This window comes from Procambarus clarkii, chromosome 12, assembly GCF_040958095.1.
Source record: "Procambarus clarkii isolate CNS0578487 chromosome 12, FALCON_Pclarkii_2.0, whole genome shotgun sequence".
In the NCBI taxonomy this organism is placed as follows: domain Eukaryota; kingdom Metazoa; phylum Arthropoda; class Malacostraca; order Decapoda; family Cambaridae; genus Procambarus; species Procambarus clarkii.
In genome coordinates, this window is record NC_091161.1 from 33635099 (window position 1) to 33707187 (window position 72089).

The window sequence follows — 72089 nt, forward strand, 5'->3', positions numbered from 1 at the left end:
TCACTAACCTGCCAGATGTGCCTATACCCAAGGCGAATTCACGCAATGACTACATTATATTGCCTGGTCCGGCTACTGTGCTGATCATACAAATACCTATTATTACAAAAGTTGTCATAGCTTTTAATACTGCAGCTTTCAGGTCTCTGGCCATGTCTTAGTTCTACTAAACCTGAAGTAATTTCTTTAATTTCTATGTTTCTAATAATTTCATTAGATAATGCAAAGTCACAATCAGTGTTTTCTTCCCTGCAATCCTTATTGGCCAATTGATGTACGAAGTCATATTTTCCAATTCCATCATGGGATGGGATCCACACAAATTTTAAACAATGGTTATTATCATTGGCAAAAATTACTTTCCATTTAATATTACAAGCATAAATTGTGATGGGTTATTTAAAGACTGCAGAGCACTTTTAGTCACAAAATATCACCCCACCCCCATGGAGCTTAATGTATTTAGTAGCTAGATAAATACCCAATAGCTCAGTCTGTCGTGCTTTCCCAGTCGTTCAATCTCTGTGTACTAGGCATGATCATTTAATTCCCTTTATATACTGCACATGCACAATCTTTTCTACGGGTGCCTAATTGCACAGATCCATCCGTAAAGGCATAGGATTCAGTTGTTTGAGATTTTGAAGATGACTGTCAATAGTTTCTAGTGTTATACATCTCATAGTTTGTGTTATACATTTGTTTTACACTGATGGGTGTATAATGTATAGAGACCTGCACATTTTTCCAAGGGGGAATATAGTGAACAGTTTTATCAAGACAGAGACATTCAGTTTCATAAGATTATTGGCACAACAACTGAGCCACACACTGTAAGGCGCTTTTTGCTGATTGATTGAACAGTTAGAATTGTTTAGAATGGATCTCAATTTAATTTGAATAGAGTTGGGAGAACCATTATTTTTCAAAGTTTTGGCACAAAATGCTGTTGTTGTTAAAGATTGGCTACCTGGAACTTTTTGTTCCAGGTAACACGGGCTATGGTGAGCCCGTATGGCACAAAACATAGTTTTATGTTGAACTATTCTCTCGTAAATAGAAGGTAATCGTAGTTCCGTTCTCATGTTAACAATTCTGACAGTTCTAGGACAACCCAGGATGATTCACATGACATTTTTTTGTACTACATCTAGGCCTTGTAGTTGTTTAGGTGTTAAATTAAGAAGATGCAAGGCATAATAATCAACAACAGATCGTATAAAGGCAACATAAAAACTACGAGCATATCTTATGTTAATGCCAAATCCTTAACTCACAAGAGTTTTGAGAGGTTTAAAACGCTCAACAAGCTTTTGCGAAGGTTGCTGATGAGATTTGTACCAGTAACCTCGATTCTAAAAAATCTATAAGACTCAAAGATTCTCCACGGGCACTCCATTAATAGTATAGTTAACATGAAGAGAAAGGGGAAAAAAGAGCTCTTGTATTATCAACAGAGATTATGAGGCCACATTCTACTACTTTCTTGGAAAATACATCAAGTAACGTTTGTAGTCTTAGTTTACTGTTTGCCATAAGACAAATATCATCAGCATAACATATAACAGTTTTAGTTGATTGTACAGGCATGTCATGGATAAGTTTGCACATAAGTATATTAAAGAGCATAGGGCTTAGGACACAACCTTGAGGTGTGCCTAGTTTGAATGCATTCGTTCTTGTACTTTTTACTCCTTTAAATGGGACACTAGCACGCCTGTTGGATATGTAGCTCTTTATCCAACTCAGATTACCTTCGATTCCAAATTCAGCAGGTTTCTCTAATATTATTTCGCCATTTGCTTCATCGAAATCTGAGTTCAGGTCAATAAAGGCTGCTTGTGTCCTATCCTGGGAGTGTACAAAATATTCAGCAAAACATGGTTGTGAACAAAACTTGGGCATAAACCCATATAGGTTAGGAGCCAATTCTTCTTTGACCTGAAAAATGACTCGACTAAGAACTCCAAGACAAGACTTTACACATGCAAGATGTAAGGGAAATGGGTCTGAATTTTGAGAGATAGGTATAGGAATTGGTTCTATGAAACTTTGTGTCCATTTCTTTGGCAAGATACCTTGTGAGAGGCTCATTTAATAGAGGTCAATCAGAGGGTGGCTAGGGACATCATTCAGTAAGCTCAAGGTGTTACAAGTTATACCATCCACACCAGGGGCAGTTTGTTTAGGTTTCCCTAATGCTGATTGGGTCAGAGATTCTCTCTCAAGAAGGAAGCAGAGGGGAGAGAGAGGTTACAAGTGGAGTACTACAAGGGTCGCTTATAGGTCCCATACTGTTTCGAATTTGTCAATCACCTGACAGGAAATTTGTGCCTTCATTTCAATATTTACAGATGATGCAAAGTTTGAGAAGTCTCAGGACAGTAGCAGATTGTGAGGCATTTAATCAGATTTGGACACACTTAAAATATTTCAGAAAGAAATGGCTGCTAGAGCTAAGCATGGCCAAATGCAAAGTTATGAGGATTGGAACAGGCACACTAAGACCAGGACAAAAGTATAGGATAAAAGGGAAAACTGATTCTTACATCAGAAAGGAAGAAAGTCCTAGTAGTGGACATAACCCCATTTGTGATGTTAGATACCCACATTAGCAGAATAACAGCTTCATAATGGCATACTGGCCAACATCCGTGTATCCTTCAGAAATTTAAACACGAGGGCTTTCCTGTACCTATTTACAGCGAAGGTGAGAGCCACACATGAATATGCATCCCCGGCATGGAACTCTTACCTGTAAAAGGACAAGAAGAAACTAGAAAAGGTCAAAAGATATGCAACGAGACTTGTTCCAGAGCTGAAGAGTTTAAGCTATAAAATAAGACTGAGAGAACTGGACCTTACCACACTGGAGGAAAGGAGAGATGAGGGGGATCTGATAGCAATATATAAGATTCTAATGGAAATTGACAAGGTAGACAAAGCAATATTGTTGGAAGCTAGGAACAGCAGAACTAGGGGTCACACAAGGAAATTAGAGACGGAAATAAGTCACAGGGACGTCATTAAGACCTTTTTCAGTCTCAGGGCTGTCAATAAGTGCAACTGGTTAGAAGTAAAGACGTTGAAGATAAATCGATTCAAAGTTTTAAATGGAAATATGATAAATGAGGGGAAAGAAGACATTGCATTAATCTTAGAACGTTTAGAAGGCGGGGGGTGGGGGGAGGTGGCTAGGAGCCTAGCTTGACCCTGCAGGCACATTTTGGTGAGTACATCTAGGAGAGTTCGCACAAACACATACACGCACACACACGTCCTCGCAACCAAGTGGACAGCACTCTAGGGTCGTAGTTCAAAGGACCCGGATTCGATTCCCGATCGAAGCAGAAACAAATTGGCAGATTTTCATTCACTTGATGATTTGTTCACGAAGCAGTAAACAGGTATCTGGGCAGCCCGTCCTCCAAACAAAGATCCAAAAGTGATTCCATCCACCCGCCAAACCCCCTGTTTATGAATGAATAGCGGTTTACACACGACTCACAACTGCTGACGTTCGAACATATCCGGAACAAGTGCTTCACTGACGAATTTTGTTCGAATCACAACGCTATAAATGCTTCACCCACGTACTACAAATACAAATAATCGCCAACAGAACCTAAACACCTAACCTAACCTATCCTATGCCTATATATACACAATATGCTAATATATTATAATATTAATTTATACTTAAGAAAATTCCCATTTTGAATGAACAGCATGTTAAAATTTGAATGCGTCTGTGGGGTTGACCGCTGAATGTAATGGACTTGAGTCGAGGACGGGTTGATCTGGGACTTAAACAACTGCTGCGGGCTGTATCCTGGGAATGTGTGTGTGTGTGTGTGTGATGGAAACACATGTAGATGATATGATAGGAAAAATAGGTCTTGATTCGGTAACAAGACAATCGACGATAAGAAAGGCGGGGTCCAAGACCTAAGAGTTCGACCCTACAGGCATAGAGTAATATATACACACAGGACGCTGAGCACCGTAACCGGTTGCTGTACCTGGCCCCTGGCCTAGACCCCAACATTAGTTACAGAAGGTGTTATGGAGCTTCCAAGCTACTAGGTGGGTGTGGTAGTGGGTTTAATGTCCTGTAGTGAAGTATGTGCTTTTAATACATACTCACACTTGCTCATACTTCACATTAATAGAAATAAACTATATTAATATTGTGGAAGTGACTTGTGAATTATTTTTATGCGAGGCGGCCTCATGTCAGGTGAGGTGAATGACGTCACAGGTAGTTGACCCATCAGGCCAAGCTAGTCAAGAGGCGCGGCGGGCAGTGTGGCGCGGGCCGGCGTGGGGAGAGGTGCTGCTCAGCGCCCGCCTCATTGGTTTTACTAAATTAGTCACCTGGACAGTCCTGTGCATGAGGTTACCTGCGTCAGGCTTACAGGCAAGTTACTCTAGATGATTAGTTATTTTATCACATTGTATTCTGTTGGTACAATAGTCTATATTTGCTGATTGTCTAAATAAGCATAGTTACAACATGTTAAAGCTTTATTTAAAGTTATTCAATTAGCTCTGGTTTGCTCATTTGTAAATATGATATTGAGTAATATACCTGTCTATTAGTGGAAACTTTTACCTAGATTAAAGACTTTTGATGCTTATTAAAGCAAAATTTAATTCTAAAAACGCCTGTTATGTGATAAACTGTTCAACAACAGCGGCTTGAGTGTTACACTCATAGTGAAACTGAACGTTCGACCAAAAGCAGGTGAAAAATATTGACAAAATTATTAGTTAAATTCTGGCAGTTATAAGGTGTTTCTTGTGAAGTATCATATTTCAATCCTTGAAACACAGACCATAAACTTTTAATGTAGCAAGCGTCACATCCCCTCCCCCCCCCCCCCCATCCTATGTGAATGAAACTAGCCATCCTGAGTAGGTGTCGTCCACGCTGCAGCCAACCCCAGAGACGCCTAAATTAACATTAACGTCTTGTGTAACCAAGTACTATATTTTTTCCAATATAAGTAAATATTAATGTATATTTAAATTGTGTATAGGTCTGATAGTTGAAGGAAACAACGTGAGTGTATTCCAACTTGTCTCCCTCGCCTAATAAATAACATATAATAGGTCACATCAAAAACTATTTTAAGTACAGTTTGTTAAAATGCATGAACTGTTGTGGGTCAGTGCATGAACGAGCATAGACTGAGAAGTTAAATGTGAAGCGTTCTTCACGTTCATGTTTGGCTGCCGGGTTAACGACCACTTGGCCGTTGTGTTGAGAACGTTCATGTTTGGCTGCCGGGTTAACGGCCACTTGGCCGTTGTGTTGAGAACGTTCATGTTTGGCTGCCGGGTTAACGACCACTTGGCCGTTGTGTTGAGAACGTTCATGTTTGGCTGCCGGGTTAACGACCACTTGGCCGTTGTGTTGAGAACGTTCATGTTTGGCTGCCGGGTTAACGACCACTTGGCCGTTGTGTTGAGAACGTTCATGTTTGGCTGCCGGGTTAACGACCACTTGGCCGTTGTGTTGAGAACGTTCATGTTTGGCTGCCGGGTTAACGACCACTTGGCCGTTGTTGACAACGGGCTTTGGATAAGTCAAGTCTGTGATTTTGCCATTCGGTAGTAAGTCAGCTTTATAGATGAACCAAAATCTGACCTGATCGATTGTTTTGCGGGATGTTTCTCAAACTTTACAAGATGTTCAATTTAGTATTTTGATGTATTTAATGTTATTTCAGGTATGTACGAGGGTGCATCAGTACAACAGCACTGCAGGTATGGTCAACCAGACCCATGAACTTGGTCTTTTACAACGCTACTGCAGGTATGGAGGGATTAAAATTACTTGGAAAAGCTTCTCTCGAATCGCAGTTGGTCATTATGTAGTTGATACATATTCCCACCTAAGTACCATAGGTGAAGGGAACACGTTTAATAATTTTAATAGTTTAACACACTATACCTTGAAGCAGTGATCCTCTAATAGGTATAGTCTAAAGTACTCTATGCGTTAGCCACTTCCGAGTGGTTAACCATTCTTCAGGCCCATAATTTGAAGATTAAGTTGTGGTGTATTATATGGTTAATGTTAAGCTAACAATTTCGGTTAAATTTCAATCCCCTCCCCTGTCCATATTTCTGTTAGTCTGTCTTCTATCCCACCAGTCCAATCAAATAGATGTGAATATATAAAAATACCCAAGAGGGTGATGCTTCACTTGGGGTTAGGGGAGACTGGGAAGAGGAAAGTTTTAGCGTGAAGGGAAAGTACCGGGGCTAAACCTAGCAAGCTGAATATACCGTCGGACAGTTTCGGGAGGCTGAGCACTTGCAGCTACGTGGCCGTCATCAGTATCGTGCACAAGGTATTGGTAGCCCTTGAATGCTGTAGCAATTCTGCAAATCGACAAATATTGTGGTCAGGCGGCAGGACCTGTGAAGTGTTAAGGTGAACGTTTCTGGGTCTCTGGAACGCGGTAACGTGGTGTTCCTGATTTGTAACTGCAAAGTCTCTCTTTATTGGGGAAGAAAATATTATATAATAACTGGCGGAGTTCCTATAACCACAGATAACGGCATTAAGAGCAAGGACACTAACTACGTCCTTTTATTCCAAGCTAACAAAGAAGGCTCCGAAGGAAGCAAGCTAGTTTAAATATATGAACGAGTCTTTAGGATCGACCACTGAATGGAATGAACAGAGGACGCGTTTTGTGTAAACCTGTTTTTCATTGATAAACAAGTGGTTTGTTGGCTGGATTAACAATCATTTGTCCTTTATTGACGAGGGCGGTCTGGCCGATTAAAGTACTATTCTCCAACAGTGCTTCACTGACATCCGCTTCTCGAATAGCAAGTCTGTAAATGCTTCACTAGTGTACTACAAACACAAATAATAGCCAAAAAAACTAATTACATAATGTATGCCTAATATACATTGAATTTTATTGTATATTAAATTATGAATGGGAACATATTTTTATTACGGTGTTAAAATTGATGAACCCGTCTCGTGGGACGGCCTCTACACTAACGAGCCTGGCCTGAGGACGAGTTGAGTAGTGTGGCTGGTGTTCACTATAGTGTGCGGAAGCCATAAAATGCTGCATGCATAAATATTTCTGCTGCAGCCACACTAACACTTGCTCTGATCATCGTTCCTTTAATCAGGCAGTACGATTTGTTGTCCACCATGAAGAGGATGACCTCGGTTACATATACGAGGCACTGTAGTTTGGGCCTTATTTGTGGTCCACCAGACTCCTCCTTCCTTAGTTCTCCTGTAATTTTATCCTTAAGTTAATGCAAAAACCTCTGCCAGTGCTTTGGCATCCTCCCAGGTGTGCCTGAGTTTAGGGCCAACAAAGTGGGTCGTGTACTTCAGTCTAGGGCAGTAGGTTAAGAAGTGCTCCAAATGACTTGTTTATTATCACCTAGACCATCTAGGTCGTAACACTTTCAACTGAGAATATTCGACGGAACTAAATCTTTTGTATGGGACTTGCCTCTTTTTGTTGTACCAATATCTTTTCTCCGTTGTACCCGTAGTCGTCGTCTCTTCTATAGCCCTCTTTTAATTGCCTCGTCCATAGTGTCTTTCTTGAAAATCTATTGCGCCTCTACGAGGCCAATGTTACACCTGGCGATCGTTCCCTTGGTAGTCTCAAATTGTTCAATCAATTGACCTGGTTTCTATTTTTGGGGTTGAACCACGGCCTTCCCTGGGGGGGGGGGGGGGGTAGGGGAAGGGGAAGGTAGGCCCCTGTTATCAAATACCCGCAGGTCATTCCATGATCAGTTATAGCTATAGCCACTTTGTTGTGGAACTGGCCTTGGTGACAAGGCATCTCCTCCTCTTAGCCTCTTTGTCTGGGCCTGTCGTTGTCTCCGGTCTGTTCGCCATCTCACTTTATTAAATTGACCTTTTATTCTTTCATTTGACATGTATACATTTTCTACTGTATCCTGGGTGCCTTATGGAAGAGTTAGGAGTACGGACTGGGTACTCCTTGAAATACTTAGTCAGTCCATAATTTATCTAGGTCTACTTGGAGTAATAGTTTTAACATCACCACATACAGACAAGGTTAGAAGATTCTCCCTGGCTTCACGTTTTCTCTCGGTTGATGCCGTTGATGGGTTCTGTCAATTTGGTGCTTGTTGCACGGTATTGGCCGGGTTGCCTCTGACTGAAAAAGAACATAGTTTGGTCTAGTTTCCCTTTGTCCAATGACCTTGTGAAAGAATAAACCAATAGGAGACAAACAAATGCCTAAATCAATAACAATTCCATACACAAGTAATCTTTGTTTCATGTCGTGGAAAAGTACCGAGGGAGGTTAAGAGACCTGCCTTAACATGAGTGAACTCTTCTGGCCTGGGAGCACGAAACTAACCTTCGTATCTCCGACTGGAACCACCGAGTTCCACTGATTTGTATAATCAACACTGGTGATAAAGGCATTGTAACAACTCTGGCAATATCCTTGGCCATCCCAGGCCGAGGGTTACCCACAGATACCCAGAGAGGCAGACCTTGGTCCCAGACCAGAGGATACAGGAGAGTGCACGGATGGATGTGCACTTTTGGAGATTCCACGCTGATATACATCTGGTCGTACTCACTCGCACAACTTAACGCAAGTCGTGAAATTCCATTCTCTCATACCAGGACAAACTTGTGGCATCTCCTTACTCTAATGGGTGATGTAGTCGTTCATGTCTGTGCAGCCTTTATCCTTGAGATTTACTACCTATGGTATTTATATTAACAATTTTGTTTCCTTGTAGTTTCCCTTTCGGTATGCCAGGCTTTTGCTTTCTGGTCCCTTCCATAAGTTATCCCTACTCCCACTATATATTCAAATGTAAATACAGTGATCACTCATTCCCTTGGGGCTTCGGACTTAATTTCCCATATGTGAATCGTTTAGTGAATTCGAGGTAAAGTCAAGCAGGTTCATCACTACCTCTAGTCATGTGGGTCCCCTGACATGTTGGCTTAAAAGGTTTCTTGTTACCATGTCCAATAGTTAGGTCACATTACACCACAATACGGTTCTTGCATCTATCCATGGTTGAAGTCTCCATGATTGAAGTTGGGATCGATTTCTAATAAGCGACAGAGTCTGCCCTTTCAGTTATTGTAGGTGTTTGACAAATATAGTAGGTCTTGCCTGGGTCTTTGCCATTTAAAAAAAGTTATAAACCGCAGCTACTATCTTTAGTCCTCCCATCGTCATGGTGCCTGTTATGTAGTATCTGAACTTCTCGCAGCCTGGGGTATCCATATCCTGGAAACTTCAGACCTTTATCAGCAGGCCCGCCACTCCTCCCCTTCCTTCCCTCTGTAGTGTGTTGTGTAATATTGGCGTGAGTACAGACTTGTGGCACACCAGCATTACGGTCCAAGTAGTCAGTGTGGTGTTGGAGGAATCTTACTTTCATTTTGTGGTTGTCAAAGAAATATTTTGTCGGAAGTGGAAGGCCATTCATAATTTGTATTTTCTTTTAGTCAAGCCAGTGTGTCGATTGCTTTTACAGAGTCTACTGACAAATATTGCCTTGATATATTGTGTAGTTAATGTGCAGCTTCTCAGTATGTTAAGATGGTCTTGTGCAGGTCGGTTGGACGTGATTAATTTTCCAAGGTGTCAGTCTAGCAGGCGTTTTGTGCTGCCCATAAAAAAAGGTTTCAGATCTAAACAAATCACAGGTTTTTATACCGGTGCTTTCAGGCCGTTGGGAGTCGGTAATTTCTCTATTAGACCTGAGTGTTAGGAACAATAGTTTCAACTAGAGATGGGGGGGGGGAGCACCTAGGTTTAACTCGCCTTCATCGTTCTTACACGCAAATTTGGCTCCAATGTTTGTCATTATGGTGGGTTATATTTGATATGGTATCCATACATGAAATTCCAATCCCTTTATACTGTGCAGTGAGCAGGTTATTGAAGTCCAATTATAAAGTTCTTAATGTCGGTTGCGCATAAAACTTTTTCAAGAGCAGACTTTGAAGCACACAATTATTCCTCGTCCTGTGACGTTATATGTACTGGTAGCTAGTTGTGTAGTGCAGCCAGTTGTTTGTGTAGAGGTCAGCCAGTTGTTTAACCTGACACTGATAGTCTGTGTGCAAATATTGTTTCTGTAAAACCTGCATGCTTCTGCAGTCCTTCCTGTAGATGACTGAACTGTGATATCGATGTGGACAGTTCTCGTGGGATCTTCAACATTTTGATGAGGCAATTATTTAAAGTGTGACGGCTTTGGAAAGAGCAGGATTCTAATCAACCCTAGTGGCGGGTGTGTGTACCCACCACACACACATCGAAACTACGACGTTGGTACAACGTTGGAACAAGTTTTAACACCTCCTAACCAGTTATAACAACCAATATAGCAAGTTGTAACAACGTTCTAATACGTCATAAACACGTTAAGCGAAGATGTAACAACTTTATTACAAGTTGTAACAAGCGGAAAATAGACAGTTACGGTTTGTTTCCAGGGTAGTACCTGAATTGTGGTATACAGTTGAAGAGGGATTTCAGTGACAGGAATATTGCATTTAAAAGAAATGTAGAGTTTCGTGAGATTGTATGCATTTTTACTCGGCCATTTATCACACAAGGAGTAAGTTGGTATGTTACCCCACTTAGTGTGTTAACGGCACATAATAATTTGTCTCCCAGCAATGCTGAAGATGGTGTCTCGTGATCTGAAGGAAAAAGATCGTGTTGACTTGAATGATTCTTTTTAGTATGGTTAGAAGCTTGTTCTTTCCTCATTTTGACGATTCTTGTGAATCTTGGGCACCAAGAATTACCCTCGTGGCCTCATCCTGTATTACTTCTATTTGTACAAAACAGAGGCGGGGAAGCAAAGTGCAGGGCATGATAATCAACTAAGGATCTAATAAACATGTTAAATAGTCTAGCATATTTAACATATATACCAATATTCTTACTAGTATTTTCAGTGATTTCGCTTCTAACCAACGATGTAGGTCGTTTACAATGTCACTGATGATACCTACTCCAAGGTATTTGTGCTGCCCACATGTTTCTATTGTTTGGTTGTTAACTTTGAGAGCTAGAGGCACACTGGCTGTTTTTTGGGAGAGAAAGTGATGGATTAAGTTAAAGACCGAATTCAATGCTTTTAGCAGAGTTAATTAAGTAGAGATTGCAGTCTCGTTTGGATATTTGAAACAAAACAAATTTCGTCGACATTAGATGACGGCTTCATCAGCTAGTGTGGAACTAACAGTTTTCGTGCATTAGGACATTGAACATTGTTGCGCAAAGCGCACAACTCTGGGGTGTACCCAAATCAAAGGGTGTAGAATGTTTACTTTTGACCCCATTGAAAGAACTGAGGCAGTTCTGATACTCGGGTGCCCCTTGAGCTATATCAAAAGTCTTCCACTAATCCCAAAGAGGCTAATCGTTCTAAGATTTATTTCCCCTTTTTTGCTGTATCAAAAGTAGTTTTGAGGTCAATAAATGCCACCTAAGAGCATGGTCCCTGTAACAAAATATTCAGCAAAGGAAGTTAAAATGCGTCTTCCAGTGAGGGAACCATTCAGGTTAGTGGCAAGTTGGGGTCTAATTTCAAACATTAACCTGTCGAGTGTAATCCTCTCAAGAACTTAACACTTAAATGATGTCAGACATGGGGTCTGAAGGCACGAAGAAATCACAGTAATTCTCAATGATGTATCAATGAGAAAATGAGTAGGGGCTTGAGAGAAGGATTCGAATCTGTTCTGTGTACTCTCAAGCATCCCAGGCTGGAATTCTTTTGATCATGTTGTGGTACAGTTGTCTAAGGTGTTTGCTTGGGAGTCCTCAGAGCTTAGGTTCGACTCCTCCTCACGGCTTCCACTAATTTTTTCGTATGGGTCAGAATGTTTGTGAATTTGGCTTTGGGTATTATTAGTCGGTATCCAGCGGTCGGGTAAGATACCATGCCTCACTTTGATTAATTAGTTCTAGCAGAGGACTATAGTAAGGGAATTGAGGATGTAAGATACAATTGCTTTGCAAACCAGGGCAAGAGGTAAGAATTGAAAACGTGGGATGAGTCATGTTGCAATGGTGTTCCATTTAAAGTTGCAAGCTTAGTAAACGGAAATTTTGACAGTTAGAAAATAGTAGTTAAGGGCATGAGTTGTGAACGAAGTTAAAAGGGAAAATCAAAATGATTCCTGTAGTTTTTAAAAGTTTCGTACATTAGGGAGTGGAAGTATGGTTTTTCAACTGTAATTTTCATGGCAATATTCTTGAATGAGGGGAAAGGGGAGAAATCGGAAATAATTAATAAAAAAAACAAATTGATTCGTACAGTAGATAATTTTGTATACTTTAATTAAGGATTAGCAAGAAAGATACAGGAAGCATTAGGCTTAAGTTTCGGGAGGAGAAACGTTTAGGGAAATGTTTCAAATTGATTCGGTTTCAGTGAAGCAAAAAAGGATTTACAAAGATAAGTGTAAAGGTTACTTCAAGGAAGGGTTTCTAATTTTGTGAAACAATTAAGGTTGACAGATAGTAGATATGCATGTCGAGGTTAGTGCAAGCATGAGCGAACGTTCAGGGGGTGTGAAATACAATAACTGTTAGCAATGTATTTTCAAGTACAAGTGCAAAACACCTTCCTGACTGTCTCCCCTTCCATTAACCAGGTGACAAAAACTTCCCCTCTCCCCCCCCCCCCCCCGGCTCCGCCCACTCTACGCATTTAGTGTAAATAATGTCTATGCATCACTAACTATTCTTACCTAACCTAAATAGTCCTATTGTATGTAAATGAGCGATTTCTGTGTGATACTAACACAAAGTATCCCTCAGTACGCCCTGTTAAAGCACCATTCACCTACCAGCGATCCATCGTCCTGTTAATCCACCATTCATCTAACGGTTCATGCCGTTATCCACCACCTACCAGCTCCTCCATCTAACAGACACCTAGCATCTGTTTTTTTTTAACTAGCGTTAAGAATCATACATTAACGATTTAACCCAACCTAGCTTTCCTAACCTAACCTGTGATGTGTGTGTCATCCAGTGTATTAAGCACCATGTATTATGCTGCATATATTAAAAATGTTGGAAAAAAAAAGGTTGAGAAAGTAAATTATATATTTTTTAAATGTTTTTAGTGAATATTAAGGATAATCTAATATCAATTATACTGTTAGTTTAGTTCATTTATTATGCACCCCATACCCATCTTGTGGGCGGTAGTGGAAAGGGTTACAGAGGCACATAATGGGCTCAGGGACTGAACCCCACAATTCATTTAGCTAAGCAAGTTACAATCTTGATGAGCTAGGTACAAAATTCAATATACGTCAACAATGGGTTCGAGATCGACCTCAAGTACAGGTTCTAAATTAAGCAACTGACATATGTGGAGAGCTAGTGTCAAAATTTGTGATTGTCCTGCACACCGCCCCCCCCCCATCCAGTGGGCAGCGGTGGATAGGTTACAATCACTTAGTTACTACCTACAGTTAGCAAACTGGGGATATTTGGCTAAAATTTCTGGTAGCAAATCATTTTGAATTAAATATTGACACATCGCTGGAACATTGGTTATAGAATTCTCTAAATTCACGTATCGTTTCGCACTCCATCACAGTGACGGAGGGTGTGCGAATAATTTTGTTGACACAGTTTACATTTGGTCAGGTCTACATCAGCAGATAATGAGAATTCCCAGAGATACTTGTAACCGAGTCTAAGCCGAGCAGCAGTAACATCTAGAAGTCTGCTGATTTTATTGGATGATCCATAGATGTGTGGCTCCTCTTGCATGATAGTATGATGATAGATGGAATTACTGGTGTCAATTTCACTTTGCCTCAGATCTACAAGATCTTGTTGAAGTTCTCGGTGTACTGCTGCTCTGATTGCTCATTGACAATCCAAGGTTACACTCAACGGCTCCTTTAAAGGCAGATTCTTTGGCTAACTTATCAGCTCTATCATGCATTCGGAGGCCAACATGAGATGGAGACCACATGAAATGGAGACCACATGAAATGGACACTGTTACCATCCTTAATAATTTTGTTGTATTTGTGTCTAGCTTCGGACACGAGCATGTTACAGTTATGTCTTAAAGAGTTGAGAGCATTTATGGATGATTAGGAGTCGCTTACAATTAATGTATCAAGTTTGGAGACTTGTACACATTTCAGTGCAAGGATCAAGGCAAATAGTTCAGTCTGAAGGGTAGAGGCCCAGTTGTTTATACGGACTCCCCACTCAAAGTATAGGCCAACGCCCATTGTCAGGACAACTGCACTTCCAGCTGCACCCGTGGTGCGGTGTAGGGAACCATCAGTGTATATAATTTGAGAGAATGCTCTGTGGACAGAGCATCAATATGGCTTAAGGCGTTGAGCTTTGCCTCAAGACGAAGCTTGGGCTGATCTCTAATTTGCTTCTTGGGTGGAAAGGGAGGGATTAAAACTGGAAAGGGTGTAACCTCCCACGGTGCAGGAAAGTGCCGTTGTTGTTTCTCTTGGTACAAATCATGAACCCCATGCATTCTGAGTAGAGTTCCAGTTTTTGTTATCCATTTGGAACAATGCTGATCTTCAATAAAGAAATTCTGGAGGGCTTCTGTGCAAGGATTAGGATGAGTTAGCCTAAGCATTTTTATACCAATTTGACAGTTAATTTCAGTAACACGATCAACAACGCTCAGAATATTAAGTTCCTTTCTCATATTAGGTATCTTTGTGGTACGAGGGCACCCAAGGATTATCCTCAAGGCTTCGTTCTGCAATTTTTCAAGCCCTCCAAGCTTTCTTTCAGGCATCAAAACAAGCAGAGGTGCAGCATAATCCACTAAAGATCTGATGTATGCAAAGTACATCATTTTGACAATTCTGACATTGGCACCATAGCCTGAGTGATAACCTGCAACAGCCTTGAGAGCTCGGAGCCTCTCTTTATACTGACGACAGAGTCTGAATACAACAGGTCCATACAGTGGCACCTCAAGGCCAAGGTATTTGAATCTGTTTACATAGTCGAGCTGGGAGCCATCAGACAGTTGCATCTTGCGAACAGCTCCTCCCTGCCTGGGTGGGCGCCGATTTAGTATCTTTGTTTTCTCTGCTGAGATAATTAAACCTAGGTCCTGACATGAGTAATACAGAGTTAAGTGTGTTCTGCGTGTTAGCATACCCAGTGGTGTGTATCATTATATCATCAGCATAGCTAATGATGTGGACGTTGGGTTTGCTCGGTATAGAGTTTAACAGCGTGTTTATTAAGATATTAAATAAGGTAGGACTGAGGACACCACCCTGCGGGGTACCTAGTTCAAAGTCTCTTGTTACACTCCTATGCCCCTGGAAAAACACAGATGACTTCCTGTTGGATAAGTAACCCCTGATCCAACAAAGTCGACCACCAATATTCATTCTTGCAAGCTCACTCAAGATAACATGTCTATTTGCAATATCAAAGGCAGACTTAAGATCTAGGAAGGTGGTATATGACTTTTCAGTGTGCAGGGTAAGAAAGGTGGTGATGCAATGATGTACACACCTTCCATGCCTGAAGCCATATATCTGGGGGGATAGCATGGTTCTTATTCTATGGAGGAGACGGTTTAGGACCATTCTCTCGAATGTTTTGCAAATGCAGCTAGTAAGGGAAATTGGGCGGAAAGCATTCTCTTGATTTGGCTTGGGAATTGGAATGATTATACTGTTGGTCCAAGAGTTAGGAAGCTCCCTAGTAACATAGCTCATATTATACAGCTCAAGCAGGGGATTCCCTGGTACTAAAGGGAGCAGACGCAATATGTTATAAGTGATACCATCTTCACCGGGCGATGTGGCTTTGCCTTTGTTTAGAGCCGCGAGTAATTCAAACTCGGTAAATGGCACGTTGCATTCATCTTCCTTGTGGACAATGAAGTCAACGAGCCTTTCTCGATCTCCGTAACCAGCATTTAATCTGAACTGTATGTCTGGGGGAAGATTATTGAAGCTAGAGGTGGTTGCCCAAGCATCGACTAACTCGTTTGCTGTGTGTAGAGGGTGAGGGTGTGCTACTTGGCAGATCTTATCGCCTTTATTAAATAATTCTTTTAATATCCTTCCATGCCTGGCTGAGGGGGGTGTGAGAGTTGAGACTGTTAACAAAAGTTTCCCAGTTATCTTGCCTGAGCTCTGTCATGCGCTCCCTCGCCTTGGCTAGGGCTTTCTGAAAGAGCTTGAGCATTGCCGGCGTACGTGTTTCCCTATATGCAAGCCCAACTCGTCTGGCAGTGCGTTTCAAAGTACGCAGTTTGGGGTCATTGTAATAGGCATGGCGTTTATTACCTTTCATATCGTTCCGACTATTGGATGGTGCAGGGGGTTGGCCTAAAAGGGTCAGCAAACATCTGAATGCTCTGTACTAGACCGTCGTTAAATGTCTGGACTGTGGAGGGATCATAAGTGCTGTACCACTCTGACACATGAGCAACAAAGTCTTCACGTCGAGCAGGAGGAACACTGACCCGTTTGCGTTTGAAAGTCCCACCGGGCAGGATGGTATTTCCTATACATAGAGTAGTCAATCAAGGGTGATGATCTGACAACAAATCTGTTACAATAGATGATGTGCACCAGACGTGAAAGACGTTGAAACCAACACAGAGGTCTAGAATGCCTCCACAAATATGCGTGGGTTCAAGGTCACCCACAATCTGCACATCTTGGTGACTATTTAGTAGCGACAGCAGTTGATTCCCGTAACCGTTACTGAAGCGAGAGCCACCAATGTTCTTGTCTAGCATTGTAGTCACCAAGATTGAAGGTTGGCTCTCTATGACACATTTGCGAAGGAAGTGCCAGTGTGAAAATGGCCAGTAAAATTGTAAACAAACTCTAAAAAACGCATTGACAGGAAATATTAATCACTGATGCGGGAGGGCAGTGATTGATAAGAGTTCTGTCGAGTAGAGAAACTATTGGTCAGCAGACAGTGTTAAGTATTGGCCAACAAGTAGTGACAGTGAGGCTCTCAGCGCTAGTGTAGCTGATTAGTGTGTGAAGTCCCTTTCCGTCAGTTACACGGGGGGGGGGGGGAGGGTAGGGGAGTTGACTAGTAGAGTTGACTAGTAGAGCGGACTAGTAGAGCGACGAGCCTTTGCAATAGCCTACCTCTAAAAGAGGGTTCGGGATAGTTCCTGGGAACGTGACCTGTGACACCTACGAGGAAGCCCAGTAGTGGACGGCTCAGCTGTGAGGAAGCGTGAATGTGAAGCTAATGATTACCCACTGACACTAACGGAACATGGTGGTTTGAAGGGTGCACCCAACACAGGAGGACAACTAGTGAGGGAGTGACGCCATGGGAGACAGCAGGTGAAGCAGTGCAGAGACGCGGGCCAGGAGAAGCTCTTTGCCTCGGATGATAAGTCAGCAGTTAATAATTAATAATAATATGCACTTCGTCGATGACGTTCGCTCAATGATTTAAAAAACACATGTTCAGGGCCATGAGGTTAGCCCCCATCATGGAAATAAAATGTTAAAAATCTATTTCTCATTATGGGAGTTGTTTTAAAATGCGCGCCAACGTTTTATCATTCTCTGTATTCCCCCCACGAGTCATCACCCCGCCGTGTGGGTAGCCACCCAAGCGGGAGTCTCAGTATCTTAGTGACCATACTCGTGACCGCAGCGCTGTACCCGTGTCTAAACGTGTGCAGTTTCCTGTTTTTCCTCATTTTTTCTGCCTTTATAAAGACTGAAAATTTACTGTGGTGGATAGTGATCAGTAAGAGCAAATCCATCTCGAATTAAAAAAAAAAATATGAAATAACCGCTGCATTATGTAGGAATGCGGAAGAATTTTTGATGGAGGAGAAGACAGTTGCACAGCGCGATCCGCAGCGCAGCGCGCGGAGCGCCGCAGGGGGCCTATATATAGCAGAGAGGAGGGGTCATGCGTTCTTTCTTGTTCCAGCCTCGCTCCGCTTCACAAGTCTTGGAAAAAAAAATTTCTAGAAGCTATGGAAACTACGATTGCTACCTCGATCGCAGCCCCCACCCTGGTTTGAGTTTAACTCCGGGGGCCCTTCAACCTCACATGCTGAAAACCTAGTGTCGGTCTACAGTACTCAACTTTCACCAAGGTAAAGTGATATCTTATGTTCTAAATGTAAAGCTAGGTTCCTCCCAAGTGTCGGCGTGTGCCCAGCGCTGTTACCCACGCGGTCTGTAGACGTTCCAGCTAGGTCATGCCTAGGCAGGGCATTCTAGGCTGCCCCAGCACTATTGTACGACGATTAATACGGAATTCTTATACAGCCTTGCCCTAGCCGCTAGCTTGCCAGATTTATAGTCTGCCGGTTAAGCCCGGGAATTTTATATTTATTCAGTATCATCGATGCTATTTTGCCGGAATTTTGTCCGCCGGTTAAGCCCGGATCCTTTTATGTGGCTCCTAGCTGTGGATTGCTAGTCATATCGTCTGCCGGTTAGGCCAAATAATTTTATGCAGCCTACACTGTGGCTGGGTCGCCGAACTTCGGTCGGCAGGTATAGTGCCCATCAAAAATTTTTTTTTTTTGAGGCAAGCCACGTGTTGGAGAGCCAGACATTTTGTCTGCCGGTTAAGCCCGGAAATTCTATACAGACATTCTTGTTGCCAGAATGCCAGACATTCCCAGCGCCTCCTTCGCCGCTGGATTTTTAGACTATTGTCTGCCGGTTAAGCCCGGAATTTTTCTATGCAGCCTCTTTCGCCGCATGAATTGTCCTTGTGCGTGTTTGCCAGACCTTGGTCAGACGGTTAAGCCAAACAAAAAATTTTAAATTTTATATGTAGTTCACCTAGCTACGGGATTGCCGTCCTTGGCCTGCCGGCTATGCCCAAAAAACAAAAAATTGCTGAAGTACCCTAGCGGAGATCATCGCCATAGTCCCGGTTACCAACATTATATTCTGCTGCTATGGAATTCTCACTGGACAGATGAGAAGGTCCCATTATCACCACTCAGGAACTAATTTTCCCTTTGAAAGCCATGAGGCAAAAATTTTCATTTATCAGGGAATTCACTCCATCTGCAGTCGTTACAGCTGATCAACATTCAGGAAAAAGGTCACAAGGCTGTTAAAAGCACCACGAATAAGGAGTACAACATAAGATAGAATCCGCTGTGTGGCCCCCTTTTTTAATTTTTTCTTATTTCTCTTTTTCATTCTTACATTCTGGAGTCCTCGTTTTCCAGGCACAAGCAGGTCACAGTCGGGTTCTTAACATCCTATGGGGTCAGAGATTAGGTTTTAATTCCCAGCAATACGATTAGAAGATGTGTTTTACGCACTAGGAGGTCATTCTTTAATACTTTTTCATACATAATTTTCACTCCACGTTCATAAATAAAACTTTATTCGCAAATGTAAATTAAGGTTATTTGTCGGACAACATCCGAGGACTTCCGGTTAAGCACGGGCTAAGAGGTTATTCTTTAATACATTATCATACATAATTTTCACTCCGCATTATTAATAAAACTTTATTCACAAAGGTAAAATAAAGTTAATTGTCCGACATCATCGGAGGACAACACATGATTCGAGGTAATAGATTCCCTTCATTTTGTCTGCAGTGGCCTCTATTTTTACTGGGCTGTTTTGGTCTCGATCATTACACTTATAAACCTCTATTAATACGCTACATTACAAAATCCTGTACTACTAGAACTTTTAAATCTTATAAAATGTTCGTCTCTCTACAGTCAAACAGTTGGTCACAGTTACGATTTTTCTCCTACAAGATTGTGTGTATCATGTGATACTATGTTTGTTACGGCCCTCTCGGGACGCAACGGGGTTCTTACTCTGATGTAGTTAGAGGAAGATATATATCCGGCCCCAAGCCAGTAGAGGCTATCAAGGGATGCGATCCGTGACGCAAGTAACTTAAAGGGAGTAGGGAAAGAAAGCTAAGAACTTAATATAATATAATGTTTACCTTCACCGTTTAATATATATAATAAAAGAGTACACAAGGGGGAGGGGTATTAACACTTTACAAAGGGGATCAACACTGTAGTCTTCTGCTGGAGACTATGGATCCTCGAAGCTAGGTGCTGAGTCCGCGGTGCTTTCTTCGTGGCCTCAAGACGTGTCCTCTGAGAACGCCGAGCCTACCCTGGCCACAGGTCAGCCACAACACAGGTCCACTGGGGGCACCGTCGTGGAGGCCGTCAACCACACGTCCAGCAGGTCTGCTGGCAGGTACTGAGCCACCAAGGCTGGTACGGCCACTCCACGAACGATAAAAGGGGTACGCCCTAGACAAGAGTCTCGTGTGATATCACCAATCACCCTCCTGTCCTCAATACCCCAGTGGATTATCGTCTCCAACCGTCGGTCCCGGGTAAATCCTTTCACTGCCACTCCGTTGGCAGGCTTAACACACCACAGTGTTCTTCCGGGGGGACGACGTCACAACAGCTGCAGCAAACTTCACAGTATGGAGACTGGCTGCCTCGGGTAGACTGACTCCACCTTCAACACAGTGGTCCCAGGTCGGCTCTGTAAGCAGACACGTCATTAATAACCGGGACACTAATACACCACACTCACAGGCTCAGATACAAACGCCCGACATATCCACTCCATAGATGGCGCTGTCGTCGGAGCACCACCTCACCAGAGGTCAGGAGCGGCGGTGTTGAGCGCTGAACCAGACTGGAAACTGGTCCTCGAGGCCAGTACACGCTGTCCTCACTAGGTGTCGTCGTTCGTTTGGCGGGGGTTTCGGGAGCTGACCCACAGATGGCGTGTTTGTCACTGCTCCAGGCTCGGACGCTGAATCCGGGTTCGTAACACCTCCCCACCAAAAGGAATTTGGTTTGGGGTTCTATAAAAAACACAAACCAAATTAGCAGGGCGACACAACTCCAAATGGACTTACTTATACTATGAACTGGAGAGATGAGGCTGTCTTGTCCACGGAATTGTCCTACTGGGCAATTCCGGCACAACGGGAACTTTAAAATTGAAGGCAAGGTCCTGCCTGGTGTAATCTTCCACATCTTCACCGTCTCCACCGAGATGTTAATCCGGAGCATAACCTCACACCTCTCAAGTAAGGATCGGTTTCGACACGATCTGGGGTGACTCGACACTTCCTTATGTCGTGGCATCGATGATGGCTGACCACAGACGGCATTTCTGGTGCCGGTCCGATGGTCCTTCAGGGAGACAGGAACCTGGAATACAGGGGTCTGATAATTCAGAGTGATAGCGACAGTGGGCAAGGCAGTACTTACTACATACTCGTCTACTAGGCCCGCACCTAGTTCCAACAGGGCTGCTTGCTCACCGAAGATGGCATTCGCTCTGCCATCGTCAGGTCGACCAACGTTCCGTATAACGCTGCATTGAGGCTCAGCTATCACGCGGGGGGTGTCAACCTGTCGGAAACAGTCACTCATATTATCACATATCGTACCTCCTGTATCATCTATTACCTCCCAGGTCCCTCCTTCAACTGCAATTCCTGCAGTACAAATCTTCAATCCCTGGGACCTTTTCACGATGTTCATGGGAGCCATCATTCTTCGAGTCGTCCACTGATCCTTACTGAGAACACAAACGAGAATAAAACAAAATACTGCTAGGAAACGTTTGGTCATCTGAGGGATAAGCTTCCTGAACTTGTCATGTCCATAGCCGGCAACATCCATAAGCCTGGCTTGGACCGAAGAGGGCACTAGACCTTTCGAACACCCGTCACATACCTCTGACGTCTGGGGAATCTCTGGCTGGTTCACTACATGCTGTAACTTGCCATACCGCAAGCACACATCCGCCTTCGCTCCAGACTCGTTGGTATCCGTGGGTGCCTGCACACAAGGACTCTCTTCAAGCTCAGGTACTTCTTCCATCGTAACCTCATGTTCCTTGTCGAGAGAATCAGGAGACACTGCTAGAACGTTCTCAATCTGTAGGCGAGAGGACAAATTAAACATAGTTACATCCGGGTCTGTCTTTACCTGGACATTACCATTGCCTGTTACCTCAGACCGTGCTGTTCCGGTAGACTCGTCCGCAACCTTGGGAAGATTGATGCTCCAATCTGTCACCAAGTCGTTGGCTAGTACCACGTCAGTCCCAGCCACAGGGAGGGTATCGACTACTGCCAACACACATGTGCCGCTGAAATAAGGCGTGTCGAGATGTACTGGCACTAAGGGGGCGATGTACTGCGTCCTAGGAAACCCAACCAGGACAACCTTTTGTCGCCCATCCACACTTACTCCCTCGGGTAACGAGCTCTTCATGATCAGGGACTGGGCTGCTCCACTATCTCTGAGCACTACAATTGATCTACCAGTATGATCACTCGTTACATACCCGGTTGAAGTGTGAGGGGCCAACAAACTTGGTCCTTCCTGCGTCGTCGTAGACTGGTTTCCTACTGGTGATGTAACACAGCTCACCAACATCACCTCCCTTCGTGCGCTGCCACCTCTTCTACCTCGGCACCTAGCAGCTATGTGCCCTTTCTGCCCACAAGTCCAGCACACCATATTCCTCCTTGGACTACGGTGTTTCGGACTACTGGGACTTGTTCTTCGGGGGCTACTTGGGGGCGTCTTCTTAGCACTTTGTGGGACGGGTCTTTCTTCTTCGTCGTGAGGTCTGTCAAACCGGCGCTGGTAATTCCTTGGGACGTACTTAGCAGACGGCCTATGAGTCAGGATGTACTCTTCAGCCATGGTGGCTGCTGCACTCAAGGTCTCTACCTGCTGTTCCTCTAAGTACGTCTTGAGGTCTCCAGATAAACAATCCTTGAAGTCCTCGAGTAAAATCAGCTGCTCGAGGTCTTCCCTGGTCTCCACCTTCCGAGAGGCACACCATTCCTGGAAAAGTCGCTCCTTGATGGTGGCGAATTCGGTGAAAGTGTGCTCTGAGGTCTTCTTCAGGTTTCGGAACCTTTGCCTATATGCCTCAGGTACCAATTGGTACGCCATGAGCACCACTTTCTTCACCATATCGTAATCGCCAGAGTCGTCAAGGGATAACGTAGAGTAGGCGATTTGGGCCTTCCCAGTCAAAACTGACTGTATCATGATAGCCCAATTCTCCCTTGGCCACTCCAAAGAGGCAGCGACTTTCTCGAAGGCTGCGAAGAACTTCGAAACTTCTCTCTCGTTGAATTTGGGGACCATTTTGATATTTCTTACCGGATCGAAACCGCTTACTCCAGTTTGTCTCTGTCCAGCGCCTAGTCGTAATACTTCTAGTTCATGTTGTCTCTGTCTTTCTTCTCTCTCTCTTTCTCGTTCTTCTCTCTCTCTTTCTCGTTCTTCTCTCTCTCTTCTCTCTTCTCTTTCTCGTTCTTCTCTCTCTCTTTCTCGTTCTTCTCTCTCTCTTTCTCGTTCTTCTCTCTCTCGTCTCTCTTCTCTTTCTCGTTCTTCTCTCTCTCGTTTATCTTCTAATTCTAGACGCCTCATCGCCAATTCCTTTTCTTTCATCTCCATTTCTTTATCTTTTAATTCTCGTTCTAATTCTAACTTCTTCCACTCTATCTCGCGATTTATTTCTAAGGCACGCATCTTGACTGTTAGGAAGCTGATATTAAGCTCACCTGCATCACTGTCAATGTCACTGCCCTTATCTTCCTTTTCTGTGGAAGCTATTTCCTCACCTTCCCTTGTACTAGGAGTCTCGCCTTCCTGTTTCCCTTCTGCCTTCAGGTGCCGGTGAACCTTGGACAGGATCTCCACACGGGAATCACTGGCACGGATCTTTATCTCCAGGTAGGCGCTCACTAGTACAAGTTCCGGTTTGCTCAGATACTTTAATCTGGCAAGACAGTCCACTCTGTTCAGAAAAGCCTGAACATCGTCCAGATCATCGATGGTAGCTTTTTCTGCCATTGTCACAGATGGAATACTCCACTAGCACTTAACGCACCGAGCACTGTTCTACGTCAATATGGCACTTTATCGCACCAAATACTGCACTTGCCAATATTGCACGTAATTACTTCGGGCACCGCACTACCCAATATTGCACTGAGTCCAAGCGAACACTTCGCTCTACAATATTGCACTAAATCACTGAGCACCGCACTAGTCAATATTGCACTTAATCGCTTAATCACAGCGAGCACCGCACTGCACAATATCGCACTTAGTCACTCTGAGCACCGCACAGGACGTATAACGTCACAATCGTCACACACAGGGGGAATTATATACAGGGATTACGCCACTTCACCACCCCTGTCAAACATACTTAACAAGGGGACGGATCCCGCTGGGGATGCCAATTAATGTTACGGCCCTCTCGGGACGCAACGGGGTTCTTACTCTGATGTAGTTAGAGGAAGATATATATCCGGCCCCAAGCCAGTAGAGGCTATCAAGGGATGCGATCCGTGACGCAAGTAACTTAAAGGGAGTAGGGAAAGAAAGCTAAGAACTTAATATAATATAATGTTTACCTTCACCGTTTAATATATATAATAAAAGAGTACACAAGGGGGAGGGGTATTAACACTTTACAAAGGGGATCAACACTGTAGTCTTCTGCTGGAGACTATGGATCCTCGAAGCTAGGTGCTGAGTCCGCGGTGCTTTCTTCGTGGCCTCAAGACGTGTCCTCTGAGAACGCCGAGCCTACCCTGGCCACAGGTCAGCCACAACACAGGTCCACTGGGGGCACCGTCGTGGAGGCCGTCAACCACACGTCCAGCAGGTCTGCTGGCAGGTACTGAGCCACCAAGGCTGGTACGGCCACTCCACGAACGATAAAAGGGGTACGCCCTAGACAAGAGTCTCGTGTGATATCACCAATCACCCTCCTGTCCTCAATACCCCAGTGGATTATCGTCTCCAACCGTCGGTCCCGGGTAAATCCTTTCACTGCCACTCCGTTGGCAGGCTTAACACACCACAGTGTTCTTCCGGGGGGACGACGTCACAACAGCTGCAGCAAACTTCACAGTATGGAGACTGGCTGCCTCGGGTAGACTGACTCCACCTTCAACACAGTGGTCCCAGGTCGGCTCTGTAAGCAGACACGTCATTAATAACCGGGACACTAATACACCACACTCACAGGCTCAGATACAAACGCCCGACATATCCACTCCATAGATGGCGCTGTCGTCGGAGCACCACCTCACCAGAGGTCAGGAGCGGCGGTGTTGAGCGCTGAACCAGACTGGAAACTGGTCCTCGAGGCCAGTACACGCTGTCCTCGCTAGGTGTCGTCGTTCGTTTGGCGGGGGTTTCGGGAGCTGACCCACAGATGGCGTGTTTGTCACTGCTCCAGGCTCGGACGCTGAATCCGGGTTCGTAACAATGTTTTCCCCTATATTTTCCTCCTCGTCACTAAATAACTTATCTAGAGTATTAATTCGGTACTAAATAATTAAGCTGGTTAGATTTCCCAGTTCGTGCGATTCATCTAGGGGGGAATTCATTATTCCTTCAACAGTCCTCGTTAAATTAGGCGCGCGAGTTTCTAGTCACGTGCTAATAGGATTACAGTTAGGGTTAAGCCTTTCTTAAATTTCAAGACCTTAAGTCAAGCGGATTATCCTCATTTAATTCTTATTAATTCCCCCCAATAGACTCATTATCTCCTTAACATAGTATTTCAACAGTGTTTTTTTTCTGTTTCCTCGTTGAAGGGTGGTACACATCGGTGTTTTCATGGCCGGTTTATTTTAGTCTTCATTTGGTGCCTCCCTGTGGGTATCCACTGTAGTCGCACGTTTCTCCACTTATTCAGCCGCCCTCGCTATTGTTTGCTACCTAAAAATTATTCTATAGGCCGCCCGGTTGAGCCCGGAATTATTATGAAGCTGCCCTCGCTACTGTCTTGCCAGACCTGTGTCTGCCGGTTGAGCCCGGAATTATTATTATTATGCAGCTGCCCTCGATATTGGATTGCCAGACCTATGTCTGCCGGTTGAGCCCGGAATTATTATGCAGCCGCCCTTCGCTGTTGTATTGCCAGACCTATGTCTGCCGGTTGAGCCCGGAATTATGCAGCCGCCTTCACTATTGGATTGCCAGACCTATGTCTGCCGGTTGAGCCCGGAATTATGCAGCCGCCTTCACTATTGGATTGCTAGACCTATGTCTGCCGGTTGAGCCCGGAATTATTATTTATGCAGCCGCCCTCGCTATTGGATTGCCAGACTATGTCTGCCGGTTGAGCCCGGAATTATTATGCAGCGCCCTCGCTGTAGTTTGCCATACGTATGTCTGCCGGTTGAGCCCGGATTTATTATGCAGCCGCCTTTGCTATTGGATTGCCAGACCTATTGTCTGCCGGTTAAGCCCGGAATTATTATACAGCTGCCCTCGCTATTGGACTGCCAGACCTATGTCTGCCGGTTTAAGCCCGGAATTATTAGGCAGCCGACCTCGCTATTGGATTGCCTGACCTAATGTCTGCCGGTTAAGCCCGGAATTCTTATGCAGACGCCCTAGCTAATGTATTGCCAGACCTACGTCTAGAGACGGCGATGGGGAAGAAGTCACATGTCTGCCGGTTGAACCCGGAATTTATTATGCAGCCGCCCCTCGTGATTGGATTGCCAGACCTATGTCTGCCGGTTGAGCCCGGAATTATTATTTTGACCGCCGGTGTAGCAGGAAGCCCCACCAACAACGACCCTAGAAGCTGGAGATCATTGCAACGGACTCGGTAACAAACAATTTATAATTTGCTGCTCCGAAATTCTTACGGGACAGACGCAAGGACCATTTTCACCGCACCAGAAATGAATATCTATTATTCATCAGGTGACGACCCTCCGACTGCTGCCGTTCCAGCTGACATGCAATCAGCAAATTCACAGGGCCGTTAAACGTACCACGCATTCGGAGAGCAATTTATTATGGAAACAGTTGCATTGGACCTTATATTTCCTATATTATTTATCCATCCACATACTTATGGAGTCAGTGCCGTCCGGACGCACGCATGTCAGTCATGATTTAACTTCCTTCGGACGAGATTACGTTTTTTAATCTCCAGCTTTAAGACTACAAGCTGTGGTTTACACATTAAGTGGTTATTCTTTACTCAAATCTTATACTTATCATACGCTTAACGCTTCTTAATTAAATCCTTAATAGCAGTAGGTAAATCAATTCATTAGTCGGTCCGCATGCGGAGGACAACTTCTGATGGACTTCAAGGTAATTGTCTCAGTTAATTTTATTTAGTGGGTATCTCAAGATACTCCTTCTTCAGTCCTCGGAAGCATTGGCGCGCGAGGTCATCCTGTCGCGTCCCAATAGGATTACAATTAAGGTCAAGTCTATTCTTACTCTTTAGAATCCAAGCTAAACAACTTACAGGTCAAGCGGTCTACACACTTTTAATTCTTTTTTTTTTCCCCTTCACTGACTTAATTCCTATTCACGGAGTTACTTATCAAATGTTTTTCTCTGTTTCTGCGAAGTAGGGAAGTTTTCTTCCTGCTTTCATGTTAGGATTATTGTATATTTTCTTTTAAGTGATTCCCTTCGGGTAATTCTGTAGTCGCATGTTTTTCCCTACTTAGGAATTATCGGCCAGTCACGGGGGGGGGGGAAATTTTATTGTCGGTCGCTGGGTTTCACGTTACAAATTTAATCATGTCTTCTCTAAGGCACTTAATTTCTTACTAATTTTACTCTTCACATATTCATTAACTTATATTCCGCTACATATTTATATACAGTAATTATTTAAGGATTTGGACATTTCGCTATTTGTCTTCTACTTATGTTACATGGATTATATTATTATCCCTGTTATCATCTGAGGTAATTAGGTATTCTGGTCTGGTATTCTTAAACCTTTTTTTTGTTTGTTGATGGTACTTCCCTCCTCCTGTATCGCTGTGGTACTCGAGGCTTTCCAAGTTTGTAAATACTACGCGATGCTACGTATTCTCTCAGCCCAATCAATCTTACCTTTTACTTAATAAAACTTTTTTCGCATTAGTTAATTAATCACGCTGCTTATTTCTCTCAGATTGGGATGTGTTCTTATTGGATTAGTTACTACTGTTTAACGATAAACCTTATTCATTGATGCCTTCCCTTTTTGTCACACCTTGGCCTCCATACCGTAATTAAATACTGTTCACAATTCTGCCTTCCTTATAATTATTCGGTCACTGGGTTTTTTCCAGAACATATTTAAAAACTATAATTTTGAAGGTTTTTCTAAGTCTATTTTTTTATAATTATTTCTATACATTAGATATTGGGAATTACTATTATTGACATTAAAATGTACTTAATTGTTGTTAAAGATTCGCTGCCTGGAACGGGGGGTTACGGGCCATGGGGAGCCCGTAGATGAAAAGTACTTAGTTATGTTAATGCCTTTTAATAATCATTAATCCGCTTACTTGTAACAGTCTGGGACGCTTATCCTATCATTTATTAATTTGTTCTACTATCCACAGAATGTTGGGGGTAGTCTTTATGGTATTCTTATACAGCCCATTTGCGGTTAGATTAGTCATTAGTACCATTAGTAGATTAGTATGGTTGTTGGTTGGTCGTTAAGGTTTAAGTCACCCAAGGGGTGGCACGGGCATGCTTCGCCGAAAAATTCGTATGACATTATACAGCACACTTTATTCTGACTAACGACCAGATAAAACATTGACGTAATATCAAGCTTGATGTGGTGCCCCCCCCCCCCTTTGCATTTTGGGGGTATGGGTTGTTCTTACATATTCATGCATTATTCGCGATATATTACACGTTCATGCGTATTTAATGACGTACTATAGTACATGTCTTCCCATGCTTGGAACATTGGAAGGTCCCATACTCCACTACGTTCGTGGTAATTGGTCTACAATTTTACCAACCAAGTTATCGAACCAGTATTTACCCAAGTTTTTTTTTTAATTTACTACGCTGTACACGTTCAAGGGAATTTATTTACGACGCAAAATACAGTTCTGCTTATTCTAACTAAGGCACAAATTTCATTGCAAGATTAACGGAAGAACAACTCCAGGCGTCAAGTTACTAATCCTTTATTAATATTGCCCAGTGTCCTATTCGCCTCAATTAAGACCGAGCATGCATTGCTCCTTGGGTTTTAACCATCTTACTAATTGCAATTCCAAGTTCCCTCTCTTCGCAGAATTCCCTCAGTCCACAGAATCATCGCGGAGGGGTCAACACACGCCCCTCGGGACGAGGAGATCGGCGTGGAACGGCCTGCTCCCACCTGACGCAATCTGATTCAGCGGTCCGCTGCCCATCCATCCTACGAATTTTTGTTTTTTCCCTAGGTTCATGCTTCAGTACCCTGCCTAACATCGGGCTTACCATTAATATGTAATAGGCATTTACCCACAACTTGCGTTAGTCGCAATCTGCCTTACCCGTGGTCTCCTAGACTGGGGAGTGTTACCCGTCTGTCATCACTTAAATTATCCCTAGAGTGTTCTTTTTCCCAATATCTGTTCAAGATCAATTCGGCGTTGCAGTCTACGTCCCCGGTGCTGTCGGTTCAAGGTAGCCCACACACTTCTTGACTTCAGTTCCTGCCGCTAAGGGTGAGCATGATAGCACGCCCTTAGTCCTCTCCCAGAAAGACGGCATCCATTGGATCTGTGGAGCTGACTATACTCTATCCGGTATTATTACTCAAGCCTTAATCATAATAGAAGTACACACTTTTTCACTTCCATACGTTATTTTTCAGACTAACCCGCTAACAGTGGCCTTCAGGTGAAGGTTGGTCCCACAACTGTGATATTTACCATTTTGTGATTAACTGCCACATCCGTGCTTCATTTCTTTACGTTATTACTATTTAACATACTTTGCGTGTTCCGTCAGTGTATAGGGTCTGTACAACGTTGTCTTCAGCTTGGAGCAAGGAGCCCTGTTCGTTCGGGTTTCGGAGCGTTTAATTACCCCACTGCTTTACCACACTGTCCTACTTATGCCACATGCTCACCCCTGCCAACCCTTACTGCCGTAATATTTCCAGAACGACTACAGACCATCGGGGAACAACACATGGACGGGGAACATTGGTTTTGCGCCCGAAGAACTCTCGATGGACTGCACGGATGGGCGCATGAAGGAACTACTCAGCTGCGTTGGGGCTAGCCTCCGCGAGGGCGGGCTACAGCGACGACGACGCCCACGAGGACGACCCGGCGTGGCGGTGCACAGCACGCGTAGCACGCATTAGAACGATTACAGACCCTCCATCTGGTCACCATTTGGTCCGGGAGACATCTCCCGTCACGCAGGGTGCAGTCGCACCTCCACAGATCTCCAGTATCATCTATTGATACTGGTGATGGCTCAAAAGGGCCACCACTTACGAGCTATTCATGCCTGTGCCACCTTTTGGGTGGCTTCATCTTCATCTTAACACATTCACAAGGGAGACATCTCCCGTCATGCAGGGTGCATTCGCACCTCCACAGATCTCCAGTATCAGCTCTTGATACTGGTAATGGCTTAAAATGGCCACCACTTACGGGCTATTTATGCCCGTGCCACCTTTTGGGTGGCTTAATCTTCATCAATCAATCAATCAAGAAGATATGCCACACTTGGTCCGGGAGACATCTCCCGTCACGCAGGGTGCAGTTGTGCCTCCACAGATCTCCAGTGTCATCTTTTGATACTGGTAATGGCTCGAAAGGGCCACCACTTACGGGCTATTCATGCCCGTGCCACCTCTTGGGTGGCTTAATCTTCATCAATCAATCATCGACTACAGACTATTTATTATCCATCGGGGAACACCTCATGGACGGAGAACATAGGATCGCGCACGATGAACACTCCCGACGGACGGCACGGATTGGCACACGCAGGTCCTACTCACCCGCCCTGGGGTCAACCTCACTGGGCTAGTCTCTGCAAGGGCGGGACACAGCGATAACGGCGACACGAGGATGTCCTGGCGTGGCGGGGCATAGCACGCGAGGCATGCACGAGGTAATACGCCCACAACACGCAGACATCAAGACGCCCGCATTGTATACACATGCACCAGACGGGGCTCCATTGGTCACTTCCAGGATGCTGCTTACCTAGCAGCATTTACCAGCCATGTACGCCCGACTCTGTACCTTTTTTCAGTACTGGAAATTCCTGACTGTTTTTTTAATGGCAGAGGTAACGGGTGTACGGGCACGGACGTGGACGCAGGCAAGGAAAAACTCCATGATACCCCGCGACGCAGAACTTTCGGCTACGCCATTCCTGGTGGCACGGCCCCCAACGTCAGATGAGAAGTCAACGCCCTACACGCTGATGCCCCTTACGCGGCCTGCGCCCTCACAATGACTACGCCCCACATTCTTTACGGATTGGACGGGCCATGCAGCTGTCACATTAATGGGCATGTGCAGGTAACAATTAAGGCCGTCGGACGATGGAGGCGTGACGTTTTCACTCATATGTCAGGCAAGATGTCATCACGCTTCCACATTGAAAACATTCAGCGGCCAGATAAAAGGCATGAAAATAAACAAAATAAAGCAGACGACCGAAACCCTCGATCAGGCTCTCTGCACCCAGCACTGCCGGGTGGGTAAACATTGGGCAGCAACGATTAGAGCCATGATCTACCGCATAAAGGTCCGGTTTCGTGACGAAACATAATACACCGGACCCCAATTACTAAGGAAAATCGTCGACATCACGAATGCAGCCCCGTTGGACATCCGTGACGATTCTAACGGCGCTGTACTTCTCTATTCAAGCGAGCAAGCTCTGGAGCAACTGTTTGCACCAGAACACCAGGACGCCCTACGAAACTACAACCTGATCATCACTCCTAACCGTCGCTACTTGGCTGAACGAACCATATTCGTCAGCCACACGAGTGTCTACACCGCCACCCAGGACCCCTGGTACCATCAACACCAGAAAACACGGCTCTGACTGCTGCTACAGTCAAGGCCACCCAACAAACGGTGCCTCAATTGCGGAGATGATCACATCGCCGTCTCCATGGACTGCCACGTACGACTAGATGAAATAAACAAACAGTGACTGCCAACCCAACAACCAATCAGCCGGCAAGCTTCGATATCCAAGCTACATTATCGCCAGTGCTTCCCAACGCTTCTGCTCCTGCTACACAGACGTCCACACCAGGCCAACCAACCAAATTCCTAGAATCACCATTGTTTCCATCTACCTCGGCTGAGACCGTCACATATGAGGCCCCAGACTTCGACCTAAACCCAAGCAAATCAAGCAAGAAAAAGCCCTACTATGGATTTACCTCATTCACGATGGCACTTTCAACAGCAATCGAAGCACAAGAATGGTCATTGCCTTAGAATGCAACAGGATCATCAACCAGCTCAAGACCTGCTTTCCTTACCCTGTGTTTGTCCACCACGAGACCGTGGAACATTATGTTGACCTCTGCGCTCTGGAGAGTGAATACGTCGACCCTAAATACGACTTCAAGAGGGAACAAGTGACCTTCCTGGAAGATGATGAAGACCCGACAGGAACACCAATAACGCCGATGTCATTTGGGAAGTACATGCGAATACCTCGTGGTCAAGATAACAACAAGCAACAGTGAACTTTCCTCTCACCACCTCAATAAGGACGACGCCTCCTCCAAGCCAGACAGACCACCTCAAGTGAACCAGGACGACATCACCCTGCCCCACCACTAGCCTCCTGCCGCCCAAGAAGAACTTAAGCTACAGGCTTTGCTGGAAAAAACATCTCCAATCCAAGGTGGACGGGCCACCGAAATTTCAAGCCTCCTCTCTCCACATCCAAATCCTCTTCCAAGAATTTCATCGCCCCATCTTTTTTCCTCACATCATCCTTTCCAAGCTCTTTGGACATCAATCCAAACCAATTCCGCGGCCAGCGGGCACTCGCCCTTCGGGGGGGGGGGGGGGGGGGGGGGTTCCGGCCAGCTGGCTCTGCGAGTGGGAGTGCAGCGCCGGCCCCTAAGTATTACGCTGTCCGCAGCTACTTACTCTCACTTGTAAGAGTATTGTTAAATTTGTCCTATAGGTGTATTCTACAGCTACTAGTAATTTACCATTTCACATTATGTCTGGGATTTGCCACATTATTTATGTCATGTGTTAGGCCACTATATGCTACTCTTTAAGCCCCGATTCTACTTAAAAATTATGTTAAACGTTTGCCTTACTTGTACCAATAGTTAATAAGGATTCCGCGTTCTTCAGACCATGTTCTATTTAGTTACCGGATATAAGCATATATATTAATGTTATTAAGTCATTGTAGCCAAGTTATACATGTATTTATGCTGTTGTAAAATTATACAAGTTACCTGTTCATTAACATGGTCTGAAAAAATTTAATTATTTTGTTACTACTAAAAAATTAAATAAATAGGTCCCAATGCTGTCGGTGTCTTATTCCTCCGTTATCAGAAAAAAGCTAGAGAGTATTAGCAAGAAACTCTGGAAACTCTCACCGACAAAGTTTGACTGTACTTAATGAATTTTCAGGCTGTGACCTTGACACTGCAGAAAGTGAGCGATACCTTTTCTTGCATTTACCTTGCGATGATTTCGGGGCTGAACGTCTGTGGCCCGGTCCTTGACCAGACTTCCTCGTTGCAGGCCTGGTCAATCAGGGTGTTGGACGAGGCTGCTCGCAGCCTGATACATGAATCGCAGCCTGAATGATCAGTTATCCTTTGGAGGTGGTTATGCTCTCGTGAACAGTGTGAGGGTGTCGGCTAGTTATGTCCTTTGTGTAGTGAAAGCATGTTGAACACTCTCTGGCCTCTGATGTTGATAGTTCTTTGAGTACCTATTGCACCTCTGCTTCTCAACGGGGGTATTCTGCACATAATGCCAGGATTTATGGTCTCATGTGGTTTTATTTTTTTGTGCATGTTTGGGACCAGCCCCTCTAATATTTTCAACGTGTAAATAATGTTATGTTGATAGTTAAGTGGCAGAAACGACAGGTGAGGATACGATACAAAATGAATAGTGATATTGATGTGGCTATTGATACAGCCCCACGTGCAGACGATTTATTTACCACTAGAACCCCACATGCCAGTTCTAGTGAAGCCTGGTCTACTGACAATACTGCACCATTTGTTCAGAGTTTTACTGGAACACCAGGCTTGACTGTCCAGCACCAACCACTCCTCTGGGATTTATTGTTATTTATTATGAGAGATTTACAGAAGTATTTGGCATATGAAAGAAATTTGTATGCATCACAAATCATGTTCAATGCTTCTCACCTAGTATAGAATGAGTGGGTAGTGAAAGTAAAAGAGCTTGACAGATATTTGCAACTGACAAAGTTGATGGGAATTGTGACGGTGCCAATGATGTCAATGTTCTGGCAAACTGGTAAAAAGTGACATGTAGCTTCTTTCAGTTTTTGTATGACTTCAAAGCAATATGTAACGATTGCTAAGTATTTTCATACTCATAACAATGGCATTCCCGAAAACAGTACAGACACTCATTAAAGTTAGAACATTAATGGTATATCTAACAAAGTCAAAACTTGCTACATTACTCAAACATCTGTCTGGATGAAGGCACAATGACATGGTGGAGCCGTCTATCTTCCAAAGATTTTAATCCAAATTAACCTGATAAGTATGGAGTAAAGCTGTACATACTGAATCAGACTGGTTACATCTTTGATTTTGAAGTATATGCAGGAATTGAGAAGACAACAATTCGAAGGGTTATGAGTTTAATTGCACCACTGAAGAGCAAAGGTTACCATTTGCATAGGGATAACTGCTATAACTCGCTTCAACTTATGGAACAGCTGCTTAAACAGGGTGTGTACACCTGAGGTACTCTCAGATTACAGCGTAGTGCACCCAAAGATCTTCAGCTAGAAGCAAAGAGGAAACGGAGTATTAGAGAATCCATAGGAGCCGTGATGAGGGTTCGAACCTATGCAGTGGGTGTTCCCCCCCCACTCACGCCCTGTTCAACTAGGCCACGACATGGTATAAGGGTTGCAACCTGGAGTTTTACTGAACATACAAGGATTTCCTGAGGCTTCTACTGAAGCCGGGGCAGGAGTTCCACACAATCCCCCCCCCCCCATGCACTCTGGCTCTGTCATCCAGGAATGTTCTCCCTCTGACTCTCCTCCTTTAATATAGAGTAATCACACTAAGGTGACTGCATCAGTGAGAAAATCCGTAGGAGCTGTGATGAGGGTTCGAACCAGGGCGTGTGCGTGGGAACACCCACTGCATAGGTTCGAATCCTCATCACGGCCCCTACATATTTTCTCACTGATGCAGTCACCTTAGTGTGATTACTGTGTGTAGAGTATCATGAGTTTTTTTCCACTGGTACGTTAATGAAGACTGTCAAGGCCAAGGAAAGCAAAGATCTTGTGGGGTTTTATTTAAAGAATGATGAATTAGTTGCTAGATTAAAAAGGGACCGTGGTTGGGAGGCATTGAGATTTTTTTTTTTTTTTTAGCTACAAGAGTTGTTACATTCTTGTACAGCCACTAGTACGCGTAGCGTTTCGGGCAGGTCCCTGGAATACGATCCCCTGCCGCGTAGAATCGTTTTTTCATCCAAGTACACATTTTACTGTTGCGTTAAACAGAGGCTACAGTTAAGGAATTGCGCCCAGTAAATCCTCCCCGGCCAGGATACGAACCCATGACATAGCGCTCGCGGAACGCCAGGCGAGTGTCTTACCACTACACCACGGAGACTGTATTTGTCGTGTCGGAGATTATTTGGTTCAATATCTCTGAGAGTTTATAAGTTGTCTTGGGGATATGCGAAATTATAGGCCTTAGAGGTTATCCAGGCTTGTGGGTCTTCACATGAACATTTGCCAAAAAAGTAACGCAATTCAAAATAAACTTATTTTCTAATTTTAAGCCTTCAATCACTGTGTTCACTGCATTTGTGAAGAGGTTAACAAGATTTTAAAGATTTTCCTGTTTAAGCTGTCCTCACAAAGTCCATTCCGTCCAGCGGTCGACCCCAGAGATGTATTCATCAATTATAACATGCTGTTTATTCAAAATAGGGACTTTTTCTAATATAAAATAATTTCTTTATTTTATATTAGAAAAAGCCAACATCTCCCGCAACAGACGAATTTAAACGTTACAGAATAAAATATCCCCAAACATATCAAACCCCCGATTACCTAACCCATACAAATGAGTCACCCCACTCCTGCAGAACATGCAATAACTAATAGCGTGCAGCCACCTTCCTCTTCGCTAATGCAGTGAACAACCTCTTACACTCGCCCTTACACCAATCACTCTAGTCCAAAAGACAATGATACCAATGTTTTCGGGAGACCAACACAGCCCACCGTTCCCGAAACCGAGCACGAACATCAGGACACTATAGCAATGTACAGTTCAGTTTCCATCATCGTTCCACTCGCACCTGGCTCAGAGCCCTAACCTTAACCAGCACCATACAATGGTCCGAGAAAGCAACTGGTACCGTCCAAACAGATACCACCGACCTTATCTCGTGTGTTTATGTTCACTTATGAACGTAAAACCTATTGAGACGAGAACACTAACCAGAAGACAAAATCGTTAATGCCAATGCACACCCCCCCCCCCCCCCCCCGAATCACATCGCATCCCGAAAACCAAAACACTGCAGAGCCTCAATCACCGCAGGGGACACATTTGCAGGCAAGAGACTGCTACTGTCCCATGCCGACGTGACAATTAAATTCCCCGTAAGTCACCATGGCACGTGTAGCATGTCTCAAAAAAAAGTTAAACTTTATCTGCAAAAAAAAATCCTCATGTTCCCGCTGCCTAGTCACCTCTGAGGGTGCGTAAATGAATAATAAAGGAATCGCCACCTTCATAAAAGAGATCTTGACCAACAAAATCCTGCCATCCTAGTCATTTCCGTGTGCAACACCGAACTAGGCGCCTGCTTGGAAAGAAGGATCATCGTACCCCTTTCAACATTTGTACCAGATTTAACAAAACTAAATAATACTCCTCCAACCAATGCAACAAAGCCACACACCGAACATTGTGTTTCTGAACAAAAGTCACATCAACCCCCTGCCTATGAAGCATAGAGATCAGTTACCATGGAACGCAGCCCGTTGTCATTAATAGAACCACAAGTTAAATGAAGTCATCTGAAGTATATATTTACACGTCAGGGCCCGGCCGGTCAGTAAGAGCCGAAACTCCATGCAAAGAATCGACAACGGCCTCTGAAAATCTCTCGGGCAACTTGGACAGAAGCACGCCTGGAGGCGGGGCTCAAGGCGAGAAACAGACCCCCACCCCCCTCCCCGCTTCAAAACTAGATGCAAATCATGACTGCCGGCTACAGTCTCAGCACCCTCCACTCCGGCCTACCCACAAGGGGATGCCCACACGACTGCACCGAGGAGAGAACCTCATGACAACCACTGACCTAAAAGAAGCCACCTCAGACTCCAGCACACCCTGCTCACTGTCCATGGTCTCCAACATTTCGAGAGAATCCTCACGTTCCAGTGAAAACACTTCCATTCCTCGTGCGACGTTCCTGCCCGGGAACGAGAGTCGCTGGAAGAGACGAGCCCTGGAGATGAAGTGGGTGTGGGGAAATCTCCCAACGATTTTCTTATTAAATGATTTATTTTATTAGTTATATTGGAATTTATTAATTCAAAGTGGACTGTGTATTTAAAAATGATCCTGCTAGGGATTTTGCTCTTTCATAAATTCGGGGGTTTAATACAGCCTATCAATCAAAATTAATCAACTAATTGAAATTTGCTAGAATTGTTAGCCTACTAAATATTACTGGATTAAAGAGAATACAGCTTAGTTGTAAAGTAGAATATAGCCTGGTAATAGGCAAGAGACTCTGTCACGTGGGCTGAAACTCATGGTCAAGGCCTTAATGGCGACTGAGAATGCCTCGTGATACACCAAGATAATGTAGTCACTTAACTACTTCTCGTCACCCCCTGCTGAATAATGACAAAGTAATAACCAGCAACAAATATATTTGACATAACAAGGAAACAAGAATGTTTAGTTCACGAAACCTCACACTAGAAGATGAATGGGCAACGACATTTCTGCCCGTTCTGGATCCATTATAAAGTCGATTGTGACGAGACGACTAATTGATGAAGATTAAGCCACTCGAGAGGTGGCAGGAGCTGAATAGCCAGTAAGAAGAGAGGGAAGGAGGCACGGACACAAGTTTATGCCTGTATTTACATGGGATAATGTAAAGAATAAGTTAATTGAAATAATTCTTACCGGTTCTGGGTGGGTAGCCCTGCTCTATAACAAGTCAATTTTTTTTAAGTGATCACTATACTTATCTAATAATTAATTAGCAAAGTTCATAGTCGATAACAGGAGTTGTTGATGCTTGACCACACTGATTTTGCAGAACGATTAATTGCTCACACGAGCGTGTTTGTAGGCTAAGCTGGTCTCTCAATAGTCTCTTCCCTCCAGTACTCAGGACGTGTTCCCTTGCACAGTTTTAAATCCGTCATTACCGACTTAGGGAAGTAGACATTGAATTCACTTGTAATTAATTTGTATCCAGTCTTGGAGAATACTTTATCCTATTTGTTTCCAAGAATGGTGTTTTTATGAATTGTTATGGATAAATATTCTTCAGGTGACGTGGCAAATATCCCATTTTGTCTGAGAAGCCATGAAACCCATTTTCTTTTAACGATTATCTTAGAAAAATTAGTAGTTGGTTTAGTATTTTCCTAACATAACTGCATTTGCTGGGTGCAGTGTGTGTTAGTATTTAGTGTCGAAAATTCCAGCATAATTCTGGGGAGGAGGGGAGTAACAAGGGTTGGAGCTCACTTTTTAGGAATTGCAAAACCTTCATTGCTCTCCTTCAGAATTATAGTATTGTTTGTTTAAATTTGCAATGTTGCACAGCAGTCATTTCAGGACAGTGGGGTGGGGAGTCTCTGGGTGACATCCTTTCCTGCTAGCTACGAGGGAATTAGTTTTTCTAAGGTTTTGAGACTAGTTGTACATCTCCACTTCACTTTCACTATTCTCATGATACACTGACTGTCTGAATAGACAGACTATACCGCCTAGAGGCCATTCTGAACGTAGATAGTCGCTGTCAATCAGAACATCACCAGATTTTAAGTTTTTTTTATTGTAGGGGTTATTTGTTGATATTCCCATACTTGTTATTCTCCCATACTCATTATCCTCCTATAGTCATTATTCTCCTGTAGTAGTCATTCTCCCTAGGAGCAGTACGGTATTCTAGAGTCCAAACGTCATTCCACCGACTTACTACTCCCGACAGATGATTGTGGCTCTTAAGTCACTATGACATGCGACGGATCTTCTCTCTCATGTATGTGAGGGATGCTAGAGATTTACGAAGACTTCCATACATCAGATTAGTTGGACTTAATAGCCTACCTGCGAAAGATCGTAAGAGGTTGGTCAGTGGTCTGTTATTGACCCGAGAATCAATTTCGGTGACCGGTGTGAAGCTCCTGTAGATCAAACTTTTGTGGTGGAGGGTTTTCCTTGGACAGCATTTGACTGTTCCCACCATCTGCTTGTAGAAGCCTCCGTGCCATTGTCTTCTAGGGGATATGAACTTCTAGTGGCACTACCGTTGATTTAAGGCAATGCATACAACTGGGTGATTCCAGACTTCCCTCAGACATGCTTCCCCTGCAACGAAGTTTCACTGAGATCACTAACTTGGGGCAGGATCGACGCCCATCAAACCTACGGTAAACATGTATAAATGCCTCCGCATATGTCTGGGGTCTCTACAGAGTATTAGGGATGTAATTTTGGAGATGAATATAGCCTCTGCGATTAGATTAATGAAGCGGTGTAGCTAATGAATTAATGTATGTTATGATATGTAATGAACAATGTATGTTAAAGTATAAGTGAGCATATATGAGTATCTTATGTTCTGATCTTTGAGTATGTTATTCCCAAATGTATTGCTTTGAATTTGCATGAGACAATTCACACCACCATGGAAGGATTGTAATGTAGATGTAGTAATCATTCCCCTGCAAAAGAACAAAGTATGTACGAGATAGCAGAGCTGAGAGCAACATATAACTGTGTAATTAGAGAATTACCTACAAAAACCACATATATATTGCGATGGATTAGTAGCTAGGGATCACTAGTAAAAACTGCCACTGCTCTACCTGTTGTTAAGGTTAACATACCTCAAGTTTTGCAGATTAAGAAGCAAATAAAAAAACAATATTCCCATCACGTCACCAGAGCCAAAGTAGCAGAAGGAAGACTCACTGTGATATAATACGAACAAGACACTGTGCATTCCCCTCTTTCAAACCTGGCAAAGAAAGAGACATTGTATTAGCCATACACAGACTGACTTGGTTACAAGTGCTGCCGAGAGGTACTAAACTCAATAGTTAAAGCGTGTCATATCTATGGGACAGAGGCAGGGACACCACTATTGCATTACTTATTGAAATGTGAAGCAACTGAAGCCCAGTGCACCAAACTTAACATTAATCCAATGAGAGCAGCTGCATTAGACTCAAAATTCACAGCGACTACAATGCAGTTGAATAATGGGACACTAGTTAACACTATACATCTATATTTGCCACCAAGGTAATGTTATCAAAACATGACTAAAACCAGTGCACTAAAACATAAGCAGTAAAAAAAATGAAAAGGAGGAAACCACACCTCCATTTAAAACTTTGACACATAACACAGTAACAAGGTTATTGTGAATAACTGATCTCAATTACAGGCTCACTATAGCCTGTGCTACATGGACATTTAGTTCTCAGTAGCTAAATCTAAAACAACGGCAACAACAGCTAAGGATGTGGAAAGGCAGGATGCAGTTTTTATTAGGGAGTACATATCGGCACTGTATATACTGTTATTGGACATTGCTTAACTGACAATGTCTCCAATGCAGGTTGAACTTAAAACTGAATTAGCAGGATTACAGGAAGTAGTCAAATGTAGTAAAAAAAAATTTCATATGTAGACAGTAGAGGAGCGTTGGAGTCTTTAAATAGCAGACAAGCAGTATACCAGAATATTGTAATAGTGTATAGAGAATGTAAAGTCTTTAGAAAAAAATGGTTATAATATAAGATTTACATGACTCCCTTCACATATGGAAATATTGGTGAATGAGGCAGTTGATGTGATAGCGAAGAGAGCCTCAGAAAAACTCTTGTCCATGTTGTATGTCATAAAACTTTGAAACGGTCATGAATCAAGATGATCCAAGAGGATGAATAAAAAGTAAAGGGAACGGCTATTGTGGACAGCAGTAACACACTTAAGCATTATGCGTCCTTCACTTATGATAGAAGAAAGTCTATTTGAAAGGATTCACTTTACATAAGATTAAGAGTAGGATACAAATGTGTTTTGTATTACGGTTTTGTCAGTGAAATAGATAAGGAGTGTAAATTATGTAGTATGCCACACGCCCATACCTTAGAACATTGTATTAGTGTCAACGTAATGATAACTAAATAAGGAAATAAGTAGTGTAGCACATCAAATTGTTTAGATGTGATAATGGTGTGATACAGAATACTTTGGATTTACAAACACTGCCCCAAGAGTGTAACACTTACATGCTGTGTTTACTTTATTAACCTGCAATGTAAAATGTGATTCTTGTATTTTGATTCGTGGATTTGTGTGCCTGTTGAGAGACTTAAAATAGAGGGTAGAAATAGCGTAAGCTACTTTATCCCTTTGAGATGTATTTTGTTTCTATAAATGTACTTAAACCATTTTGAGGACGCACAGTTTGAACAAAGTTTCCCCCAATTGCGTGCGTTTCTGCTCTACTATCTCAAGTCATACAACATAAAAAGCTTCAATTATTTTTCATCTTTTTTTCTTGGAACTCCCGTGTTGAACTAGGTTTATTTTTTATTTTTTTTGAGCATTCCTATGACGTTCAAAAAAATTGTCCTTGTTCTTGTGTCGTGCTTGAACATTTTGCAAATGTTGTCTTCAACTTTTTTGGTTTCATAGAATCATTTGGCGAAGCTTCGATGCAAATAACACAGACGTCTTTTTTCTCCATTGATGATGATGGACGTGAATTCACATTAAACATGAGGTGTCGTAGGCTCTCTGACACACATGATAGGCTTCAATGTATCTAAAACACAAGAATAATTCACTGTATTATTAAATTTATATTATAAAAAACTTTTCTGTGCAAACAGAGAGGCGGACTTTGTACACTGCTATCCTAAAGAGACTTGGGTCAAACTATCAGCCAACCAAATTAAGGGACGTCCTCTAAGTAAGGAATTATACGGCTACGTTGGTAGTATTACGACAAACGCAGTCAACTGATTCCGATATTACCTGACTATTGGCTACCTGACAACGCCAGAGCGTTGTCAGGTAGCCAATTTGTGCACCGGGTTAGGGAGTTAGTCAGGTGGTGGGGGTGAGTGTCTGAGGGCTTGCCATGGCCTTGGTTGTAGTGCCATCAAGTTTTGTGGGAAATGTATGGAGTTAAACGGCCGTTTGAGTGCCGTAAGGTTTCTACCAACAGGGATCGCACATCTAAGCTGGTATTGTTGTGCATTACACTCGTATGGGCCAATAGGCCTCTGCAGTTACCTTCATTCTTAAACACACGATGACTAATATATACAAACTCGCTTATTCATCGATTGATTGACAGTGAGTCAAGTTGATTTTTTTATATCAACTATGTATTTGAAATGGATTTAAACCAGTTTCTCAACATGGAGTATATGACCCACATGGGGGCAAAAATGGAAACTGGGTTGTGTGATATTAGTAAGCGCCATTTTCTTTGCTCTGTATGAGAGGGAGGAGGGGGTTAATTTTGACATTATTATAAAAGGTTGAAAACCATTGGTTTGAACTTTAAATGTCATGGCTCAGTGACAAGCACAGGTGAAATTATTATCGGACAGTCAGTTGTGTTGCTGGAAGCAAATTTATATTCAACTTGATTTTGCTAAGCCAGCTAACTCTAAAACTTAACCCCCTCCCCCCCCCCCCCCCCCCCCCCCCCGAACTAAAAAAAAAATCCATGAGGGAATTACCCGTGAACTAAACAGTTTATTACACTCGATAATTTACGTTTGAGCCATATACATAATAAACTACATTTATAGGTATGAAGTAACTGTATAATGTATATATTCAAGCATGTATTAATATCATGGATCGAAATCATTTCAAGGTGATGTAGATAGGCTTCCAAAATTATCAAAAACACCGGCAGATAGTTTAATACTGACAAAAGTAAGGTTATGAGGCTAGGTAATGATGATAGTCACAGGATATCAGAGGGAAGGTGATGAGATTGAGAAAGGAATCTGTCATAATTAGAGAGAACTGTAAGCAAAAAAAAATATATGCATAACTGTTGGAAATAAGGCAAAAGGACCCTGGGAATATTTCTAGAAGCGTTAGCAATAAAACACCTTGTGTTTTTCTGCAGCTGTAACTAGCTAGTTAGGCTCATTTAGATTATGAAGTTCAGTTTTGGTAGCCGTACTATAGAACGCGTCATGCACAGAATGACAATGTTAACCCCACGAATTAGGAACCTTCCATGTGGAAAAAGATTGCTAAAGCTTAATTCATTATCTAGAAAGGCGAAGAGTTAGGGGGTGGCCCTGATTGAAGTGTACAAGTTAAACTGTTTGAGACAAAGTACATCTTACAGGGATAGAGGTGCTTAGGGTATTTCTACCCCCTTCCCCCAAGCGTACAAGCTGAAGAACGGGCATAACAAGGTTAAGGTATAAAATACATAAACACTTAATGGCTAATTTTCATCCATTGTTTCGTATTCTAAGTTTAGATTTAGGAAAGACCTGGATAAATGCTGGTTTGGTAACAGGGCTGTTGATTTGTGGAACAAATTACCGGGTAATATAATAGATGTAGGGTCCCTTGATTGTTTCAAGCGTAGGTTAGACGTATATGAATGACTGAATATAAATGAAATCTGCCATGCGAGGGCCAATATCCTTGATTTTTGTTCTTAAAGCAGACGTGGATTGTTTTACCGATCGTTTCAACCGTTAACAGGAGCTGCCCTTAATGTCCAAATATGTTGTCTGCTGTTCTGATGCTAGAAAGAATAATAATGGCAGAAGTTAATAATAATAATAATCACGAAATAATGGAACCAAATTAGACCATTTTCGAACTAGAAAAAATAATAAATTATGGTTTGTGAATTAGGTTGTAGATTAATGATACAAACTCAGGGCAATATTGGTTAGCAACCAAAGTGTCCTCTCGAATAATGCATCCCATTTTAACGTCAAAATTCCAAACAGCAATTTAGTTCATCATTTCATGTCCGTCGTGGCAACTCTAGAGGACGGGCCGATGTAACCGGCGTGTGACTGCTGAAGTGATTCAAGTGTATGTTAGTGTTTATTATTAGTCTTAAGTACATTATAAACAAACTACCAAGACTGGATGTGTTGATCAAAGGCTGCTTCAGCGTCTATGTATTTCGTTATGTCCTCATTGTAAATATCAAATAAGACTGCTCATTAATTTTAGTTTGGTTTTATAAAAGTTGTTCTAGTGCAATGAAAATTTATTGACATGTTAAATTTAAAGAGGGCTGCAACTGGTTCAAGTTTCAGCATCGCAGCCTAAATAGAGAGGGAGAATTTTTTTTTTTTAACCATTTTTTAACATGTTTTAAAGTTGAAATAATAAATGCAAATATCAACCGAAATAATTTCTGATAGGCATTGTGTTGTGGGGCCCTCTCAACCTCGTGGCCCCAACCCAGGGAACCAGGGGTATTCTCTTGCACCATCGGTCTGTGTCAGGTTCGGTTAAAGGCAGTGTGTCCTGTGGAGGCAGGAATGTACTAGATGATCCTTAAGTGACTTTCCTCGTCTCCAGGCCAGCATTGGAGGTGTTTGGGCAAACCTAGGCCAGGTGAGGTCTCGTTTTGCCCTCCTCCATAGTTCCACCCGGTGCCGTTTCCTGCGCCCTGTGTGGACACTGTTCCTGCCCCTGCCCCTGCTCCTCCCAAGTTTGCCTCTCCCAGGTCTGCCCCTGTGGGGGGGTCTGGGCGGACCTTGAAAATTCTGGTTAGAGTATGGCCCGGGTTGTTGGGCATAGGGTTGAAAGTAGGGGTTGTAGGCATAGGGTAGGAACCCTGCTGGGGGTTGAGCATAAGGCCAGGGTGGAGGCTGCTGGGGGGCCTGGGCTGCCACCTCGGTTTGTACTTGGGGTTGAGTAACTTTTGTCTGTAGTTGGGGTTGAGCTACCTGAGTCTGGGATTGAGATGTCGTTCTGCCAGGCTGTGTAGACTGCTGCCCCGGGTTTTTAGGTGGGGCCAAGGACTGTACCTGGGTTTGTTGGCTTGTACCAATCTCGTCGTCAGGGAGCGGCCGTAAGACTGAGCGGGGTGTAGCTAGTTGTTGCCCCTGGGTCTGGGCCTGTGGTCTTAGGATGTTCATTACCTTCTGCCGTAGTTCCTTCCAGGTCCCTTCGGATGGCGTTGTCTGAAAGTTTGAATATTTTGTCGTGGACTGACCTGACCGTACAGAAAGTTCCCCTGAGTAAGTCGCTGGAGGTGGAGAGTGTTTCGGATGGGTTTTTCGTCTGTAACCCTCCCATAAAGTTGCGCCTATTCTCAGCGGGGGCCAGGCTCCATCCATTAGTCCTTCTGTGATTGTCTCGAGCTTTGTGTTCTCTCTTGCCAAGGAGGCTTTCAGCAGCAAGGTGTAGATCCCCATCAGGTTCCTTGCGTGTGCTGTGTTCAGCTCCGTGATAAACTTATCTAGGGCTGGAAAGAGAGGGAGATCTGTGGAAAAGAAAGGAACTGTGGTTTTAAGACCCAGATATTCTGGTACTGTGCCTTGAATAGAAGCGCGCTGTATGTGTTTAAGCTTATCTTTAAGGTACTCAATAGTTGAGAAGACTGGTTTCATCAGATCCGCCAGTTCGAGTTCCTCCGGGCCTAGAACTATGCCGTCGTACTTACTCTCTTCTGAAAAAACCTGATCGATGAGGGCCGTTGTTTTATTTTCGTTATACAGTCCTGTTTCGGGGACTGCAAAGGGCAGGGACTTCAGGGCCGTTCCGCCTGAACCTGTCCACACTCTCTTCTCTCTCCAGATCCCTGGTAGGGAGCCTGGTTCCGGCGCAGGTTTATGGAGGTCACGGCTTCTGAGGTTTGCCAATAGCGAGGTGTCCCAGTCATCTCTGCTGCTGGAGCTGAAGGCCTCGAGGAGGCCCGTCTCTGTGGTCGCATCGTCCTGGGTTGTTCTGGCACGTTGTGGCTGTGGGTCTAAGAGAACAGAATTAGGATCATGGTTGAGTACCGGGGATTTTTGGGCGAGGGGTATTGGACTCTCAGAGGAGCTTCGTTCTGGTGTAGTAGAAGCACTCCTGTGAGAGGGGTGTTTCTTTGACTCGTTTTTTTTAGGTAGAGTTCTTTCACAGGGGGTTCTTTCACAGAGTTCTTTATTCAATCAATAAATGATCTTAGGAAAAAAATAATAATAGTTTTTAGAGGCATAGACTCTACATATAATGTGCAAGTTTCATGTAATTGAATAATAAATAAAAAAGTTATTCAACCATGTAGTTGCAAATTGCTTACCTGTAGAAAATCAAGGTCAAAGTTCAAAGTGAGGTTGATGAACGACCAATTTCAATCAAAATTACCACCCTTGTAGATTGGCATTCCTTCAGTAAGGTGTGGAAGTTCCATGAAGATCGCCTGATAAAAAAAAAAAAATTAAATTAAAAAAAAAATTAAAAAAAAGACAGCAGCTTTATATTTACAATTATTTATGATGTAATATCAAAATATAAAAAATAAAACATACTAACCTAATTGGTCTGTAATATGCAACATCAAGAGGGAGAACGTCTGGAGTTGCAGGTCTAAGATCTTGAGTGGCAGGTGCCGCAGGAGGTGTGGCAGGTGCCGCAGGTGGTGTGGGTGCCTGGGAGTGTGAGGGAGTGAGGCGGGAGGCTCCTCGCAGCGAGCCCTCCTCTCTCTTCACGCAAGAGAACTCTGTTTTGCCTCAGTGCGGCTTTACGCTCCCTCTTTACTTGGCTAGCGCGTAGAGCTCATGCCTTTAGAGCTTTCTTCTTGTCCGATACCATGAGAGATACTCTATGATCTGTGAGAGCGCGTCAGGGATACGACCGCCTGCACAGACACAAAGGGTGACTGAGTCAGTAATCGGCTTATCCTCCCTCCCTCTCGCACAAGACTGTTGCCAATGAGTGAGTTTATAATTTGTATATGCATAACAAGATATTTTCCACTATTACGAAATACTAGATGCTTACAATGTATGACGCATCACCCTACAGCGCACCCGAGCTGCGAGGACCAGATTTGGGACAATTGCGGCTGGAAAATTTACTCTAATTACGTTATTTATTATCATAACAATAAACGGTTTGCACCACGGTGTTGCCAGAACGTTGTAGTATTTTTAGAAAATTTTCAGAAACGTTCGTGTTTGGCCAAATTTTTTCACTGCCAAGGCCCCCTTAGAGAAGCTTAATTTTAAGAAGCGACTTCATACATTATTTTCCGAAAACACATTGGTTGTTCATTGGTTTGAGACAAGAAAACATGGCTTCTCTGCAAGACTTGGAATTACATGCGAAATTTGGCAAATAAGTCACACGTTGTTTAAATATGTTTTATTTCATAATAAACAATATAAACTATTTATATATTATCTATATAAATAAAAATTGAAATGTCCGTTTGTTCAAAATCGCTAATCTCCAAAAGTTCTAAACTGATTGCTTTGATTTTTCACACAACGTTCCATATGCATCCGAGCGGCTTTTTATATACACATTATATAGATGTCACTTCTGTGACGGAAAAAAAACATGCTTTCTTGAAAAAGTTTTTTTGTGTTTTTCACGTGAGGGAAATCTTTGAAACTACCGATTGCTTTGAAATTTTGACACAACGTTGCATTCGAATATGCGCGTATTTTTATTTAGTTATTATATACATGCCTTACCTATGACCATGATTTTTTTTTTGAAGCAGCGCCATCTGTTGGACGTAAGAGCAACCACGTGCTGTAATCTCTGAAAGTTCTTCACCGATTGCTTTGAAATTCTGATACATTTCATTCGAATATGCACATGCTTTTATATACCTACTATATGGATGCCACACCTGTGACAGATAAAACGTGTTTTTCTCAAACAGCGCCTTCTGTTGCACATAATAGCAACACACTTCCAATACTAAATTGAATTTTCATATATTTCGATTTATTTTAATTTGTATTGAATTATTTTGTGAGACATTGTGTTGGAATTGAGCTGTGTTATTTACCATACCGTTCATTTCATAAGTATAAGTATAAATGCCACACCTGTGACAGGTAAAAATATTCTTTTCTTAAGACATAACGCCATCTGTTGCACATAAGAGCCACACACACTATCCTAAATGTTACGATTACATTTCAATATCTCGGATTGCATTGACATTAAATTTTCATACATTTCGATTGATTTTCATTTTGATTTCATTATTTTGTGACTGCATTGAAACCGAGCTGTGTTGTTTACCATACCATTCATTTCGTGTGTATAGGTAGATGCCACACCTGTGACAAGTAAAAAAAATGATTAAAAACAGCACCATCTGTTGCACATACCGGGAGCCGGTCGGCCGAGCGGACAGCACGCTGGACTTGTGATCCTGTGGTCCTGGGTTCGATCCCAGGCGCCGGCGAGAAACAATGGGCAGAGTTTCTTTCACCCTATGCCCCTGTTACCTAGCAGTAAAATAGGTACCTGGGTGTTAGTCAGCTGTCACGGGCTGCTTCCTGGGGGTGGAGGCCTTGTCGAGGACTGGGCCGCAGGGACACTAAAAAGCCCTGAAATCACCTCAAGATAACCATAAGAGCCATCCACACTATGCTAAATATATTAAGATTCCATTTCATTGTTTCTGATTGCAATGATAAATTGAATTTTCAAAGACTTCGTTTTATTTTAATTTAATTATTTTGTGACATTACATTGGAATTGAGCTGTGTTTTTACCATCACATCATTTTGTGAGTATAAATATAGATGCTACACTTGTAACAGGTAAAAATATGCATTTTTTTTTAAACGGTGCCATCTGTTGCACATAAGAGCAACTCACGCTATACTGAATGTTACAATTCCATTTCAATATTTCCAATTTCATTGATACATTGAGTTTTCATAGATTTTGAATTGTTTTCATTTTGATTTAAATTATTTTGTGACATTGCGATGGAATTGAGCTTTGATGTTTACCATGCCGTTCATTTCATGTGTAGTTTATTTTTTTTATTGTTTTCATTGCATTTTTAATTGTTTTTCTTATATTTCAGTGATGGGAACAGCAGATCATTTGATGTTCCCAATTTTCTGATGAGAACATCAGATCATATGGGAATGCATTGGACGAGGGAGTTGGGAATGGTGAGGAGGACGAGGGGATGGTACGGAGGACAGCAGGGATGGGGGGAGGGAGGAAATGGCAGAGGGGACGGGAGAGTGGGGGATGGTTGGGAGGACGAGGAGACGAAAGAGGCGGAATGGTGGGGAAGGACTGGGAGATGTGGGTAAGGTTGCTGTAGCTCAGCAACGCACATGCACTGCTGAGCCACTGCAACCCATGGCAGGGTACAGCTAGTTAAACAATAAAATTACAACTTGGAATATCTGATTTTAATTTTTTTAGGGTTTTTAATATATTTAGACATGAATTAGAGTAATTCTCTAGTTCAAGCGGCCTCGAACGCCCGTTGCGTCTAGATGTGACACTAGCTGCATTGACATTTCACGTGTAAGGTGTTCGTTATTGTCGAAAATTTGACGAACATTATTTGTTAGTGTTTGAGTTTGTCAGCCCGGGGCACTACATCATTGAGCTTCACTATATATCCCAGTTCTTCATAACTTAAGAAGTCTGGGATATCAACAGTGATGTCATTGATTGAACATTTGTCTGGCTGTCAAATATTTTGCCTCGAAGTTGAGCATCATGAGGGAGTCGCCTTCCTCTATGATCACTGGTGGTTTGTCAAGTCATGTCATGGGTTAACTTAATGTGTTAACGAACGTTTCTGATGAACGTTTTGCTTTAAGCATGTTGAGCATCTGGATGGGGTCGGCATTCTTCACGACCTCTGGTACATCTAGCAAGTTGGACAGCGCGGGCAGAAATTCTTTCTTCGCTTTTAAATGTTCCGGAAATAGATTTTGAAGTTCTAAAGGCAAACTGAGATTTCGCTTAATTCTGTGCTCTTTCCTAGAAGGTTTCCTTGGGCATAAACGAATTCCAGTTAACACTTTCTTCGGGATCCAGAGGCTCATGTTTTCCATAGATGTAAGCCTTCATAACTGCAGTCGCAATCACTACAAAAATGCAGTATAATCTCCACATTTTTCCAGTAGTAAAGTGATGCACTCGAACTCTGTCGATGATTTACTGATCTAGCTGCACTGCTCTAAATAACAAAGCGTCGCTTGCGTTAATGTCCGTAGGTGAAAATGGTCAGATAGATATTTTTTTTTATAAAGGAATTATACAAGGTATAGCAGAATACACAATACATAAACAGACAAATACAGGTACAGAATAACACAGAACATCACCAGAATCTAGAAACGCCAGGTACTGAGGCAAACTACACAACATGAAAAATGGACATACAGCAATTACATGGACGTGGAAAAGGCCTCCGAAACCACTGACAGAGGTATAAATACACAACTACAGGAAACAATAAAAAATAAAAACAGAAAAACAGCGAATTACAGAAACAGTGAAATACAAACAGATAAACATAAAGAACAGAAATGTAGTACAAATAATATAGCAATACACGAGGCCAAGAAAAGAAACACACGCACACAAGCAACATACACAACCACACAGCCCGCCACCACAACACAAAACACTGGGTGCGCGCAATGACACGCAAGAAATAACACCAAACACACACAACCACACCACAAACACGTATAAAAGGCAAGCACAACAAAACAGGTCACGCATGGGCAAAGCACAACACTCACACCGCCCACACTCGCCTATAAGGACACCCACCTGTGCACGCAAGCACCGGGGAATCATGACGCACAACACAGAAACCAAACACACCAGTCACACATACTTCTCCGGGTACTCCTGAGCCGGAAACCGTAAGCAATAAGCTTCCCAAAAAAGTTGGGAAGTTTAGCAGTCTCCGTGGCGTAGTGGTTTCACACTCGCCTGGCATTCCGCGAGCGGTATGTCATGGGTTCGTATCTTGGCTGGGGAGGATTTGCTGGGCGCAAATCCTTAACTGTAGCCTCTGTTTAACTCAACAGTAAAATGTGTACTTGGTTGTAAAACGATTCTTCGCGGCGGGGATCGTATTCCAGGGACCTGCCCGAAATGCTACGCATACTAGTGGCTGTACAAGAGTGTAACAACTCTTGTATATATCTCAAAAAAATAAAGTTGGTTAACGTCAGGAATCGGACGTCCATGAGGCGTAATAGGCCGAGGCATCAAATTCGGCACATCCGAGACAAAACACTGCGCCCGTGGAACCCAGATGGTAGATGGGCACCAGGGAACAGGACGCATCAGGTCATCAGTCATATTCCGCAGTTGCCTCGAGGCCGACCACCTCGCTGGATGAGAGGACGAAAGGGAAGGGTTTCCTTCTGGGAAGCTTATCACAGGGCCGTACACCAGGAAGCACACCGGACTGCACGGCAGGCCGTACACCGGCCCGCCTACTAGGGCGCGCACCCCGGTCGACGCCAGACACCGCACAGTCCCCCGTGGAGGGCGGCTCCGCAGAGGCCCCAGCATCTCAACCAGCTGGAACAGCAGCAGTCCCCCCCCCCCCCCCCCCGCCGCACATCCTTCGACAACACCACTACAAGGTCGCGATCACCAGGGGCAACCGCCCACTGAAGGGAGCCACCAGCAGGAGGCACAACGTCCAACGCCGAAGGCTCCACCGAAGGCAACACAGCGTCGGCCACATCGTCATAGTCCATCGCATCACGCTCCTCTGCCCACGACCGACGAGGCGACTCCCTCAGAGCCGAGCGACAGAGCTTAAAAAGAGGTCGCAGATCGTCGGAACTGTCACCCCCAGCAAACGGTGCCCCAGAAGAACCAACAGAAGGCGGCCCCAAAGCTGGGGCAGCACTAACACACAGGACAGCAGCCTCAACTGCCCGGGGCAAAAAGCCACTATCACGCCTGGATACCAGAAACGGAGAAAGACCAGACACAGCAGGTGGGAGAACACACTCCAGCACACCTGAGGTATCCAGCACGGACGACAGCGCCGGCGCAGGCGAAAGGCATGAGGGAGCGAGGAATCCGCCGAAGGCGACGAGGTAGCCGAGGCAGAGGGCAGGGGGGAGGGCTCACCCACCACAACCCGACAGCGCCAGTACGCCCGGATACCGGAAATGGAGAATGAGCAGGCTCAGCAGGTGAGAGAGCACACTCCATCACACTGGAGGCATCCAATACGGACGACAGGGCCAGCACAGGAGAAGATGGATCGGAGGGCGAGGAGACCACCTAATACGACGAGGGAGACGATGCAAAGGCAGAGGGCGGGACAGGGGGCGGGGGAGAGGGCTCACCCACCATAACCCCGGCATCCCCGGGAAGCAGACGATTGTCGGCAGGAGAGGCAGGCACTACCCCTACAGCAGCATCCAAAGCCCCCACGGAAGCAACCGGCCGCGGATGCACCTCCGCGACCACCGAACGACGAAGACCCGAAGCAGAAAGCCCCTGGTGAAGCAGAAGCCCCCCAGGTCCACAGAGCTCACCGGTGGGGTAGACAAATCAGGGCCAGATGGAGCGCCAGCCGAAACCGCCGCAGGAACCGCACCAGGACAGAGCGAGTAGGCACCGAGGAAGCCCCATGCTCAGACAAGCAGGGGAAGTCACCCTCCTAGAAAACTGAAGGAGCCTCAGCATGGGGAGCGTCACAAGCCGGCCCCCACATCGCCCTCGGCACAACACCGGTAACAGGTCCGTGTCTGGCCCTGATAAAAGACCCGGAGCAAGAGCCCACGATACAAAACTCTGGACGGAATAGGTGTCGTAACCCGCATAACGAGCGTACGAGTGCCCGTACGTATCCTTCGCAGCCGGCCTGCACTCAGTGTTGAAGCTGTGAATCACCACCACACCGTATCGCGTAAACACCGACTTCAGCTCGTCCACGGGGAAAGCGACTAGCACACCATGAATGCTCACATATTGCATGGCCCCCCAGGGATCCGAAACCTCCACAGACACAGCTGATGCAGGAATAGTAACTGTGCGTGCATCCCAGTGCGCCACAAACTCCCGGTACAGCAGACTCGAGTTGAAGGACTCCGCCACCCGAGTAGGTGAGAGCTTTTCAAGCCCAAGCAAATCAAGAACGTCCACATGGAGCACATCTATGATCGCAATCTCCACCAGCGGCCAGTCCACAGCCCCAGAAAAGGCTAAGCAGGCCGTGTCAACCCGCCGAACGCGGGAAACACCCCAAGAACCATACCACCAGTCGGATCCTTCACCCAGTGGGTGCACCGCCCCACAAACCACACCCGCCTCCACTCAACGCCAGGCAACAACTGGCAGGGCAGGCGGGCACGTCTTGACCCCCTGGCTGCCAGTGAGCGCATTCCATCAGATGGATAGTTGATGACTTGTGGTCGGTAGGTACTATGGGGACCAAATGGATTGATAGATTAATTAAGATTAAGCCACCCAAAAGGTGGCACAGGCATGAATAGCCCGAAAGTGGTCACTTTGGAACTATTACCAATAGCTAAAACTGGAGATCTGTAAATGGATGGATTTTTTTTTTGGGGGGGTGGGGTGGGGATGGCAGTCATGGAGGGCAAGCGATACTAATTATATAGCTGGTGAGTTAATGAAGGCCTCTAGGTCTTCTGTGTTTTCTTAGTCCGAGTCTTGTTGCTAGTTGACGTGGCTATTGTCATCATTGGAGTTCGGTGATGTGCCCTCCATGAGGAGATCTTGTACGCACTAGGGAAAGTGTCGTGGCAATAGAGCTCTTAATGAAATTTCCTCATCTGAGGAGTCCGTGGCGTAGTTCGTTGTTGGTGGTTTTGGTCTCATAGCCTGAGATTGAGGCTGGCTCTGAAGTCAACGAGTTGTGATAGCTGGTTCGATAACGTCGGTGGTGGTTGTGGTCGGAGAGAGGACATCTGCGAGAGCGTCTGCCGAGATGGTGATGGAGGTAGCTTTTGGAGCTTGATTGGAAGATGATGCTGTTTGTGCAGCCTGGGTCTATAGTGGAGCTGACTTCTGAGTTGATATCGACCTAGCAGTCGACCTTGTGGAAGTCTCGGGTGTGATAGGGGAGGTAATGATTTGTCAGGGGCTAAGATGGGGTCCAGGCCCTTGTCTAGGTACAGTACATTCAGTTCCCTGATGAATCGGTGGTTGCCGGTTCCCTTTGGGGGCCCCATTGTGAAGGCTGGCTTGACTGGTAGGAGGAACCACTGTTTGGTAAGACTGGGAATCGTCTGGTTGGTTGGTGAGAGCCGAGGTGTTGGGTCATCAGGAGCTCTGGTGGAGGGGTTGAGAAGGTCGGCTTTCTTGGTTTCAACCTGGGCCCTTATTTTTTCCTGTCTGCTGGAAAAGCGGTGTGAAATTGCAGGTAGATTGCCGTTGCAGAGAAGGCAGTGATGGGTTGTCGATTTACAGATCCAGTGGTTGGTCCGGCTGATAAGACTGTTTGGTCGGAGATGTACTGATGAGGGAAGAGAGGAAAGAAGTGGTGCACTTCGCTAAGTGTGCAATCAAATTTTTAAGTTTTTATTTTTAGAGATCCCCCACACAAGAAATAGAGAACAATATTCTCACATTCTTGACCAAGGTAAAAGGGTGTAATCAGACGGCTTCTTTTAAGATCTTAGACGACGCTTTTGGTGAAGGTATGGCCGTCCATGGGGCGAGTCCTGACTGTTAAACATTTGTGCACATTGTTGTTTAACCCCCCCCCCCCCCGTCAGTGGGTCCTAGTGGCAATGGATGTCTTGTGAAGTTAGTGTAGATTACTGGTGTGGACCGGGTGTGTGTGTGTGTGTGTGTGTGTGTGTGTGTGTGTGTGTGTGGGGGGGTGTAGTGGAATAAATGGATCAATTGATGAAAATTAAGCCACCCAAGAGATGGCAGGGGGTATGAATAGCCCGTAAGTGGTAGATTTTTGTTTAGTAAAAGTATACTGTGTGCTGAGTTAACATTTAAGTCAGGCTGCTATCGCGGGGTTGGATACTGCTTGACAGTATTTGAGGGTGTCCAGCTGCTGGACACCTCTTTTGACCAGAGGAGTGGCAGTGTTGATGGCTTCAGGGTGGTTACTGCAATATTCAGGGACTCTTAGAGCTCTTTTAAGGTAATTGGTTGCTTCACATTCCTGGAGATAGTGAAGTAGTGGCTTTTCTGTGATTGTTTGGCAAAAGATGCATTCCCTCTGTCTGGGTTAACCAGTCTCCCAGTTGCATCTGTAACCTAGACGGAGTCTATATAACCGAACTGTGTTACGGTCCTATTGGGTTGCAACCGGGTTCTTCTCTGATGTTATTAGTTTGGGTATCCGACCCCAAGCTAGTAGTGGCTTTTAAGGGGTTCGTTCCGTAACGCAAGTTAAATTAAAGGGGAAGGGATACAAATGCACTGCTTTTGTATATATATTGCTACCACCACCATAAATATATCAGTCACACGCAGGGTTGCTATAACTACACTTATTATATGTAAATTAGTCTTCCTCTGAAGACACAGGATGCTTCACGGTGCTCACGATGAGTAGCCCTGGTTCTCTTCTTTGTGGCCCACGATGAATCCTCTGATTCTCTCGGCGAATCTACCCCGGCCACAGGCCAGCCAAGTCAGTCCCACTGGGTGCACCGTCGTGGAGGCCTTCAACCACAAATCCAGCCTGTAGCTGGCAGGTTCCGATCAGCTCCGTTGTGTAGGCCACTCCACGACCGATACTAGGGTTGCGAGCCCTAGGCAGGAGCCTCGTGTGATTCCGCAGATCGCTTTCCTCTCTCCGCACCACAGTGGGTAGTCTCTTCCTCCAGCCAGCCCCCAGATAAGACGATTCCTGGTACTGCCACGTCACAGGCAGGCTAACACACTCAACAGTGTTCGTCCAGGAGTGACTTCACAGCTTCTGCAGCAAATACGTGGAGAGACTTTGGCTGCCGTGGGTAGACTGCCCCATCGTCCGATACAGCAGTCCCAGGTCGACTCTGTAATCGGACACATCATTAGTACTGGTGACACTCTAGGGCACCTCACTTACAGGCTTAGACACAAACGTCCACCTATCCACTCCATAGATGGCGTTGCTGTCTAAGCACCACCTCACCAGAGGTCAGCAGCGGCTATGTTATGAGCTGGTAAACACGGGAATCCAGCCCCTGTGGCCGGTATATCCCATCCTCACTAGATGGCGTCGTCCATTTGGAGGGGGTTTCGGGAGCTGACTCACAGATGGCGTTGTCGTCACTGCTCCGTGCTACGATGCTAGACTCGGGTCCGTAACAAACTGCTTATTCCTTGTGGATTCCTTTTGGAGTATTTAACCTTTTTAACTTGCTGGCCTGAAGATACCATATTGCAGAAGGCGAATCTTCTGTTATTCAGTTGTTGCTGGGCTTTGTTGAGGTGAGAGTTTTTTGGTGATGGTGTTTTTTATGTATTTGAGGCAGGGTTGGATTGTTTTATTAATCGCTGGATAACTAGTTGTCAATTAATTTCATCGCATTTAATAGTATTAAAACCTAGTATTCCTTAGGTGCCTGATTCGACCCCCAGTGGAGTTGGAAACAAATGGGGAGTCTGTTTCACCCTGATTCACCTGTTACCTAGCAGTAAATAGGTACGTGGGAGTTAAAGCTGCAATGGTCTGTTTCCGGGGGCGTGTGTAACAAAAAGGATGCCTGGTCGAGGACCGTGCCGCGGGGACGCTAGGCCCCGAAATCATATCAAGATAACCTCTAGGTAAGGCTCCTCCCACTGTGGGGAACAAGTGTAGTTTGGGTGTAGGTGATCACCTCCTCTATAAAGAATCGTGCTTTTTAATTGTAGTCGTTTAGAAATTTTCTCGCTCTAGCAGCCCAAGAGTTTCCATTGTTTTGTCGAAGTCCATCCACCAAGGCCTGTCTTGCTGGGATTGGATCAGGGGGAATAAATTATCTTGCTGATAATTGTAGCTGTTCTTTATTTTCTTTCTTGAACAGAGGGCAAACTAGTTTCCAGTCTTAGTTTCAAGCCTGGTCTACATAGAAGGCTCCCAGGGCAGCCCTAATAGCATTGTTTTTGGCTACTTCCAGCTTTTTCCACTGAGTTTGTGATTGGATTGAGTGCAGGTGGGGCATAGTCGATCCGTGACCTGACTGCCTGTACATAGTATGTGCGAAAGACTTGTAGATTGGCTCCTCCAGAGAGGGAGGTTAGCGATCTGGCGATTGCCGTCCGGGCCGCAGTGTTCTTTCTAGTAAGAGACCTCAGCATTAAAATTTGTCCAGGATTATTCCTCGATTCTGATAAGTGTCTACTCATTCAATTGGTTGACCCTGTACTGTGAGTGGGATGTTCGGTGTCAGTATTTTTATGGGCATGGCTTTTGTCTTGGTAGGGTTGAGTTTGATACCAATCTGCTTTCCGTTGTCATTGATGCAGTCTAAGCATTTGTGCAAAAGGCGCACCGCATAACTTCCTTTTATGATGATGAAGTCGTCCGCGTAATTTAGCAGCCTGAAGTGTTGAAGGAATTTCAGCCTCATTATTCTTCTCATTAAAAAGTTGAAGAGAAGGGTGCTGAGAATGCCTCTTTGGGGTGTACCATATTCTTGTCTTTTCGTGACAGTCTCTGAATACAAATTTTACTCCTGCTTCTCCGAGACAGTGTTTGGTCCAGGAGAGGAGGTTTCCTTTGACCTCTTTGTCGATGAGACGGCAGAGAATAGCTGGGGCGGAAGCCATTTCAAAGGTTTTCTCGAGGTCCAAGAATATCAACATTCCTGGTCTGTCATTCTAGTGGGCTAACAGTTGTAATACATTCCACTGTGCCAACTTTTATAGACATACATGTCCTGGTGCAGTTTAGACATGTTCCAATCAAGTCTGTTGCGTGCCATTCTGTCAGCCGTCTTGCCTGCAAAGCTTTGGAGAGAGATGTGCCTTGGATTAGCTGCATCTTTGGGTATTGTGATTGGCACTGTCTGCCCTATTCAAAGCTGTAGGTATAGTTTGAGAAGTCCAGGCTGAATTAATTAACCTAAGGTATGCAGCGTCTCCCTCTTGGCCGAGGTATCTAATTATATTATAGGTTGTCTCCAGGGGGATGTATCATTGTAGTTTTTCTTAACCCGACTGAGCTCAAGTGTGAAAGGGGTATCAGATTTCTGCACATGCTCTACGGATTCTGTGCAACCTTTCGTCCTCTAATTCGGTCTGCACGGTTTTAACATGGGGGGGCCTGGCAGTTCCTCCTGTGTTGCGGGTAAATTCCGTGGGCCTGGAATTCACGTGTAAGGCTGGTTATCCGGCCATTGAGTTGGTTATGTGCGACATGCTTCGTGTCCTGGTGGCAGCTGTGTATGGCGTTGAGCTTGTTACGGCCCACCGGGTGATTGTCAAGTTCGTGGGGGAGGAGGAGTACCTTACCTTGAGGTGCTTCCGGGGCTTAGCGTCCCCGTGGCCCGGTCGTCGACCAGGCCTCCTGGTTGCTGGACTGATCAACCAGGCTGTTGGACGCGGCTGCTCGCAGCCTGACATATGAGTCACAGCCTGGTTGATCAGGTATCCTTTGGAGGTGCTTATCCAGTTCTCTCTTGAACACTGTGAGGGGATTGCCAGTTATGCCCCTTATGTGTAGCGGAAGCGAGTTGAACAGTCTCGGGCCTCTGATGTTGATAGAATTCTCTGAGTACCTGATGCACCTCCGCTTTTTAACGGGGGTATTCTGCACATCCTGCCATGTCTTCTGGTCTCATGTGATGTTATTTCTGTGTGCAGGTTTGGGACCAGCCCCTCTAATATTTTCCACGTGTAAATTATTATGTATCTCTCCCGCCTGCGCTCAAGGGAGTACAGATTTAGGCTCTTTAGTCGGTCCCAATAGTTTAGATGTTTTACTGAGTGGATTCTAGCAGTAAAGGATCTCTGCACGCTCTCCAGGTCAGCAATTTATCCAGCTTTGAAAAAGGCTGTCATTGTGCAGCAGTACTCCACTCTAGAGAGCACAAGCGTTTTGAAAAGTATCATCGGTATAGCATCTCTAGTGTGAAAAGTTCTTGTTATCCAACCTGTCATTTTTCTTGCAGTTGTGACGGCTACTTTATTGTGTTCTTTAAAGGTAAGGTCTTCCGACATGAGTACACCCAGATCCTTTACATTGCCTTTACGTTCTATGTTATGATTTGCCTGAGTTTTGTATGTGGTTTCCGTTTTTATATTTTCATTTTTTCCATAGCGCATGAGCTGTAACTTATCTTCGTTAAACACCATATTATTTTCTGTAGCCCATAGAAAGACCTGATCTACATCTGACTGGAGGTTTGCCGTGTCCTCTATGTTGCCTACTCTCATGAAGATCCTAGTGTCATCTGCAAAGGATGATACAGTGGTATAGGTTGTGTTCTTGTCTATGTCCGATATGAGGATGAGAAAAAGTACTGGAGCAAGCACAGTACCCTGGGGAACTGAGCTCTTCACGGTTGATGGGCTGGATTTTATTTTGTTGACTATTACACATTGGGTTCTGTTGGTCAGGAAATTGTAGATCCATCTGCCTATTTTTCCGGTAATTCCTTGTGAACGCATTTTATGTGCAATAACGCTATGGTCATTTATCAAAAGCTTTTGCGAAATCTGTGTAAATTACATCAGCGTTTTGTTTGTCTTCCATAGCATCTAATGCCATATCATAGTGGTCCAGCAACTGCGACAGGCAAGAGCGCCCTGTTCTGAAACCATGTTGTCCGGGGTTATGGAGATGCTGTGATTCCATGTATTTTGTGATCTTCTTAGCGCACTCTCAAAAATTTTTATAATGTGCGATGTTAGTGCTATCGGTCTGTAATTTTTTGCCTCTGCCTTATTTCCTCCTTTATGAAGTGGTGCTATCTCTGCTGTTTTTAGTATATCAGGAATAACGCCAGTATCTAGGCTTTGTCTCCACAGAATATGGAGGGCCTGCGATAGTGTTTGTTTACAGTTCTTGATGAATATGGAGTTCCAAGAATCCGGGCCTGGTGCAGAGTGCATAGGCATACTATTTATGGCTTCAAAATTCAGTGGGGATAGGGCGACGTCTGATATATGATTTGATGTTGGTATCATATCCATGAAAAATTCATTTGGGTTATCAATCTTTAGTGCGTTTAATGGCTCACTGAAAACAGAGTCGTACTGCTTCCTCAGTAGCTCGCTCATTTCTTTGTTGTCATCGGTGAAAGTTCCATCTCCCTTTCGCAGGGGCCCGATACTAGATGTGGTTTTTGAACTTGATTTTGCATATGAGAAAAAATATTTCGGATTTCTCTCTATTTCACTGATGACCTTTTCCTCTCTTTGCCTCTCCTGGGTTTTGTATGATTCTTGTAGCTTGCGTCCAATTGTTTCTATTTCTTTACCTAACCTTCTTCGCCGTTCTTGAGATAGGGTGCGACTCTCAAGTTGTTCCGCGATTCATTTTCTTCGTCTATATAGGGAACGACGTTCCCGTTCCAATCTGCATCTCTTCCTCTTTTTTCTTAGGGGTATGCGGTTTGAACATATTTCTAGTGCTACTGAGCTTATTTTTTCCAGGCACTGGTTCAGGTTTGCATTTTCTAGCTGTTCTTCCCAGTTTATTTCTGTGAAGTCCTGGTTTATTTGCTCCCAGTTTATCTGTTTATTATTGAAGTTGAATTTGCTGAAATCTCCTCCACCGGGAATCTGGACTGGTTTTGAAGGTCTACTCCCCATGGTTGTCATAACTTCAATTAAGTTGTGATCTGAGTAACAGGTATTTGTAATCATTATGTTCCTGATCAATTCATCATTATTAGTGAAAATGAGGTCCAGCGTGTTCTCCTTCCTAGTTGGTTCTACTATTTGCTGGTTTAAGGCAAACCAGTCACACAACCGTAGCAGGTCATTTGCATGTGCCTGTTCATTTAGGCTACTTCCTGGTATTCTTTCTGATATTACTGTATTAGCCAGGTGCTTCCATTTCAGGTGTCGTAGGTTGAAGTCCCCAAGCAGGATGATGTTCGGAGCTGGATTTGTGAGGTTTTCCAAGCAGTGTTCTATTTTCATTAGTTGGTCTTTAAACTGCTGAGGGTTTGCCTCCGGTGACTTATATACAAGGACAATAACTACATTTAGAATCTCTATTTTGATTATCAGCACTTCCACCATATCATTTGAGGTGTTTCGCAGCTCAGTACAGATGAGTGTGTCTTTGATGTAGAGGCTGACCCCACCCTGAAGCCGGTGTTTCCTATCACATCTGAAAAGATTGTACTCTGAGATCCATATTTCACCATCATGGTAGTCCTTTGTGTGGGTTTCTGTTAGGGCTGCAAACACTACATTTGCCTCATGAAGGAGACCATCAATAAAGTGAACTTTGTTGGATTTGCGTGTTTTTATACCCTGGATGTTGGCAAATATAAATGATGTTATCGTACTAGTGGAAGTGCTGGATGCCTTACTTGGTGTTAATATGAGGCTCTGGTAAGGAGGCCACTGTGTTTGCGTCCAGGGTGTGTTGTTTTGGAAGTGATTCGTCCAGTTTTGGTAGTAGGACGGGTGTTGTGTGGTGTAGCACCTGTGTGCTTGTTGATAATTTGTATTCCAGTCTTGTGGGTATCTCCCTTCCCCTCTGTAATCCTGTAGTGGTTCCATCTGACTGTTCCTCTCTCTTATATCTATTACTGTTTCTGCCTTCCTCTAAAAAAATTCCAGTAGTGTCATATTGATCTTCCCGTCTATAACGCTGTGTACCTCTCACGTGGAATTCCGGACACTGAAGATTGTAGCATTTTTTGTCCCTAATTGAAAATTGACATAATTTAGGGTGGAAGTATCTACACCCTGTTCCAAAACGGCATGTACCCCTCGCCAACATGTTCCTGCATTTTCGAGGATGTAGAAAATGACATTTTGCTCCTAATTTTCCATATTTGCATATTCCTTTAGCGTAGAATTTGCAAATGTGTTCCGGTTTTGCCTTTTTCAAGGTATTTATATGTGTCTGTCTTGTCTACCTCTTTATTGGAGCCATCTCCGTCTTTCGTCCCAATTCCTTCATTTATGCACTCTGTCTCACTGTTGCTCTCATCGTTTATATTACCTGGCTCTGCAATATTGCTGTTATTTTGTACCACAATACCCTCTTCCTCCACACTACTGCTGTGGTTCTCTAAACTATCTGTTCCTGAGTTTTGGTCGTTATCCAATGTTGTCTTTTCCCAGTCCGCATATATCACTGGTAGCTTGTCTGTGAATGATAATCTCTGTGACTCGGGAATGTTTTTCATCAGATTAGTTATGTTCTCTAACATTAATCTGTCATCTTTGCAAACCCAGTAAATTCCTTACCTTTTTATGCATCCTGGAGATGCTTCTGTACAGCCCAGGTGAAATCTTATGTTACAGATGCAACACGTTACGCCTGCATTACGTTTTCCCAGTACTCCCGAACACTCGCCACACCTCTCCATTGTCTGATGTATTGTTGTATTTGTGGTTCACTGTGTGGATCACTTATTGATATCAGTCCTTTTAACTCTTTATAAAATTATATGTATATATTTATATGTTTAATATTTATAATATTATATGTATACCGTATATTTGTAATATTATGTATGTTATTTTGTTTAAACTTTATGGCAGGTACTTAGCGTAGGGTAGCGAAGCTGGTCCCCAGGTCGGTACAGGTGACCTCTTGTGGCCCGGGTTGATGTCACCAGTTTCCAGTTACCCGATTTATAACCACTGATGCCGCCTCTTGCCACTATTCTATATTTCTAGTATTCTATATTTATAATATTCTATGCACGATTTTCCTTCACTTCCAACTTATATGTTGTTGTGATACCCGTTCCACATCACTGTTCCACGAATCACCATACACTATTGTTTTTTTTCCTAATACACGCATGTACACAAAGCCTGGTGCACTGGCTCACACGTGGTCTCCCGTTTATTCTCTATTTAACACAAAGTTCTATTGTTAATGACTATTTTCAATTTTCCAGCGGGTCACTGTGCACTTATGTCCGTAATCAGTAATCCATGGCAGTAGTCCTAAGAAATCCCGGTTAATGTCACGATTTTAAACGGAGCGCGCACAGTACGTCTTCCCCCTCCCTCGACCTCGACTTAGCCTATCGGGATTTCCTCCGGCGGAACGAGGGGCGTTCATTGCAGTTGCCGGATGGCGCCGGCTCTGTTACGATCTCGGACCGAAGTGGTGCCCTGACATATGTCAGTGTGCACGGTGCGCCCCTGGAGTTCCCTGAAGACCTTCTCCGGCGCTTCTTCGGGAGGTATGGTGCAGTCATCAGTGTGTGGGTGAACAAGCTGTCCTCGGGAAAGTATGCTGGGAAGCAGACGAACGTCCGTACATTAGGTATGCGCCTGCGGTCGGATATCCCATCTTCTGCCCGGCTGCTGGGCTACTACGTTCGGGTGTACTATGCCCGGCAGCCCCGTACGTGTTTCCGGTGTGGCCAGTTGGGGCATCAGGCTGCCGGGTGCTCTGAGACACCTGCTGCACCCGTTAACTTATTCCGGGAGGAGGATTTCCCGCCGCTCCCTCAGGGCGTGGATTCCGGAGATGAAGTGGAGCAGGTCCCAGTCGCTGCTGATGCGGCCCCTCCTGCGTCACCCGACATGCCCCCGGTGCTTGTTGTCCCTCAGCCGAGTGCGTCTGCGTCTTCCTCGACTCCTGCTGCTGCGCCTGGTCCTGCACCCTCGCCAGGTGTTCGGGCTGTGCTGGGTGTTGGGGGGGCTGCGGAGCATCCTGTTGTGTGCGGCCCGGTTCCCCATGTGGTTGAGGCTGCTGCAGTACTGCGACGGGCTTTGGTTCGCCCGGTTCGTGAGGGCCATGGTTCTGGGTCAGCCTCCGGCTGTGAGGATGTGCGGCCAGTGCCCAAGCGTTCTAGGCGCTCTTCTACTGCTTGGGCTGATATGGAGGACTACGACGCGGGTGGAGCTTCGGGAGATGGTGTGGCGATTCTGCGTGCCTCGTGCTCTACGACGCTGGTGGTGGCTGATGTCCATGTGTCAGCTGTTGACGATGATTGTGCGTCTAATTTACCTCCTGTTCTTTCTCCTGCAGAAGGTTCTCCGCAGTGGGAGGTGGTTGTTCCTACGGGCGTGGATGGTGTGGATCCTGGTGCGAGCAAAGGCATCAAGCTGGTGCTGAAAAAGGATGCCAAGCGTGGGGGGGTCCCAGCAGATACAACGTTCGGTGGTTGACGAGGGGCCCTGTGAGGCAGCTGAGGAGGCTCCCAGTGTGCTGCCCATTGCCCGGCCTCATGGGAAGGTGCCTCTCCCTCTCATCTTGGCCTCCGGAGTTACGAATGATGCTGACCATCCGTTGAGTTTTGATATTGTTGACCGTGTGCGTCCTGATCCGTGGTGCCCTTCTACCATCTGGATTCGTCGGGCTAAGTGTTTTATTGTAGGTGTGCCAGAGTTAATGCCCGATCCTCGTACGCTCAATAGTGACCATGTTTCGGAGGACATTATGCTACTTTGGGAGGCGTATTGTATTCGCTTCCCGGCGGACGAGTGGCCGGACAAGTATGAGATCTTTTCGTAGTCTGTGTGCTTGCTGTGTGTTTGGTGTGGTGTTGTGATGTTTTGTTGTAATTTTTTCTTTTGTTTTCTTGTGTTTTTTATGTCGGCCCTTCAGGCCGGTGTTTTGTGACTTTGTATGGATGTGTATTAATTTGTTTGTTTCTTGATGTACTTTGTTGTTGCATTCTTGGTCCTTCAGGCTAGTTGTTGTGTTTATGCCTGATTTTGTTTTCAGGTGTGCGTGTTTATTGTAATTGTTTATTTTGGCCTCGCCTTTTGTTTACGGGGCGGATGGCTTGGTGTTTTTTTTTTTTTTTTTGTACGTGTTTGGACAGTCTTATTTGCACTGTTCTGTTTCCTGCTATGCCTCTTGTTGTATGTTTTGTTTTTCTGGAGGTGTTGTTTTGTACTATGATTGTTGGATTGCCATTGTATTCTGTTTTGTGCTTTGATGTATGCTGTATTTTTTATGTTTTTCTTGTGTATGTGTTTTGTTGTGCTATGCTGTCGGCCCTTCTGGCCGGTGGTCTATTGTTTTCCTTTATGTATTCTGTATTTTTATTGTATTTAATTTGCATGCTCTGCATGTAAAAATAAAAAAAATATAAAAAAATCGGTCTGCACTGCTAGTTCATCTAATGAAAGCTGGTTACTGGCTGCTCTTTCAGCAAATTTGGTTGCTAGTGCCAAATGGTGAAGAGGCAAACAAACTTGAATGGTCCCCAAGCATATATGCAATCGAAAACTTCACACCCCAGAAGTGACTCGAACCTATGCAGCCAGAGATACAGGGCAGCCAGAGGTACAGTACTATGCAACTGGCGAACACAGTACCTTAACCACTCTACCATTCGTGACCGTACAAAAGACGATGGTAGCCTTGGCTATTTAGCCCACCATCCCGACGGCACTTGGTGGTGAAGTAAAGCATAGTTATTTCATCAAATCACGTCATTTTCGTGGGGCCACGTGAGCAACATGAGGAGATTTGATGAAATAACTATGCCCAAGCTTACCACCAAGTGGTGAAGATTTGTTTAGTCGACCAGACCGGATTTGTGTGTTGTGAAGACTTCAAATTTTTGTATTTTGATGTTCAGTAATCGCATGAAACTGCATATTGTATCAAATAACTATCAGAATTGTGATAAGGATTGGGGGGGGGGGGGTTAGGGGGAATTCATATATTTGTCTGATTTCATGCTTGCAACTCCACAAAGGTTTTGCTTTCTAAAATTTATGCACATTATTAACCGACAGTTGTTTAGTTCGACAGTAATAGTTTGAGTATCCTTGTCCAGGTAGGTAATCCAAGGCAGAGTTCAGGTTATAGTGCCTATAGTCCTTGACTAAAGATCAAAATTATTTCATTTATTCGAGAAAGATAAAGAAACTTTCCTGCTTTCCGTTTGAATTTTTGCGAGTTTTAAATGTATTTTGTGAACAATTACAAATCTGAACATATTTTAAAACTTTAATTGCATTCCATATCATTGCTTTTATTTAAATTCTGACAGATTGACTCTGAAATAAATAAATGTGGATGACAAACTATATTCACAGCAGAGAAGAAAATTTATACTTATATTTAAGGATGTAATTATCATAGGAGCTTCCATGATCAGAGAAATCATACGTATGTCATCCCCAAACTATAAAATTAATATATAAAAAAAAAATTCATCACTTTGTTGATGAGGATTGGTCGTCCAAACCATCAAATTCTCATGGCGTCCAAACCAATATGGCCCCACACACACGCTGCAGTTCATGGGAGAACAAATCGTTATAAAACTGGGAGTTGGGCTGTTTTATTCAAATCGGAAATGAATATATTGATTGGTTTAATATATACTGAGTTAGATTTTATCTCAATTACGATGCCTAAAAAAAATTAACTCAATCCTCGCGGTGACGTCACAGATATGACTAATATTAAACGTATAATTCATATTTTAATAACGTGAATGATGCTCAAAATACCTAAATTTAAGTATTAATTCGTTGTTAGTCTTAAAAGCTAAAAATCCTCATGGTGGTATATTATTAAATGTGTTTTAAGTAGTTGATTGTTACAATAGGAAATATTTAATAATTTAAAGTGTAAAATGATCCAGTTATAAATGAATATGTATTATAAAGGGAGGAGTCACTCTTACTATCTTGGTGAATTTATTATGTAAACATTATTGCACCCAATTGGAAAAAAAGGTTTCTGGTGTATATACAATAAAATTTATTAATGATATAAGATAAAAATTTGTATAACTTGTGTACAAGAAAAGTTTTTTATTACATGAATGTTTATAAAAATACTGAATGGAGACAAATTCAGTGTTAGTAATGGTCATCGAACTAACACTTCTCGTTACTTTAAAAACAAATACATAGTATTTGTAATAATTAGATATAATTTGATAAAATTACAAGCTTTGTTGTTTTCTTAGTCGACTAGATTGTTTTATCTTTATCCAAATGACTATATTTGTCCTTCGGACAAATATACAGGGTATTGGTACTATTGCCAGGGTATTGATATTTGGTATTATCCAAGCAATGCAGGGTATTATTCAAGTGGCTGTTTGATATTGACTTGTTTGTAGATACGATAGCATTCTTCGGGTTATACACCTTGAAGCCCACTCTTGGGATATTGACATCGGTTCCGACGCGTATCTGTGCAAAGTTTATCAGATTTTTTACGATTGCTTCATGTTGCGAGTGAGCCCTGGCTCTCTTAAAATAAAAATGTTCAGTAGCATCTACCCAGCGTCGCTTAAATAGGGTGACGTGGGAGGGTTAAAATTATAGTCCTGCAAGCAAAGACCTCGGGTGTCCAGGAAGGGCATCTCCTTCATATCAAGCAGCTTCGGCGTCTCCTGAACCTTTGCATAAATGACCGTTGTTTCGAATCACAGGCCTCAAAAGACTACGTGCAGATTCTTCAGTTTATTTTTGAGGAAAAAGAGAGAGCACGTTGGTAATAGGGATACAGTGCACGAATAATAAGTAAATATATAACAAATAATTTAAATAATGACTAAGCTTAAGTTTCCTTCTCCAGGAAGGCGAAGAATGAATAGAAAAAAATCCACAAGGGTTGGCCCGAACCCTCATCCACAAGATGCGAAACAACGTCCGGGATGAACCCAGACGCGCCTTATTCTACTGCACCATGGCATGGTGAAATAAATTGCAGCCTTGAGTGCAACTGCCCTCACAAGGCTCACGCAGCTTCTCTGAGAAAAGGCGCGTCTGGGATCATCTCTGACGTAGGTTCGAACCTTCATTACGGCCCTTGTGGATTTGTTCATTTCATACATCACGCTATTATGATTTGTGTGTGTAATGAAATAATACTAGTTCGGTAGCATGGTTGATATTGTATGGAACTAATTACCGCGTAACATTAGCAATGGTTATTTTATTGTTTCAAACGTAGGTTAGAAACACACAAATGAATAAGATTAGGGGGATATAAATAAGAGCTATCTCGTATGGGCCAATAGGCCTTCTGCACGTAGTTTCATTCTTATGTTCGTAATGTTTTTAATGGGGTTAATACGTGCAATGAAGCTAAATATGTGACTGTGGGGAGACATATTAGGCGCTCCGAAATAGACGAGGATTAATCGAACATTTACGAAACCTGTACATCTTTCTTCAATTATGGCGGTTTAGTTTCTATTTATTGATCAATTTAATAGGTACGAGGTTGTTGTACTTAACATGAACTTAGCAATCAGTTGACGAATGTCGACAGCAACATTCTCATCTGTCTGCTTATGCATATCTACCTCGCTCCATCTTTCTGAAATTACAAAATAATAACTTTATAATTTAATATTTAACCTGTTATGTATATAAGCATATTCGGAAAAAATATTTAATTTTAAAAATAAACAGTTTTACCGATACATGTCTACTGTCGCTAATGTTGGTACCTTCAAAACTTCAAGTAACTATACTAGAGATATTTCTTTAGTCATGGGCTCAACTGGTTGTACGAGTCAAGGGACGCGAGTTCAATCCCATTGCAGTCCCACCATATTTTGGCGCAGATAAATCACACTCATGTGAGTTCATTACATAAAATATATTAAAATCCAAGAACCTAACGTAGCTTCTTTCACCACAAGCTAATAAACAGGCAGCTTAGTTTGGATAACACAATCTATTGATCCTCGAATGACTGTAAACTTCCCAGTGACCAATTCTCTTAACTCTCATCTTCACTACTTATTTCTGCAACATGTTTGAGTCGGCTGCAACATATTTGAGCTCCTTGGCTTTGCTCAAGAGAGAATCTTGCGGTTTCTTCATGCTGAGTTTTACGCTATCTGGCAGGTCCAAGTAGGCGTAGTGGGTAGCTTCCCTCCTGGCAGGCATTTCTGATGCGATCTGCAATAAAAATAACACAAGTTTAATATATACCACACACTGTGGTAATCAATAAGCGGTACGTTTGAGTTGTGCACAAAATAATTTGAACTAATTAAAAAATAATTTGTTGGCAAACAGTAATAACATTGTTAATACGAGGTCTTGAACTAGATAGTGAAAGGGGAAACAAAAGGCATGGTATTGAAAAAAATTGAACTGCAATTTGTAAAGAATTTGAGTGCTGATTTATATATGTTTTGTGAAGTGATGCTGATGGAAACAGTAAGTAAACTTTATTTGAAAAAAAATAAAAGAATGACAAGCATGACAGAGAAATCGGTAAAAATAAGAAGCAATGATCTCCATAAAACATAACCACGACCGTAATAATTCACTCTTAAAACTGTGCACACTGAGAAATCTTGTCTTCACTAGTTCGTGGACTAGTGGTACACCTTTGTTTAAAACTAAATCTACACACGCGATATGAAATGTGGAAAACTAAATCTACACTCATCAGGCTTTCATTCATTTCTACCTAATCTGTCTGTATAAACGGTGGAGGGTCAGAAATAATGGTGTGATTTATATATATCATAAAATATAAATAAAACACATTGGAGGCTTGATCGTCATTTACCAGTTTCTTAAAGGATTTTTTTTTTTTTACATGCAAGCATGCGTATAACTTACAATAAAAGGATAAACAAAATGAACATAGAACACAAGCACAAAGCACACATACGTACACGGACAAAGGAACAAATCAAGAGAAGACCAGCCGGAAGGGCTGACCACAAAACACACACAAGCGCATACATAAAACACAACAAAAAGATAGTGGAATATAAGCCCAGGGGAAACACCAGAACATAACGTACACATAACAAGCCTACCAACACCTCAAACACAGACGGAGAGGCTCCATCACAAAACGATAAACATACAATAAGAAAGATAATAACAAAGGAAACAGACCTCCCATAACAAACTAGAGGCGAAACATAAGAGCATAAATCGTGGCCGGAACACACCAACAGCCTGAAGGGCACGCAATGACATAAACAAGCGTACACATCCACAACTGGACACCCACACACAAGCCATACAAAAAAAAAAACACAACATAAACCGGAGCACGCAGGACCGGGAAGCATAACCTACCCCAGCCACACTCACACGCCCCACCCACACCCCACAGCCACGCACACAAAAGGATACACAAGATATAAAGAAATCATATGCGAGGAACACAGTCCTCAAGAGGCAAAAGTGTGCTTTTCAGGGAAACGATCGTAAGGATACTTCTTATAAGCCTCCCAAATCAAATCCTCAAGGTTGGAAGGGTTACAAATCCCCCGCTGCCGAGGAGGTATCATAAACTCTGGAACATCCAGATCAGGCGGCAACGGCCAACGCTTAAGGTCACTGACACAAGTCGCATAACGAGGCCGGGGAGCGCCAACCACGCCCTGCGAGGAAGCAGACGAGGGTCGCTGAGACTGCCTGGCCGTCGTACGCACAGGAGCAGGGGACGGTCGACGAGACGGTAGCACCTCCACTGAGACCGCAGGAGACAGGGAAGAGACGGCCGGAGACGGAAGAGGCGGCAAGACCTCTGCCGAGGGAGCGAGGAAGGGGTCACAAAACCCTCAGAGCGAGCATCTTTTCTCAACACCACCACCAGGCCATCCCACTCACCACGAACCTCAGCAGGGGGAACCACCCCCCACGTAGAACTGGAGCCATCCGACGCAGGCGACGCCCTCGAAGCAGGAGCCGCAGACACCATATCTGAAGCGGCGGCCGAAACACCGGCACCAGCATCCTCAGGCAAATGCACCTCTGCCACCTCCGTGGTATGCAACACACCCGGAGCCACCCCGCCGTCGCCGGAAGATCCACAATCGCCGAATTCGCCAATATCGGCCCACGCTTGAGAAGAACGCAGGGAACGCTTAGGCTCAGGCCACATGTCGTCAGACCCGGAGGCTGACTCAGACACTGGACAACACAAGCCGGCCGAACCGAAGCACGACGCAGAATGGCAGCATCCTCAACCACATGGGGTATCAGGCCAGGAACAGGAGGAAGCGGCGGAACCACCCCAGCACATCCAGCACCTGAGGCACGGACATAGGGCCAGGCGTAGCAGCCGAAGACGCGGGAGAAGACGGGGCCTCCGCATACGGTGCACCAGGAAGGTCTCTGGAACAGTGAGAACAGTGACGGGAGCAGGTAGATCAACCGACAGCATTGCATCACCCGGAGGAAGAACAGCAACCACCGGGGGCTCGTCGGGCGACGCAGGAGGGTGGGGGGGGGGGTGGAGGGCCGCAGCAGCAGCAGCGAACGGGACCCGCATCTCCTCATCTCCTCTGTGACCTATTTACCCCTGTCACATCTATATAGATTATATTCTGGTATCCAGATCTCACTGTCAATGTTCTTTTGCATGGGTTTCTGTGCAAGGTCCAAATAATGCATTTGGCTCAGTGAGGTTATTATTTATGAACGGTACTTAGTTATTTGCTTTTTTTCAGACCTTGTATGTTGGTAAAGATGAATGAGGTTACTCTATTTGGGGTAATTTGATGATTTTTCAGGCAGGTCCATTATGTGTGGGATTGTCGGTTTTGTTCTGACGAGTACTGATTGTTGCAGGGTTGTTGCCTGTCGTAGCTGGAGATTTGGTGTGGGGTGTAATTGCATGTGATTCTGGTATGCAAGTGGGTCTTTCAGCCAATTCCATACACAATCTTCAACCTTTTGAAACCTCTTTCGCCTGGGTATAAAATAAACTGGCTTTTCTCCAAAGCCA

The 72089-nt window shown here is 44.0% G+C and overlaps 2 long non-coding RNA genes across 2 annotated transcripts in view; one reads left to right on the forward strand and one right to left on the reverse strand.

Annotated features, from left to right (window-relative positions):
- The first annotated feature begins 3784 nt into the window (after window positions 1-3784).
- Window positions 3785-33406, forward strand: LOC138363900 (uncharacterized). Its single transcript, XR_011228240.1, has 3 exons — window positions 3785-4086; window positions 4226-4420; window positions 30020-33406. It is a non-coding gene; the product is annotated as an uncharacterized lncRNA (long non-coding RNA).
- A 33084-nt stretch (window positions 33407-66490) lies between these two features.
- LOC138364139 (uncharacterized) overlaps window positions 66491-72089 on the reverse strand; it is a 29683-nt gene continuing 24084 nt past the window's right edge. Inside the window, exon 4 of the long non-coding RNA XR_011228319.1 lies at window positions 66491-69286. This is a non-coding gene — a long non-coding RNA (uncharacterized lncRNA). The remainder of the gene's footprint in view (window positions 69287-72089) is intronic.